The sequence below is a fragment of the Phascolarctos cinereus genome, unplaced genomic scaffold, assembly GCF_003287225.1.
Source record: "Phascolarctos cinereus isolate Bilbo 61053 unplaced genomic scaffold, phaCin_HiC Scaffold_5;HRSCAF=322, whole genome shotgun sequence".
NCBI classification, from domain to species: domain Eukaryota; kingdom Metazoa; phylum Chordata; class Mammalia; order Diprotodontia; family Phascolarctidae; genus Phascolarctos; species Phascolarctos cinereus.
The window spans coordinates 128,412,822-128,484,910 of record NW_027555958.1 but is presented as its reverse complement, the minus strand read 5'-3'; the positions used below and the strand labels follow the sequence as shown (position 1 = coordinate 128,484,910).

The 72,089-nt window shown below is 37.0% G+C and overlaps 1 pseudogene; it reads right to left on the bottom strand.

The window, feature by feature from the left end:
• Positions 1-39,408: 39,408 nt before the first annotated feature.
• LOC110208946 (protein VAC14 homolog pseudogene) lies at positions 39,409-41,595 on the bottom strand (annotated as a pseudogene).
• Positions 41,596-72,089: the final 30,494 nt, after the last annotated feature.

The window sequence follows — 72,089 nt, the reverse complement described above, 5'->3', positions numbered from 1 at the left end:
TTGGCCACTACTTATAATATAGGGATACCAGAATTCTTTCTAGAGATAGAGTATAACTGACAAAGGCTGGTAAATATGTATTTGCTAAAGGTCTTGGAAAACTAATCAAAAAAGCATAATCTAAAAAAAAAAGATGAGGAAGGAAGAAGAATATCTCTGTATAGTCATCAAGTTAGCTATCATAGAGTATCTACTTAGAAGCAAAAGGAAGAATAGTACCTGAGACACCCAGAAATTTACAGGAAGAAATATTTTAAAGTTAATAGTAAAATTCATGGCCTCAAATTTTATACAAAAATGCTCAAAGTTAAGCAACAGACAACAGCTAGAGGCCCTAATACAAAGAGGTCAATTTGACCTTCTAGGCCTTACTGAGACTTAGTGGAATAAATCACATTACTAGAACAGGGCTCTGCATTGGATTGGTCTACCTCATTAAAAAAAAGAAAAGCAGGTTGAAAAAGGTTAGCATTATATATTAAGAACCCATATAAATGTAAGGAAACTGCAGAATCATAGAGAAAAGCATGATGGAGATTATTTGGGTGAATAAAAGGGAGAAATGGAAGGGATTTTTGTCATTGGAATAAACTACTGACTATTTGGACAGAAAGGAAAAATAGATTAGGAGTTTGGGAAACATTAAAAATTGGCACAGAGACATGATAGAGTAATGATAATGGACTTAAATAAGTAATTTAATTTTAATCAAGAAGTTTTCTATTTGCCTTAGTGGTAACTTTGATCTTCCAAAGATGGAGGAATGAATAAAAGGAAAAATCAATGCTGGATCTGGTTTTCTCTAATAGGGAGAAACTGGTTTCTGGGGGATAAATAATGAGAACCTTAAGGACAAAATTACCTCTTTAACCTAGAGCTTGTGACTTTGGATTTTTGGAAATGATATCCTAATGGGTTCAGAGGAAAGATAGGTAGGCTCCTAGTGAGTAAAATGTTCCAGAGGAAGTCAGCTCAGAAAGGATAAGAGGTGCTCAAAAACGTAATTCTGAAGACAGGATAGGAAATAAATGCAATGAGTAGGGGAAAAACTGGGAACTGTTTGAAGAGACAAATGTGGATGCACAGGGAATTCACCAACTGACTTAGAGTACAAAAAGAAATATAGAGAAGTCAAAAGCATTGATTGAGAATGAATGTAAGAAAGTTGTGTAGATTTATAAAAATTAAATGAGGAATGCCAAAGCTTAGATTAAGGGGAGGCTGGCAAGTGAACCTAAGGACAACAAAAGGTGTTTAGTTATTGTGGTTTATTTTACTAACATTAGGAGAAAAGTGGGTGTCAAAAAAGGGATGGAATTTGTGCTTAGTTTGGAAAGGGTGACAATAACTGACAATAAACATAAGATAAAACTGCTCAGTTTTTATTTTCCTTCTGTTTTCTTGGCAGGGAAAACGATAGAATGACCTTTGCCCAGGAATGACATAACAAAATTATCAATGTGGAGTTGCTGCCAAGAGAAGTAAGGAGCTAGCAGTAACTGTCCTTATGAATTCAAGTCACCTGACCCAGATTAACTACACCCTCAGGCTCTCCCAGCAAAAAAACTGGCAGATGAAATAGTTGTGCTACTGTTAGTGACATGGAAAATAGGAGAAGTGTGCCACAAAACTGGAGAAGGAAAAAGAGCAGAGTCTGTCAACTATAGGCCAGGGAACTTAACTTCAATTTCTGGGAAATTTCTAATATGGATCCTTAAAGAGATATTTGGTGAGAATGTAGAAAGGGATGCTGGTGATTACAAAGAGCCAGCATGGTTTCAGCAAGGACAGGTTGTGCCAGACCAATCGTCATTTCCTTTTCCAAAAGGATTACTAAAGTAGTAGATGAAGAGGATGCTGTGGATATAGTTCACTCAGATTTTCAGCAAAACTTTTTATAAAGTATCTAATACTAGTCTTATAGAGAAAATGGAGAAATGTGAATTTGATAATGTTAAAAACCAGAGGCATCTGGTGACACAGTGGATAAAGCACTGGGCCTGAAGTCAGGAAATCTTGAGTTCAAATACTGTCTTGGACACTTACTAGCTGTGTATCCCCGGGCAATTTACTTTAACTTTTTGCCCAATATTCTCAACTATAAAATGAGGATAATAAAAGCACCTGGTGCTTAATAGGTATTATTGTTTATTAATATTATTAATTCTATTTATTATTATTAATGTTATTAATGCTAATTCCCTTCTCCTTGTCCCTGGTTATATCCTAGATACAAAGAGTAGCTGTTTATAATTCAATATCACTGTAGTAGGAGGAATCCATTGGAGTATTCCAGGAATCTGTAGTTGGTCATGTGCTATTTAATGTTTTTATTAGTGACTTGTATAAAGGCCTAAATGATGTACTAATGAAATTTGCAGATGACACAAAGGACAACCCATGCGGTAGATGACAAAGTCAGGGTTCAAAGGGATCTTGATGGGCTAGAACAAAGATGAATCCAATGATGGGAAATCTGAGAGTGGAGAATCTTGCACTTAAGTGGAAAAAAACACTTTCAAAAGTATAAGCAGAGGAGTCATGATTTGATAGCAGTTATTCTGCAAAAAGATTTGAGGGTTTTGGTAGACTGCATAGTTGAGATGAGTTAGATATATGATGTCACAGCCAAAAAAGTGAATTTAATCTTTTGCTTCATTAAGACGAGCATAGATTCCAATAATAGGGGGCAATAGCTCTACTGTACTGTGCTGTAGTCAGACTTCATCTGGGGTATTGGGCTCACTTTGGGGAACAATGGTTTATGAAGGACATTGAAGAGATAGATGTCTGCTAACACTAGCTGAGATAAAGGGATACAGCAACTATACAAAAAAAAATGAAACACTGTATCCTAAAAAGCTCAAAAAAAGTGAAAAGGACCTATACTTACACAAATATTTATAGCAGCTATTTTAGGTGTGGCACAGAATTGGAAATGGAGGGGATGTCCATCAATTGGGGAATGACTGAACAAGTTGTATATGATTGTGATGGAATACTGTTCTGCTCTCAGAAATGATGAGCAGGATGCTCTCAGAAAAACCTGGAATGACTTACATGGACTGATACAAAATGAAATGAGGAGAACCAGAAGAACAGAGTAACACCAATATTATATGATGATCTACTGTGAAAAACTTATCTATTCTCAGCAATACAATGGTCCTAGATAACACTGAAGAATTTTGATTAAAGGTGTTATCTCCATAGAAAGAAATTGTAGAGCCTGAATGAAAATTGAAGACACTTCACTTGTTTTCTTCTTTTGGTATGTGTTTTCTTTCACGGCATGACTTACATGGAAATGTATTTTGTATGACTACAGATATATATATAACCTATGTCAAATTGCTTACCTTCTCAATGGGGGGACGGAGGGAAGGAAGGGAGGGAGAGAATTTGGATTCCAAAATTTGGTAAAAAATGATGTTAAAATTGTTTTTACATGTAACTGGGGAAACTTAAAAAAATTTTTTTTAAATGATGGAACAAAAATAGAGCCAAAGATACGGTAACTTCCTCAGTTACTTAAGCAAAACAACTTCCTCAATTGGTTGATAAACCATTAGAACTTCTGTTAGGTCCTTAGTAAGGAACTAAATTGTTCTCTTTGGTAACTATTAACCCCCTCCTTTTTAAAAAGTTCCTTTCATTTATGGATATCCAGATTCTGGGTAAGACTCACTGGGGACGATTTAGGACTAGATGACCTCTAAAAGGCCTTTGTCGATGTGACTTTGTTCATATAACTTAGAGAGATCTGTGGGAACCTAGACGTTTTCAGATTAAGCTACAAGGCAGTGAGGATGGAGGTAGAATTGCTTGCTCCATTAAGGGTCTAACTCACTTGCTGTTATTCTACAGGGAAAGTTCTTGTTTTGAATGGCAAAAAAGTATGAATGTAGCAGTGTCACTTAGTCCATTCTATAGGGACCCGCAAAGGATTGATTATTCTTTACAGTGTATCTTCTAATGATTTGTCCAGACTAGATTTAAATGCTAAAGTCATACTTTACTCTTGGACTTTTCTCTCCCTCTTTTCCCCTAGTGTATTATTTGTACTGTTAGTAAAATGATGAATGGCTCCTTATATATTCTAAATGTGTTTATTTCCTCCAGAGAATCCAAGTGAAACAAGTACATTCTTTCAGGAGAATCCTAATGTGGTTACTTATTCCTTTGAACTTGACTTTATCTTTGATTTAAAAATTCTGTACAAATTGAATGATCTGTATTAAAAAGCCACAGTGTTTCACATTTTTAATAGCCAAGATAAAAAACAGAGGAACAAGTTGTAATAGAGAAAGGATTTTGCTTTCTTCTGGAGAGATGTATTTCATAACACAAAATGAATCCATTTAGGGATTTGCTCTCACATTTGCCTCATATGACACTAAGAAACTTTTAAAGGCCTAGAATTAATCTTGTCCTTTTCCTCAATATATAATGACATATAGATCTATTTCTTTTGCAGTGCTGCAATTATTACTTATCCTTTGGGTCTTAAATTTCTGGCTTCACTTTGTACTTTAGGTTCCATACATTTATTGCTATCCAACACAAATGTATCAGTGGAAGAGTTAAGTCATTGAGAAAGAGCCCAAGACAAAGTAGAGAACAGAGGAAATTATTTAGAGAACTGAATGAAAAAAAAAACCCTCCAGAGCTTTAACTGTTTTCTTGCTTTCTGTTAGGCATGCAGAACTATCAAGCAACACCAGTTGATGGAGTACTGGAATTGTCCTAACACTGAGTACCAGTGCTACTTTGGAGCTGTAGATATTATGCAGATATGATTCTGAACACCAAGGGAGGTAGTTGTGAAGATGAGTGTATGAATCTGTGGAAATGGGAACTCAATGGGAACAGATCTGATGCCCACTGAGTTAGTTCTACCTCCATTTAAATTGAATGCAGATGTTACTGAAAGGATTTTCATAAGTTTTGCTTAGTTTCTTACTTATTCATCCACATCCTTCCATGTATTTATTCATTCAATAAATTGAATATCTATTTTGTAGGAGGCACTGTTAAGTCACAAAAGAATATATTCTATCTATTTGGGGACAAACATATAGACACAAATAATGCCCTTACAAGACAAATATTGTATGATGTGAATGGTTTCATGTTTTAATGTTACAGGGAATGAGTGTTGTAGAACTTTCTCATCTTTGTGTTCCCAGAACATAACATACTGCCTAGCACATAGCAGGCATATAATAAATATTTATTGCTTTGTTGATTATCCTATTATTTCATTGATTTGTGGAACTCCCAATACTGAAACCCTCCACCAATGCGAATCAGTGACTTCTATAATTTTAAATCTTAGAGAGCTAGTTAGGAGTGCTTTGAGGATAAGTGACTTGCCCAGGTCATAAAGCCAGTACATGTTAGAAATGGCACTTGAATTCTACTTTTCCTGACTCCAAGGTCAACTTTCTGTATGTGTGGACATATGTAAACATAATGTGTGTGTGTGTGTGTGTGTGTGTGTGTGTGTGTGTGTGTGTGTGTGTGTAACTACAACTAGGGTCATTTTTATATGGAATAGGTGTGATAAAAAATCCAGCAATAAAAGATCCCTTCTGTCTGGGGTGACTAGGTAAGATATCACTAGGTATGATAGGATGTAGGATTTGATTTTGACCTTGCATTTTCTATAGGCAGAGATGTCAGAAGAGTTCATTTGGGTCATGAATAATGATATGGAAGCAGGATAGAAGAAGGCTGTTAAAGGGAAAATTAAGTGGATTGGTTTACTTGGATCAGAGGGTTTGTGATAGTGAGTACTCAGAGGTAAGGTTAGAAAGAAATTTGGGAGAGATTGTAGAAGACCAAGAATTTAAATTGTGTTACTTATACAAAAGTATAAAGGCTAAGTATGCTGACATTGTTAATTCAGATTGTATTCTAGGCAAAAATATGCCATTGAAAAATATTGAGTAGAGGAGAGGATGCATTGCTCTAAGAAGATGGTAGTGGGATTAAATAAAAGAGGATCAATTTGGAACTGTTTGTAATGATAATACAAATCTGAAATATCATGGGTCTGAACTCAGAAGTGGCAGTATGAACGGAAAGAAGGAGATTAGTGTAATAGATTAATAGCTAACATATAGTGATTTCAGGTTTGAAAAGCACCTTAAAGTATTATCTTGTATCCTCACAAGATCTCTGGGAGGTATATGCCATTATTACTACATTTTATAGGCAATCTGAGGCAAAAAAAAAGGGTAAGTCACTTTCCTAGGGTCACTCAGCTAGTAAATGTCTATGGCAGGATTTGAACCCAAGTCTTCCTGAGTCCAGGTCCAGTGTTCTTTCTACTGTGCCACCTAGCTGCATTTTGATGATTGAAGGAAGAATAAAGAGGATTTGATCATTGATTTGTTGTGAAGGGCCAGAGAGAGTGATGAGGAGTGAAAGATGACTGTAATTTTGAACCTAGGTAACTAAGACAATGACCATGCCATGGATGGAAATATGGAAGTCAGGAGGAAAAGATGGCAGTGGTATATCCATTTCCAAGTTTTTGGCTAAAGCAGTGAGAGGGAATAAGTTCAATCCATGAGGATTTGAAGTAGTTACCGTATTTGTCATTTAATAAAAAAAATTAGTGAAAACATGCTGCTAGACTCAGGAATACCTTTTCAGTAAAACTGAGACCCAGGAAGAGCAACATGAATTTGTTCATTTAGAAAGCATTCATTCTAAATTTCATATTAGGCAAGTGTGGGATATAAAGCTGTGCACGAAACAGTTCCTTTTCTCGAGGAGCTTACAATTGACTAGGGGAGATAAGGCATATTTCCTGATAGGCATAACACCATTAACAGCTCTGGTTTGAACATGAAGGGACAGAAAATGAAAAAATCTGTTCTGCTAAATTGTGGCTATAACCCCAGAGGTATCTTCAGTGAATTGTGGTATAGATCTTGGGTCAATTAGAAAGCTTAATGGATGATGGAATCTCTTTTTGTGTTTATAAATGCTGCTTCTTTATTGGAATTCTGGCCTATTTATGAGAGAAGCCACAAAGTATCCTGTTGGGAACTTTTTAAGATGAGGCTAAATGGACTGCCAATTTGGAATCAAGAACAAAGAAAACATGAAATTCATTATTTTCTGTAGGTAATTGAAGGATGAATGGGAGAAAGGGATGCAAGAGGGGGAGATAGAGGTGAGATGATATTGCAAGAATGGGAGATGAGCTCTTGATGTACCCTCAAGATAGGAATTTAGCCCTAGGCTCAGATTGGTAATTATCTCTAGCATAGTCCAGGAACTAGGGAGAGACAGAGACAAAGAGAGAGAACTGTTTTATTTATTAACAAGGCATTTCTATTATTTAGAATTTATTGTCAGCTATAGTAAATGAGCCACAATATAATCTAAGGAGTTAATGCAGAGAATCAGGAAGTGCTCAGTGATATGGGAAGCCAAAAGATATTGACCAATAAATATTAGAAAAGTATATGCTTTTTTCAAGACCTTAAATTTTAAACTCAAACTTTGACGAGATACAAATTAGGAAATTATATTCTTTCCACTACTGTTAATGATAAAAGATTATAAAACACTGAAAAGATTATTAATAGAGTTTAAAGAAGACTTTAAGGAAATGGACAGATTGTTACTTTTCTGCCATAGTTTAGTGGTAGGAAACCCTGCTTTTCCATTTTGCCTTATGAAATGCCCATTCTGTTGTTATTCAAATAGCCTTCATATTAGATGTCTCTTCTCATATCCCTTCCTTCTTCTTGTAATAATTATAGAAACCCACCCACCCACCCAGAAGACATAACATCCCTGGCTATATTCTCCAATGCTAAATGTATCTTCTCACACTCCACAAAGGCAGAGCCAGAAAAGAAGAATAGGCATGTTTTCTACTCCTCATTTTAACCATACCCTATTGCCAGAGAATAGGAGTCTGAACTAGATGACCTCTGGAGGTCATTTAGAATAGAAATATAGGAAAAGCTTCAATTTATTTTAAAAGGAATACAGTATCTTGAAATAAAGAAACGATGACATCTGATTTTCCTGATCTAAGCACTCTGGGTCTAATTCTATCACTGCTGCTAACATCACTGATGCAATTATTAATAGCATTTTAGAGTCTTGCATTTATCAGAAAATGAATGCAATGAACCTTGTAAAGTGTCTGACTTAGCTTTTCTCTGTAAAACTTTTTAGGAAGATACCATTTTAAATGAGTTTATTTGAAGGCTGAGCAGGCTGAATTATCCTTCCCAATGTAATTCTTTTTTCTTTCTGGATTTTCTTTCTATGTCATATACTTCCAACCTTCAAAATGTCCTCAGATTACTGTCTCCTGCTTGCCCTTCTGGAATTGGTGGATCTTTTCTTCTTTCCTGTACTATTTTCCTGATTGCCAAGTAAAACCCAAAAGAGGTGCTCTCTATCTCTCTGTCTGTCTCTGTGTTTGTCTCTCTGTCTCTGTCTCTCTCTCTCTCCCCCTTTCTCTCTTCTTTTCCTTCTCTTCCCTCTCCCCTCCCTCCTTCTCCCTCTCTGAAAAGCTTTTTAGTAAGTTTAAGTTTTCCTTCTTTCCCTCAGTGGGACCTGTACTTGGATAAAATATTAGGACATAATTTCCAAAACTTTGGCCTTTCTCACGCTTCTTTGTTAGGGCTTGATGCCAGCACAAGGACAGATGAAGACATAGAACCTGCAAATGTCCCCACCTGTTTGAGGGAATTAAATTCCCAACAGAGAGCAATTAAGGGCAACATTAATATGCTGGTGGGATATGTCAGAGTTCAATTGGCTTGCCTGGCTGACTACACATTTCTGATTCTACAGGATCTGTAATGTTGGCTTGTGAGATTCCTTTACGGAGAAAGGGTCTATGACCTTACGCAGACTGGCAGGTGGCAATGAGAAAGCTAAATGTTTGGCATAACCTCTGATGTCCCCCCTCCCAAATGTAGTACATCCCCGTCCCCCATGCTGCTTATTCACTTCTGTCTGGAGGGGGGAGGGTAAGCTTAGTATTGTCGAAGTCATAAAATTCTACAGATACAACAGAAACCTACCTACATCCCTCCATAGCCAGGAGAAGATAATAAATACAACTATGCAGTTGGCTTCAGGTCGAACTGGCTGCCCTAGCTGATTGGATATTGGAGGGTGAGTTAACCATAACTCAAGTTTAGAGTCATAGTTTAGTTAGTGAAATAGCTAGGCCCCAGGCTCAGGCCCGATTTTTTCTAGTCTCTGCACCCTGACTGTGATCACAGCTTTTTGGCCAGGGCCTAGGCAACACCTGATATGTTCTGTGGTCACCCGCACCAACCCCCTTTCTATCAATGATAATCAAATCAACATTACCAATGAAAATGGGAAGAATACAACAATCTACCAGCCTCTGACTAAGCAGATTCAGAGGCACAGAAACTGCCTTACTTGGTTGCCCTGCCTGTTCCCTTATACCCACTCATGTCAGCCTTATACCTACCATGTCCCTATCTCCCTCTACCTTCCCCTTCCATTGTGCATTACGGAACCCCCATTCTGTTGTTACCAAGCTATCTTTCCTATTAGACTTTTTTCTGTCATACTCCTCCCATGTTCTTGTAATAATTATAGAAACCTACTCCTCTGTCCCTTCTGCAGAAGACCTTTCATCCCTGGCCACACTCTTTAATGCCAGGTAAACTTTTTCATGCCCACTGAAGACAGGGTCCAAGAAGAAGAGCAGGCATATTTCTTGTTACTTCTTGTGAATTTCAAACCCTCCCCCTATCACCATCACCCTGTAACCCCTCATTGAGACTCACTCTGTTCAGATATATCACCCAATCTAGATGCTTATGACTGCTATTTCTCTGTCCCCAGGTCATTCTTTCTTCTTTATCAGGAGTTCAGCATCTTGATTCCAATAAACCTGCTCTTATACTTGGGAACTTGAATGTGTGTGTGTTGTTATCCCGTCAAATATTCTTGGTATTCAACCTCCTAAACTCCTATTGAATCTAGCCTCAGATATGTACTCACTGAGTGACCCCTGGGAAAGTTACTTAACCTCTTTGTCTCAGATTTTCTTTCTGAAAAATGAAGATAATAATAACATCTGTCTCCCATGGTTGTTGTGAAGATCAATTAAGATGGTATTTATAAAGTACTTTGCAAATCTTAAACCCCCACATAAATGCAAGCTATTATAAAGGAAGCTAGCTGATACAGTGGTTAGAGATCAGGGTCTGGACTCAGGAAGATCTGAGTTCAAATCCAGCCTCAGAAACTTACCAGCTATGTGACCCTGGGCAAGTCACTGAACCTGTAGAGGTTTGCTCTGTTTTCTCAACTGTAAGGTGAGTCACAATAGCATATACCTCACACTGTTATTATGAGGATCACACGAGATATCTGTAAATGACTTAGCACAGTCACTAGCACATAGTGGGCAGTTAATAAATGCTTCTTTCCCTTCCCCCTATGATCTGTACTTGCATTCCACTTTAGACACACTACTCAAAATGGTCACATCTTTGATCTTCTTATCACCTACATGTATCCCACTGCTTCAGTACATAATGCTGTAATTCCTTTGTGCGACTATAAACTCCTGTTTTCCCAGCTCTCCTTCTTTTGCATTCCTTTTAAACCCAGGCTCTATATTCACAAAAACCTCCAGTCATTCTACCCCTCATTATCTTTCCAGGTTATTATTATCTTTGCTCAGGGTTCACTTTCCTTTCTTCAAAATCTAGACACCCCTCCTCTCCTTATTTTACAAGTTCAACCTTATACTTGCCTCTACTCTTAAGTCCCTTTGTCCTATTATTGCTATCGCTTTCCAATCTCCAAGTCTACATTACCACACCATCCACCTCTACTCTTCCTCCAAGCTGCTGAATACTATTGGTTCCTCACTCTGGTGCACAAATGCTTTCACTGTTCCCTGATTTATGCACTATTACATAGATTCTGTTTTGCCTAGAGCCACTTATATTATCCTTCCCCCCCTGCTCCATAGCAAAGGACCTCACCTCATATATTGCTGGAAAAAAAACCTTTCATTCACGGTGTGCTCCTTCTTTTTCTCAGCTCTCCAATTCAAATCACTCCAGAATCATGCCTCATTCTCTCTTCTTTTTCTTCAGTCTCAGAAGATGAGGATCTCTTTGCAAATATCAACCATTCTAATTGTGTTATTGATCCTATCCTTTCCAGTCTCCTTTAGAAGCTCTATCTCCTTAATCCTCCACTTCTACTTATCTGTCCAGAGCCTTTTTCTCTTCTCTTTATTCTCTCTCTCTTCCTCTCCTCTCTCTTCTTTCCTTTCTCCTTTTCCTTCCATATCACTTCATCTCATCAAAAATTAAAAATGATCTCTCTGCAGATGACTGCAATTTATATATCCATCTTTCATCTTTCTTTTCAGATTGAGTTCTACATCTCTAACTGCCCATTGAACATGTCTATTTGGGTATCTCATAGGCATCTCAAACTCAACATGTTTAAAGCTAATCTCATTCTCTTTCTATGCTTTCTCTGACTTCCCTGTCTTTGCTAAGAGATCACCATTTTTTTTTTGTCAACAAGATTCACTTAGATGTCATCCTTAATTCTTTACTATTTTATAGAGTCCACAGCTAACCAGTGGTCTGGTTTTTTTTTTATTTCAATCTATAATATCTCTCATCTCTACCTCCTGCCTTATCATACCACAGCCAACCTTGTTCAGGCTCTCATTACCCCTTGCTTTGACTATTCTATTAATATCCTAATTGTTTGCCTTCCCTCTCCAATCCATCTTCCATAGAGTTGCAAGAGTGATAAAACACAAGTATTACTATGTCATTCTCCAGTGACTCCTTCATTACTCTGGCTTTGTAATTCAAAGTCCTGTTTGGCATTTGAAGTATTTCACAATCTGACTCATGTAAGTGTCACCAATTTCATTAGATATATTGATATATTAGATGTTACTCTTCTTCATGCATGCTACATTCCAGCCATACTGGCCCAAGTGTTATTTCTCATGCCTGAAATGTCTGCCTTCCTCGTCCTTACCTCTTGGAACCTTTAGCTTCCTTCAAGATTAAGTGTAATGCTAACATCATCAAGAGGTATTGACAGTCACACATATGTTTATATAGTATTATATATATACCTAAGAATTGAATGGAACATAAAAGATAACCTAGGCTTACCCCATTATTTTACAGATGAAGAGCCTGGGGCCCTGAAAGATAAAATAATTTATTATGATTTGAGGGAAACTGCAGCTCCTCTCTATTTATAAATATATAGTATAGTGACAATACTGAGTTCAAGGGTTAGAATGCCTGGGTGCTCTGAGATAAATCTAGCAGATTCAGTGGGAGAACATCCAACTAACAGTGAATGGCCTATTTTTGGTGTGAACTGGGCAGCGTGGCAGTGAGGATTGGTTGGGGAAGTGACAAATCCTGTGGCTCCCCTCAGCCACAGGAAGTGTTACTGGTTTGTCTTCCTGTCACCCATTGGTGGCCTGGTGAAGGAGTAGGAGGTGAATAAATTTTCCTGAGGAAGGAAAGGAACTCTTGTTCTGCCATGGGGTTGGGGTCATGAAATAAGAATGCTAGACTCTGCTGAGCTACTGGGTTAGCTGAGAATCTGTAGCCAGCTTATTTAACTTTTCTGTGCTTTAGTATTTTCATTTGTAAAATGAGTGGGGAAAATAAGCCTTATTTCACTCACTGGGTTATGAGGATCAAATGAGACAGCATAAATGAGATTGTCTGGGGGGAAAAGTGTTATAAATGAAAGGTATTATTATCATTATCATCATTATTATTACTGCAATACTTCAGTTAAAATCCCCTCGGGAATAAAGCTCTTTTATGAAACAAAACAAACAAAATATCTTCATAAATCATGAAAAGTAGAGTTGCCTCTACTTTTGACTGCATGACAAAAATATGTAAGCATTTTCTTTGTATTCGTTCCTGACAAACTGAAGGTAAACAGGGCCCTCCATAAGTAAAATGATAAAGTCTTGAAAATCTCGATTACTCTCATTGTTGGACATCTTTTTGTTCAAGCTCTCCTGGCTTATGCATATTCAATGCTCTCCTACGTTTTCTGATAACCCTTTCTTGTCTAGAGAAGGAAACAATAGAAGCCTTGTATAACTGTCAGTTAGTTCCATGTTGATTGTAATTTACTTCTGCTGAATTTTTATCTCAATTAGGCATTTGTATTTAAACTTTTTCTTGCTAATTATGATATGGAAGGCCCTTTCAGTCAGTCAATAAACATTTATTAAGTACCTATTGTGTGCCAGGTACTGTGCTAAGTACTGAGGATATAAATTTGGGATAAGAAGGATAGTCCCTCAAGGAACTTACAATTTAGTGGGGAAAAACAACACACAAAAGGAAGATGAAAAAGTGGATAGGGTGGAGGGGAGGGCAAGGGAAAGTAGGAGGCAGGACATGCTGGCATGATGGAGTACTGTTCAAAGGAGTACATCTGGATGGGAAATGAAGAGATGGCTGGCCTCAAAGCCCTCTTTAAATGGAGAATTTGGGAGGAGCCCTTTCTTCTACCCATCAAGCTTTTAATCAAATAGGCAGATAATACTGAGGGTACCCATAATATGTGAGTAGCAAGGGTGATGTAATCTCAGAGGATGATGAGTTTCCTGAATGTATGATGAGTCCATTCCAAAGGAGTGCAGAAAGATCAGGAATGGAGAGATAAGAAAATATTTTAGAGGGTTAGAAGAGCTCTTAAAATCACGCTGTTTTGATCTGGATAGCTCTGAATGCAAATATGACAGCTTTCTATCCACTAGGCTGCTATTCCTCTGTAATATCAAAATATGAAATGAACCTCAGTCCTGTGAGACATCCTATTTTTTCTTCAGTTACGATGGAAGAATGCCAAAAAAAGATGAGAGTATATTAAGAAGCATACAATTTTTAAGTCATCCATAAACATTCTTTTTAGAAGGTAAACCCCTTGGTATTAGTTCCTGTTATGTTTTTGTTTTTGCATCCACAGCACCTAGCATAGTGTTGTGTACATGTTGTTGTTATTCAGTCATTTTAGTCGTGTCTGACTCTTTGTGACTTTTGTGAGGTTTTCTTGGCAAAGATACTGAAATAGTTTGCCATTTCCTTTTCTAGATCATTTTACAAACTGAGGCAAGCAGAGTTAAATGACTTGCCCAGAGTCACGAAGCTGGGAAGAATTTGAAACCAGATTTGAACTCAAGAAGATGAGTCTTCTTGATTCCAGGCCCTGCATTCTATCCATTATGAAGATACAGAAAAATGTTTGTTGCATTGAATTAAATAACCATTTATATTCTCAGTGTGAAAATTTTGTCTAATTACCAATGAGTTGATGTGCTTCTAGAAAAATTGAAGCACATTAATATTGACATCCACAATATCAATGAAATAAAAAAAATTACAGCTAAAATGAAGGATGGAAGACAGGTCCTCCTCCTTAGAGGGACAAATAAAGGAGTTGGCATAATTAGTTTAACCTTGCATTCAAAGACAATGAGAAACACCATTTTGCATGACTGTCAATACTATGTTATACAACTGAGTACCAGATTTTTTGGTGTTATGGTCAGTTGGTAGTAATATATTACATATCACTCAATCAACAAGCATTTCCTTATCACTTTCTATGTGTTAGGCACTAGGGAGAGAAATGCAGAAGTGAAACTTTCCCAGCTCTCAAGGAACTTACTGGAATACTGGAATACTGGAAGTATAATATTGGAAGGGTTGGGGGTGGAGGGATAAGTAAATATAGTGAATATACAAAATAAATACAAAGTCATTTTGGTAAGGACAATAACAACTGAGAGAATCAGGAAAAAAAAAGTCCTCTTGAAGATGTTAGCATTTACACTTAATCTTGAAGGAAGCTAAAGGTTCCAAGAGGTAAGAATGAGGAAGGCAGATATTTCAGGCATGGGAAATATTTTTTATTATTCCCAAAGTGGTCTAATCCAGTCCAGATTCTTCAGATTTTTATTGTTGCCTCCCTTACCTGAGTTCTAGATCCTGATCTGGATTGGGGTCTGAGTAACAGTAGGTTGTTACTGGACTCAGTCTCTATCAGCCATCTGAGAAAGTCTTCTGGTTCAGAATGACATAACTTCAGGTTCTTGTTTGCTCTGGGATTACTTCCCTGGTCATGTATCTGTAGGCTTCACACTGGACTAGAAGTTGGGACTGAGATTGCTCTATGACTTAGAGGCACATGGTTGATGCTTGATTCTGAATTTGATTTTGTTTTGGTTCATGGAGTAGGGCTTACTACCTACTACTCCTTACTCTGAAACACCACCTCTGGCCCCAGGTTGTCTCCTCTGTTAACTTTGGATCTGTGACCTGGAACTGGGTAATGGATGACAAAGCTGCCAAATGGCACTGAATTCCTGTCATTGTGCCCTGGTAAGGATATGGGGCTTTCTCTTGCCATGGTGACATCCTTTCCCTAGGTTTTGGAATGTTTGTATGGCTTGCTTCTGGCCAGACCCCATCCCCAGCAACCATAGTGTCCTTTCTGTCTCCCTGTGCCTCTCTCCAATCAAGAATTTAAAAAGAAGGGGGCAGCTAGGTGGCACAGTGGATAGAGTTCTGGCCTTGGAGTCAGGAGAACCTTAGTTCAAATCTGACCTCAGACACGTAACACTCACTAGCTGTGTGACCCTGGGCACACCAATTGTTTCACCAAAAAGAAAAAAAAAGGAGGAGAGAGAAGGCTGAATTGGCTTTGGAAGATTTCATAGCACTTTAAAAAATGTCTGCTTTATCTATGAAACAAAATTCCATCCTGTTAATATCCATATTCTTTCAGTGATGCTTTATGGCTGCAAGGTATGGAATTGCCTCAGTTTCTAAAGGATTGCAGCTGAGTATCAACCCAGGGGCAATGGAGAAGCATATGGGGATTATGAGTGGACAGTAACAAATTGTTAACCAAGAATTGCTCAAGGAAAACCATGTTGAAGAATGATATCTGAGAAATGTACAACCAAGAAAAAAAATGTGCTGTTCATGTGGAAAGAGCATAAGATAATTGATGGATAGCCTATATGCTCAATCAGCATCCATGAAATGTTAAGATATCTAGAGGAAGGCCACCAGCAAATTAGGTGTAGCCTCTGTGGAGAATTTTGGGGAGAGTATATTGGTTTGTGATATGAATCCCTGGAAGAATTACTCACCTTGATGTGTCTTTGAAATACATGAAATACTACATTTAGTGCAAAGGCAAAAAATGAGGGTTTCTCTCCTTGGTTACCTTACATTTTACTGGGGAGGGAGGAAATCTAAAAGAAATAAATAACATGAAATAATAATTTGGAGAGAGAAGTAGAACCTTGGGGAATCAGAAAGGGCTTCCTATCAGAGATGACATCTGAGCTGAATCACCTCTAAATTGTCCTTCAAACATCCCTTAAAATTTCACTTCTGGTAAGAAGTTCCCAGGTCCCCTTTAATGCCAGCAATGTCTTCCCTCTGAAATTACTTCCAAGTTATCCTGCATATATCTTGTTTGCAAGTAGATACTTGCACACTCTCTCCCCCATTACTCGGGCAGCTCCTTGAAGGCTGGGACTGCTTCTTTCTTTGCATCCCCAGTACTTGATGTTTAGTTGCTATTTAATGATAGGAAAACCATCCATTTTATCGGCCACTCTAGAACAAATTCATGTGACTCCATTATTATTCCTACCTGAGGTTAGGATGTTTCTGACCAAGTGTATTGTTAGAAAGTGTCCTTTTCATGAATATAGGCATTTCTAAATAATTGTTATTATTTTCTTTTTTTTGCATATTTTATTAATTTATTTTGATTTATCAACAATCACTTCCATATGCTTTTGATTTTAAAATTTTTCTCCCCCTTCCTCCCTACCACCCTTCCCAAGACAGTGCACAATGTGATATAGGCTATAAATTTTACATTCCTATTAAACATATTTTCACATTAGTGAAGTTGTAAGTAAAAATTAAAGCCAATGGGAGGAACCATCAGAAAGAGGAAACAAAACTTAACAGAAGAGAGAAAAAAAAAGATAGTGATTCAACTTTCACAGTTATGATTACTATCTGTGTCTTTTTCTCCATCCTTTTTCCCCATTTATCCTTTTCTTTCTCCTCTCTCCCTTCCCACCAGTACTTTGCTTTTGACCACCACCTCCTTCAGTCTCTCTCCCTTCTATTATCCCTCCCCTCTTCCCTTTTCCCCACCGCTTCTTCCCTCCCTTCCATCCCCTCCCTTTTCTTTCCCCTTTTCCCTCTACTGCCTAGGGCAAGTTAGATTTCCATACCTAACTGATTATGTTATTCCCTTCTTGAGCCAAATCTAATGAGAGCAAGGTTCAAACAATGCTCACCCCCTTCCATTCTTTCCCTCTGCTGTAATAGGATTTTCTGTCTTTTCCTGTAATGTAATTTACCCTTGTCTGCCTCCTCTTTTCTCAGTACATTTTCTAAGATCAGACTAATTCACTTACTTGGATCTATTTAACCCACTTGATTAGATTTTTTTTTATCATTACATCAAAGTCAACTAATATCCACCCCTTTATGTATACTCCTTTAACATGGTGTAATAACAATACAGTTCTCAAGAGTTGCAAGTGTCATCTTTCCTTGTAGGGATGTAAACAATCCACCCTTACTAACAACATTTTGTATCTTTCTGTCTCATTTACCTTTTTATGTCTTTCTTGAATCTTGTACTTGAAGATCAAATTTTTTTGTTGAGCTCTGGTCTTTTTATGAGGAAGGTTTGGAAGTCTCCTATTTCATTGAATATCCATCTCCTCCCTTGAAGAATCATGCTCATTTTTGCAGGGTACTTGATCCTTGGCTACAATCCCAGCTCCTTTGCCTTATGAAATATCATGTTCCATGCCCTGTGGTCTTTTAATGTAGAAGCTGCAAGGTCCTGTGTAATCCTGACTGTGGTTCCAAAACATTTAAATTGTTTCTTTCTGGCTGCTTGCAGCACCTTCACTTTCAACTGGTAATTTTGGAATTTTGCTATTATATTCCTTGGCATTGTCAATTTGGGATATATTTCAGGTGTTGAGTGGTGTATTCTTTCTTTGATTATTTTACCTTCTAGGACTTCCAGACAGTTTTCCTTTATGATTTCCTGAAAGATACTGTCCAGGCTCTTTTTTTCATCATGATTTTCAGGTAGTCCACTGATTTTTAAATTGTCTCTCCTGGATCTATTTTCCAGGTCAGCTGTTTTACCAATGAGCTATTTTACGTTTTCATCCATTTTTTCATTTTTTTGTTTCTGTTTGACTTATTCTTGCTCTCTCATAAAATCATTAGTTTCCATTTGTCCAATTCTAGTTTTTAACAGATTGTTTTCTTCTGTTAGTTTTTGTACTTCCTTCTTCATTTGGTCAATTGTATTTTTAAGGGATTTGTTTTCTCCAGTGTACTTTTTTCCCAATTGGCCAATTGTATTTTTTAAGGACTCTTATACCTCTCTCATTAGACTTTTAAAATTCTTCTTGAGCTCTTCTAAGACGGCTTTTTGGGCTTCAGACCAGTTCATATTCTCTTTTGATGTTGCAGATGTGGGTTTGTTGGCAATGTTGTCCTCTTCAGAATTTTTGTCTTGATCTTCACTCTTCTCATAATATGAATCTATGGTACATTTCTTTTTTACTCATGCTGTTTCTTTATTCCCTGGCCTTTAAAGAGATTGAGCTCTCCTGTTGGGGAACAGAGAGCACTGACCCAAGCTTCTTGTTTTGGGAGCCTAGGCCTTAGTCATTGGCTTTGTGAGCAGGGACCTCTTAGTTGGCAATTAGCAGCTTACCTCGTGTTAGGTTGGAATCAGCAAGGCTGGAACTTTCAGGCAATTCTAGGTTGCCTGCTTTTCCTTTCCTTTAGCTTTCTTCAGCTCCTTTTAGATGGGTGGTGCAGGGTGTTTATCTGCCTGGGTCCCCTTGCAGTGCTGTCTCCCTCTTTTCTGCTAATGCACTGGGAGATTCCTTTGACATAGAGTATTGAGGTACCTGGTGGTTTTCTGAGCTGGTTTCTACCAGTTCCCCCTGGTCTCACTGAGGCACTGGGAGGACCAGGTGTTGGTTTTTGCCTGCTCTACCACCTGGGCTTCAGGATCTCCTCCTGGTTGACAGTTGGAGTTCTGACAGCTTAACTGGTGTTGGGTTGGAATCAGCAAGGCTTGGACTTTAGGAAGACTTTAGGTTGCTTTCTTCAGCTCTTTTCAGATGAATGCTGCAGGGTACTTAACTGCCTGGGGCCTTTTGTAGTGCTCCTTCCCTTATTTTTGTTGAGGCACTGGGAGACTCATTTGCTGGGCTGCTGCTCCCAGTCTTTCTTCTAGTTCATGTTTTCCAGGGTTTTTTTTTCTGGGGTGACATTTTCTGGGTTTTCAGAGGTTGATGAGGAGAGTGAGAGTGTGTGACTACCTTTTTACTCTGCCATCCTGGCTCCCAGAAGTGGAAAAATCTATTATTTTCAAAAGGACAAGTTATGCAGGTTATTCTACTCTTGGTCTTTAAAGATCACTGGATTGCTTAATCCAGTGGCTTATTGATAACAAAATATTTTCTTCATAATAATCCTGGGAAGACACTACTATACTTTATGGTATTCCAACTAACTCTCTGGCCACTCCTTATCTAATTCTACTTCTGACTCCTATACTCCTGGCCCCCAACCCCATCCCCATCACACTGAATGTGAATCTAACTCCATAAAGCCTTCTCTAACTATCTCATACCTTGGTAGAATATAAGCTCACTGAGGACAGGGACTTTTGTTTTGCCTTTGTTTGTATTGCGTATACCATAGTGCCTGGAACATAGTAAGCACTTACTTAATAAATGGTTGACTTGATCAGGGTTCACTTTCACCTCTGAATTTTTATCATATGTACCATTTAAGTGTCATGTGTATGTGATTGTATAGTATGTGTTATATACTTCTGTGTATTCCTAGTACCCAAGATGCTACCCAGCACGATGTTCTTAATGTAACATGTTGAATAAATCCTTAAAACTACCTTTAAAGAATAAATATGTCTTTATAGTTTATATTATCCAATGTATTTATTAAAAATATATTTTTAAAATTTGCTAAGTATTAGCCAACTTTTATTTCTGCTTTTCTTGAAATTTTGAGTAGAACCATTTATTAAGATAGGTTTATAAAATTTAAGTTGCTACCTTGTTACAACTCATAAGCTAGATTTTGCTATTTTGGTAAAGTGAAATCTTTCTCAAGTTCATTAGTTCACAGGTATGGGTAAAATTATTTTAGTCCAATTTTATAGGACATCTAAATTATTTTTCCCTAATGAAATTTTGCTTAAATGATCACATTGTTAGAAATCATATGTCCAGTCTGTGTAAACTAGAGATGAAATAGAACATTCTATTTTAAGTGAATTTGCAAATGAAAAGTAGTTTGAATGCATACATCAAGAGGGACCATTATTGTCCCTTTCCTCCTCTATAATCTTAAATGTTTTATATACTTGCTGGTTTACTATTATTTTTATTCCTCTTTCTCCTCTTTCTTTCCAATAGAGTTAAATAGAACTGGTTTTGGGATGAGTCACTATTCTACTATTCTTTATTTTTTCAATAAATCCATCAACAAATATTTATTAAGGGTCTGCTATATACCAGGCACTGGACTATATACTGGCGATACAAGTACAAAGAATGAAACAATCCCTATACATAGTGAGCTTACATTCTAATGGGGAAGACAACACATACATATATAAATGAGCATACACATATGTATATGTGTGTATACATATATACATATACAGTGTATATGTATGCATTTATATGTACATATGTATATACACACATATACATGTACATAGAGATGTAGTTTGGAGGGTGTTAGTAATTGAGGGGATTAGTAAAGGCTTTTTATAGAAGATGGTACTTGCACTGAGATTTAAAGAAGAGATAGATTCTGTGAGGCAAGGGTAAGGAGGGAGTGAATTCCAGGTATGTGGGATGAGTAGCGCAGAGGCAAGGAGATGGACAATGGAATGTGGCATATGAGAAAGAAAGCACAGACCATTTTGGTTAGATTCTAGAATGTAGGATGGAGAGTAATGTCCATTGGGGGTAGAAAAATAGGTTAAAAAGCTAGAGACATATATCTTATGCTTGAGTAAATAGGAAACCACTAAGTTGTTTGAGTATAAAGGTGACATAGTTAGATCTGAGATTAAGGAAAATTATTAGTATTTTTTTTTATTATATGAGGCAATTGGGGTTAAGTGACTTGCCCAGAGTCACACAGCTAGTGAGTGTTATAGGTTTGAGGTCAGATTTGAACTCAGGTCCTCCTGACTCCAGGGGCAGTGCTCTATCCACTGCAGCACCTAGCTGCCCTAGGAAAATTATTTTCAAAGCAGTGTGTAGGTTGGATTAGAATAGTGAGAAGCTCAAAGCAGGGAGTCCAATTGTGAGGGTTTTAGAATAATTTGTTTGAGAGGTGATGAGTGTCTGACATAAAGAGGTAACATCTGGATAAAATGATTGCCTTTCCTAATTGAATCAGTGTGTTGGGATGTACGCTCTTACATTTTTGGGACTACTCCATTAGTGGACAGGATGATGGTGATGATATGTGTTTCCTTCTGTTATGACATGGTTTCAATTTCTTCTTCTTCTAGGTCTCTGTATTTTGAATGATTTTCATCCCACATAGTTCAGAAGTTTTGAGTATTTGTTATGGCAATCTCTATTAAAAACATTGTCCTTAAACTTTTGTGGTTCAATGTTAAGTTTAGATGAATTTGGAAAATGATTTTGTCTGTTAACATTCTGGTCCCAGCACAATTTATGTGTTGAATTCTCGAAGATACTGGGGGAGTCGTATTTGTAGGATCAGGAGTTGACATCTTTTAGTTTATGAAGAAATGTGAATATTTTGTGAATAATTTTGGTCATATAAACATGTTTTTCTGGTAATTTTGTAGGTACTAAACTTTTGCAACCTCCATTATCATAATTGCTGTTACTGCTGTTTTTATTCTCATCCCATGCAAAGCTTTCAAAGTATAGATATTGAGCAGAGGCAGTCTACATGTGTACAATTGAAGTAGAAGAGAGGACAATAGGTATGATCTCTTCCTCATCCTGTTTCTATTTAGATTTTATTGGTTTGATCTCTATACTTTTTTTGGTTTTTTTTTTTGGCAAGGCAATTGGGATTAAATGACTTGCCCAGTATCATACAGGTAGTAATTGTCAAGTGTCTGAGGCCACATTTGAACTCAGGTCCTCCTGACTCTAGGGCTGGTGTTTGATGTGCTGTGCCACCTAGCTGCCCCATGATCTCTATACTTTGAACTCTTTTCAACCTATACAGTTTGATGACAGAGTGATGGATCCCATGTTTTGTTAACATTCTACAAAGGTTTGTAAGAGAACTTTCCAAATTTGTTTTAATCCATGCTATACTTAGAAAACAGTGTATTAAGACTGGTTATGTCAGGTATCAATTGCTTTAAATATTCTTCCCATTTAGCTTTGATTTCCAAATGACATAAATTCTTTTAATATTTTCAGCCAAATGTTCATTTTGGTGTCTTTATGCTTGATATGTCTTGTCTGGAAGTGAATAAGATATTTGTAGGTATTAGCTTTATCCATTGATTCAATATGATCTCTGGATTCAAGCTTGTAGAATTTAGTTTCTACCTATCTGGGGGATAATTTAATAATTTTACACTGTGGTAGACAAGAGAAGAGGCCACTCTATTTCCCCTTTGTTGACATGAACAATGCCATTTTATAACGGTTCCATTTTGGTTTAAAATGGACAGTCCTTTCCAACCAATATGTTCTCCTTTATCCTATATCCTTTATTCGATTCCATCCTTTATTCGATTCCATCTTATGTAAGGATATTCAAAAGACTGAGTCTGCCCTCTCTAGGACCCTCTTAGACCAATAAAAGATTAGCCAATCCCCTACCCTCAAATACAACAAATTACCTTCAGAATCAATCATAGACTCATTGTGAACCTACCATGACCGTCAGTTTTCTGTACACCCTAAGTAAGGGTAGGAAATGGCTCATTTTCAGAAACCCACTTGCCCCAAAGAAACATCCTTCTTTATGTGCCAACTAATGTTTCACCTTGACTTGTAGGTATGAGCTGAAATAAAGCCTTTAAAGTCTTGTAGCATATATTACAAACCATTTTCCTTTTACAAAAATAAAACCTTATTGAGTACAAATTTCATTTTGACATCATTAAAAAAAAGAACTCACAAGATAAAATCTTGTGATTTTTTATTTTTTTGGTGGAACCATATAACTTAATGTCATTTGAATGCATCAAGTGGTTAATAAGATGTTTTGATTTGATTTTTTTCCAATTTGGAAGCTAAATATAATTTTGTTTAGGAGAGAAGATTTAGCAGATTTAAATACCTGCTTTAAGGTTAAGCAGAACCATAGTTGGTTTTGTCCATCTCTCTGAAATGTGACACATTTTATATTAACTATTCTTGACATTAGGTTGCTGACATGTTTTAAATGTTTAGGGACATGTTTAGGGGCAGCTAGGTGGCACAATGAATAGAGAGCTGGCCCTGGAACCAGGAGGACTTGACTTTGCATCCAACCTCAGACATTTACTAACTGCTTGACCCAGGGCAAGTCACTTAACCCTTGTTTGCCTCAGTTTCCTTATTTGTAAAAATGAGCTGGAGAAGGGAATGGCAAGCCACTCCAGTATTTTTGGCAAGAAATCCCCAAATGGGGTCATGAAGAGTTGGACATGACTGGAAAATGAATGAACAACAACATTTTAAATAGAGAATCAGATTTCTATGTGGACATCAAATGCTCTATCACTCTCACTACATGGATCTATATTTCTCATATTTACAATCTGTCAATAAGCCATGAGCACACACTGATTTATAGGATTTGTGATAATAAGCCAAGGCAGTACGTGTTAAAGTGCTTTGGGGCAGCTTATTCAATAAATAGTGAATTGATGATAAGTAGTGAGAATTTTTGACACATTGCTTTCACTTCTTATGCAGCATATTGTTAAAGACATAGGAACTGTGACCAACACAGTGACTGAATATGATTGCAGAGAACGCATGATGAAACATGCTACCTACCTCCTGATAGACAGGTGACTGACTCAGAATGTAGATTGAAGCATGTGTGTGTATGTGTGTGTGCGTGAGTGCATATGTGTGACATAGACACTTCAGGGATTTGTTTTGCTTGACTTTATGTGTTTGTATCGATGTTTTTACTTTTCTTGCCACAATGGGAGAAACGGGAGACTTAGCACAGTGCTTGCTACATAGTAGGTGCTTAATAAATGTTTATTGGGTTAGATTGGTGTGGGATGAACAGAGAGAGAAAATGTGGATCTTCTTGAAAATAAACTATACTTGAATTTTAAAAAGAATAAAAGACATTCAGGGTAGAAATGGGCAAATGCAGATGAAAGAAAATTGCTACTTGATGGCAGAACAAAAGAATTATAAACAGCTCAGCTCCCTATTTCCCATTTAGAGTACAAACACCATGCAAATAAAATTATTTATAAAGAATAATCATTACTCATATTAGGAAAAAAAGATATTGCTATAGAGAATTATTTGTAATATAGTATTGGCTATCATTTTAGGGGAAAGTCCACTCTAAGATGGAAACACCAAAAAATATACAGAATATTCCTTTATGATGCTACTTGTAATAATAGGATTTTGCTCATGTGCATCTTTGGAAGGACTCAGCGGGAGTTTTTCTTTTAGAGCTATGGACTATAATCTTCCCAGTGTCAATCTAAGGCAATCATGCTCTAATGGTCTGCAGTTTTTCATCTTTTATCATTCTTTCTTTTTTGAAAATATAGCATAATTCTGTCCTCCATTCACTTTCCTTTGATATGAATAATAATAATAGCTACCCTACATTTAAAAAGTACATGAAGAAAATGATTGTAAAGTTCTATACAAATTGTATTATGCTATTACAAATCAGCTCTAACTTTTCAACTTGAAATCATTAGCTCTCTTTAGTACAAATTCCGCCACTACTTTTCTAAGCCAGGCGTTTAATCAGTTGAAGATTTTCCTTTCCATCCAAAAGTTCCAATGCAATTTTTTTAGCTGAGTACTAACTCTCTGGCATTCTGCAATCCAATGTAGCAAGTCCTTCATGTCTTCACTGTTAACATCAAACACATTCAACACTTTTTAAAAAGCATACCAAAGAGCAGTAGCTCAAATGCAGTCACTTTCTCTATTCATTCAGAAGGCCCGATCTAATTTCTTAGGAAACAAACAAGCAAGCTAACGGGTAACAAACAAGCAAGCTAACGGAAACAGAAAAATCAATATCCTTAAGTGTTATTTTGTTGTTGCTGTTGTTCAGTCTTGTCTGACTCTTTGTGATCCCACGGACCATAACATGCCAATGCTGCCCATGGGGCTTTCTTGGCAAAGATACTAGAGTGGTTTGGAATTCCCTTCTCCCGTGGATTAAGGTAAATAGAGGTTAAGTGATTTGACCAGGGTCACCTAGCTAATAAATGTCTGAGGCCAGATAGGAACTCAGGTCTTCCTAACTCCAGGTCCGGTGCTCTATCCACTGAGCTATCTGGTTGCCTAAATGCTATTTTATCCACTTAAAAAAAAAAAAAACCAGCCAACTCTCCAGGACTTCACTTTCCCATATGCAAAAGGAATGGAATGGATTAGAGCAGGGACTCTTAATCTTGACACCTACATAGGGTTTGTGTATAAATTTTTGGGGTTGGGGGATCAGTGAACTTGGGTAAAAGACAAATGACATTTTTGTTTTCACTAACCTCTAACTGAGATTTAGCATTATGAATGTAGACAGCAGACACTGAGAAGGGGTCCAAAGGCTTTACCAGATCGTCAAAAGGGCCCATGACACATATAAAGTTAAGAGCTCCTGGATAAGGATATCTTTAAGAACCCTTCTGAGTTCTATGATTATGTGATTTCTTCAGGACTGCATACCTATGTATCAATGCCCTGGAAATCATCCTGAACAGATTTTCAGTGACTTCTGCTGCACAGTAGCACTTAAACACTGCTTTCCAGAGACAGGAAGAAAAAAAATGATTCTTTGAAAGGACATATTGAAGAAAGACATTATGTGCATCTAGAGAAAGAACTGATAAATAGAAGTATTTATAGAATAATTTGATGTGTGCATTGGGTGTGTGTGTGTGTGTAATGGTAGCCATCGGGGGAGGGAAGAAAAAAGAAATTAACTTTATTGTACATTTGGAGAGAATGGCAAGTTGTACATGGTAGATTTGCAATTTCATGAGCAATCATCATTTTCATTGTACTCTGTTATGGAAATGATTGTTTTGTTCCGAGAATTGAAAATAAATTTAAAGAAAGAGAAAGCACTTACACTGACCTTTAAATTTTCAGTGTCAGTAGCAGATCTACTTAGAAGCTTTCAAAAGCAATGCTAATATGGATGCTATCAATCTGTAAACAAGCATTTATTAAGTGCCTACAGTGGGCAGGACACTGTGGTAGTCACTGGAGATATAAATTCAAAGAACAAAAGTCTCTACTTCAAGGAGCTTACTATTTAATGGATACTATATCACTGAAGTTAAAATAGGGCACTAAAAACAATTTTAACTTAGTTAGCCAACAATCTAATGTCTGTCTATCTGTCTATGTCTGTCTGTCTATCTATCTATCTATCTATCTATCTATCTATCTATCTATCTATCTATCTATCTATCTTCTATCTATGCAGATCTTGAAGCCATACTGTATGAGGATCAGTGCAAGGAATTGAGGATGTTTAGCCTAGAGAAGACTAGTCTTAGACATGAGAGGTATCTTCAAGAAACTGAAGGACAGGCCCTTGGAAGAGGAATTAAGAAAATCTCTCTTCATTCCAGTTACTTCCCTCTTTGGATTATTTCCTGTTTATCCTGTACATAACTTCTTTGTATATATTTGTTCGCATATTGTCTTCCCTATTACATTGTAAACTCCTTGAGGACAGAGACTATATTTTCACTTTCTTTTAATCCACGACACTCTGGACAGATGGTGACACATAGTAGGCACTTAACAAATGCTTTTATTGACTGACTTAGTCCCAGAGAGCAGAACCAGGAGCAATGGGTGGAAGGTGTAGAGAAGCATATTTTGGCTCAAAATAAGGAAAAGCCTTAAATCTCAGAGCTGTCTTAAAGTGTAATGAGCTGCCTCAGGGGCTAGTGAATTTCATTTCTCCAGAGGTCTTCAAACAAAGGCTGAATGACCTTCTTCCTTAGGGGATATTGCAAAGAGGATTCTCAGTCAGGCTTGGGTTGTATTAAATATCTTCTGAAGTTTCTTCAACTCTGAAATTCTGTGGCACTGTGATTTCTCTGAATGTTATTTCTTTCTCTGCCACCTACCTTCATTTCTATACTACATGCAGTGTTTTCTTTTCTTTTTCTTTCTTTTTTAAAGTTTCTTCTTTTATCCTTCTGGGTAAAGCACCGGGTGAGGAAGTTGATTCTTACATTGGAATCTATCTTCCTTTACTGATTTTCTTCATAGAGTCTCTGGTTTCTTCATACTTAATTTTGTATTTGCATTTGACATAGTAGTTTCACCAAGACTTTTCACCCAGTGGACAAAAAAAAAAAACAACCCAACAACTTTTTTTCATTTTCATGACCATTTGTCCTCTCAGAGAGGAAATTAAAAGTACTGAGTGGTTAAAAAGTCTGTGTACAACCTTAAGATTTTAACATCTTTGGATGCACAAATGATAGAAGATGCTGTAAATTGTATACAAAAGCTGAAATTTTGTTGTTTTAAAGCAATAGTTTGATTTTTTGACCCTCATATGATCACTGTCCTTTGTGAGGCCTTTTTCTTTTTTCTTTTTTTTTTTTGAACTAGGCAATGGGGTTAAATGACTTGCCCAGGGTCACACAGCTAGTAAGTGTTATGTGTCTGAGGTCTGATTTTAACTCAGGTCCTCCTGAATCCAGGGCCGGTGCTCTATCCACTGTGCCACATACCTGCCCCTGTGAGGACTTTCTCAAACTAATTTTCACTTATTGCAGAGTAATTTCTGAAATGCATTTGTGGAAAAAAAAAAACCTCAAACTTGATTGATCCCAAATTAACAACACTAATACATAAAGAAGCTTTATGAATTCACCTTTTATACGTTATTTATAGCATGCTTCTATCATATGTACATCTAAAATTATTCAAGTTTAGCATTGCTTAATGATTTTATAACCACTTTGTACAATAGAACAGGATTTTGTAACTTATTTGCCATTTCTCTCCCCCCTTTCATTACTACTTTAAAAATTATTCATTGTCCATATACTTTCCTTTTTTCCTGTATACCCTTTTAGTTCCCCCTTCCTTGCCCCACACTGTCCATTTGTTTTCCTATTCTTAGTTGAGTTTTATTTATTTATTTTTTTGCTTTGCTCAAATTCTCATCTTGTTCATTTTAAAAGACCTTAAACAAAAAGCTATTATATTTATACAGACTACCTCCTTGCCTCTACTTAAACCCTATCTTCCTTCTTCTTTTGTAGTGACCTGTATCTGTCCATCTAGAATAAATGTCCCATTGTACTGTTCATTTCTGCCCAGATGGCTCAGCATGCACACTACTATGTCCTTGCATTTTCAATCTTGAGACTCTTCTGTGGATTGCAATTCCTGCTGAAGAGTTCCAAAATAGTTTTTAAAGCCTTATCTCAGCAGCCTGGCTTATTTACTCTGACCCTTCTCAGTACCTGGCAGAAGTTTCCCGCTGAGTGACTTCTCTTAAGATGTGACAAGGTGGAAAGACTAAGTGGTCAGGCATCTACAGAAAAAAAAATACAGGTCACATTCAAAAGGTATTGGGAACAGTTTTTAGATTAACAAGTGAAGGAGTTAACTAGAAGGAATCCCCTTCATGGATTTTGTTACCACAAAAAAAAAAAAAGAAAGAAAAGTTAGTGGAAAGGATAGAAACAGACAAGGTAAATTTAGCCAAAAGTGATCAAATGATAGAACTTAGGATGCTACAGGTGAGAAAAGGAAGTGAGGAAAGGGGAAGCAAGATTTTAAAAATGAATTTTGTGAAAGTTGAATTCAACAAAATTATTAGGAAAATTGGCAGCAGGGTGGGGAAAGAGAATGAGAAAGAAGAGATGCAAACAAGAACTGTTTTTGTTGGTGTTAAGTAAACAGTTAGAAGGCTTACCAAGTATTATTATTTCTTCATCAATATGCCACTTCCACCACCATCCCATCTCCAAGAGAAAAAGGAGCATGGTGTAATGGTAAGGGTACTAGCTGTGGACTCAGAGGATTTTGATTCACATCCCAGCTCTGCCACTAATAAGTATGGCCTTGGACAGATCCCATGATATCTTTGGGTCTCAGTTTCTTTATGCTAATATGAGGAGGATGGACTAATTGGTCTCTGAGGTCCTTCTGGCTCTAACTCTATAAGCAGATGATATTAAAGTAAGGCAACCATATTCCTACTCTGTCTCTTGATTTCAGCCTATAACCCCAGTAATTCAAATCAAGCTATAAATTTACATTTCACAAAACAAAGTTAGTAACATGAAAATTTGTACATATATTTATCTTATTGTTTATTAGGTTGTGCTTTTCTCACTTTATTGCCCTTTGGTTTTACAGTTACCTGTTTGTCCATTTGTTCTTTGTGAATGGCCATCCATTATCTAAGGTTGACATCTATACCTGGTAATGTACCAGGCATTCTTTTCCAAGCAAAGTAAACAGGCACAGCTTCTGCCTCCTAGGAGTTTACAATCTAAATCAATCTATAATTATGTCAAAACATCCAATTTCCTGCTCTGACAAGGTGACAGACCTTGGAGATAAGAAATCAATAGATATAATATTTACCCCCTGAAGATTAAATTCATTAATCCACCAAATGGATAGAGAAAATGGCAGATTCCCTCAGACCCTGTGAACTTGCCTGGGTATTTACACAAATAGAACATTGAGACATGGCATCTCAAATGATGAGTGTGAGAGGAGGAAGGATAATTTCAGTCTCATTTGCATTTCTGCTATGCCAAGGGACAAGAGTAGCAATTAGTACTGACTCTGATTAGATTTTCTTCATAATGCAGATATGTTCTGTCTACAGGCTCTAGGCTAGAATTACCAAGTCATTTCAAGTAAACCTTAATTTCCTTATAAGTTTTTCTCATATCTAGTTAAAGCAGACACTGAAACTTTACCGATGTGAAACCCTCACCTCCCTATATCATTAAAGCATTTTAAAGACAAAAAAAGTAGCAATTTTTCTTAATCAATTAGATTGTAATCTCTCTGAGGACCAGAAGCATATCTCTGTCATCTTGACACCACTCACACTCACAGTGTCTTGTTTTTGTTTGTCACGAAAGTGAATACTTGTGGAATCAAACGGAATCATCATAAACAGGTGGGATTTGTTGAAGAATTAATGGATTTTCTACAATAATCAAATACTTTTCCCTAATAGTCTACCCTTTACTAATAAAAATTTCTTCCTTTTTCAATGTGGCACAGATCTCATGAAGACTATAAGATTAGCAGACAAGGAAGGAAAGACAGATTCTTTCTTTTCCCATCAGTATCTCCCATCAGTAAAGGTATGCTATACATTTACCCTGAGAGCTCCCAGAGAAATAGATTGTAGGGAGGGAAAGATTAGCATGGACTCACTTCTCTGTATCAAAATAAAGTATTTTGAGTTATAAAGAGACTTAAAATTGATAGCCATAGAGTGGAGAGTGACTTAGAAATTACCTAGTGCAACTTCTGATCTAATGGGATGGATTATTAGTATGACACCCCTCCCTAAGAATTTTTTGGTACATATCTGGACATATCTAAAATATAAAGTAGCCTAGTTCAAGGACCTTAAATAATCCATCACAGTATGCCCCCAAATTACCTATAGAGCCAAAGAAATATTCCCTAGTTCACCTAGATTCTGCATATCTGTGTCATCTATCCACATGCTACAGAGACAATATGTCACGATGGAAAGAGCATGCCTGGCTTGGAGTAAGGAGACTTGGGTTCAATATCAGTTCTAAACTCCATTAATCTAGGCTCTAGTATTTTATTCACGTGTATTATCATAAAGAGGTCATTTAACTTCTCTGAACCTCAATGTCCTGATCTGAAAAAAGGAGATGATACTTATATGATTTTCCTCAGATTTATTTGTTGTTAAGGAAGAAGATGCTAAAACTTTAAAGTGCTAAATGAATATGAACTGATATTATTACTATGGTTTGGTTAGACTAGGAAGCATCAGGCATTTAATCATTATTATCATTCTCCAAACCATTGTTATCACTGTCAAAAAGCATTTCTTGAGTACCTAGCTCCATGCAAGGTACTGTGCTAAGTCCTAGGATGAGTATTATAGACAATTCAATACACATTTATTAAATATCTACTTTATACATGCATGATGTCTCCCCAGCTATGTTATAAGCTTTTCCAGAGCAGGGACTGTTTCACTTTTTGTCTTTGTATCCCAAATGCCTAGCACAGGGCCTGGCACTTAATAAAAACTTACTGTTATTTGAATTAATCATATTCAGAGCACAGTGGTAGGTGCTGAAGGTGATATGGCCATGTAGAAATCCTCGAACTAGAGGGGATAACAAAAGCAGCAGAACTAACATTTATATGGTGCCTACTATGTGCCAGGCACTGTGCTAAGCACTTTATAATGATCTTATTTGATCCTCACAATAACCCTGGAGATCAGGGTTTATTATTAACCCATTTTACAAATGAGGAAATTGAAGCAAACAGAGGTTAAGTGACTTGCTCGGGGTCACACAGTTAATAAATATCTGAGGTGAAACTTGAACTCAAGTATTCCTTATTCCAGGCCCTGCACCACCTAGGTGAGGATTAATAAAGGAAGAAGGAGAATTGACATTGTGGTTGGAGTATATTGTAAACCATATGGTCAGAAGAAAGAATTGAATGATAAGATTTTAGGAATAGACCAGAAAATTGGAATGGAGGTAGGACATATTAGTGCAAGGGGTAAAAGGGTGTGTGTTATTGGGTGCTAGGCTAAAAGCAGGGCTAAGAGTTAGCCATGACACATTTGACTTGATTGCTCTCTCTCCCCCTCCCTTTCTCACCCTCTTTCTTTCTATCTTCTTCTTCTCTCTCTCCCCCTCCTGTTTCCCCATCCCTTCTCCCTCTGCCCTCCTTCTTCCTTCCCTCTCTCTGTCTCCCTTTCCCTCTTCCTCTACCTCCCTCCTTCTCTCTTTTTTCAGTGACAGTCTAACAGTTACATTCTGGACTATACTCAGAAATTATAAAAAAAATACAAAACTGTCTTTATACAGCCCCCATTTTCCTGCTCCCTCCCAAGTCATGTGATTAGATGCTGTTAATGGGTATGTGACTCAATAACAGAATCAAGTGGTGAAGAAAATACAAATAAGCATTACAAAACAATCAGTGCTTCCAGTAGAAGGCGGAAATCATTTTGCAGTTGGTATTGCTCTTTCTTCCCCATCCCTTTCCCCTTCTATTTGGTAGAGGATGGAAGGGATAGGGATTAATATATAAAGCATTATAGGAAATTTCCTTAGCATAGCTCCTGGGAGGAGTAGCAAAATAAAGAAGCTATATATTGGACTCTGCACTCATCCTCTGAATCGATTGAGCTGAACACATTGGGGGCATCTAACTGCTCTCAATCTTTAAACTTATCTTGGTTTTATCCTGTTAAAAATTATTATCCTAGTGTGCCCAATCTGAAGGACAATTTATTTCATGGAGAAATCAGGACAGTAGAAAGAAAAAGAGTTCTACCCTCAATGATTCATTCAGCATCATTATCCCACCGTTAATTTTTCCTATTGACTCCAATATGGGTAAAATGCCCTTTTGCTTGTCCTTAGCATTCATTATAAGCCTAAGCACATTCTAAGTTTTAGTATTCCAGACAGTTTTTTCACCAGATCCACTCTTTTCCATTCACTTTTGGTTACCTAGCAATTCTTCTAACTTTTCTTCTTTTCATGACCTTTAAAAATATGAATGGATCAATGAATTTCCTGTGAAGCAAAATTGATCTTTTTTAGGCACCTATCTCTTTTCTTCCTTGTCAACATGACCAATGAGACATATTGCATGTATTGAGATGAGCAAAAGTGGTCTTGATTTAAAAAAAAAAAACAAAAAAGGAGGAATCTTTGAACTGAAGGCAAGGCTTTTTGTTATAGCAAAGAAGTATAAGGGACTGGCCATCATTTGAGGAATGGCTGAACAAATTATGACATACAAATGCAATGGAATATTATTAGGGCATAAAAATGAAAAAAAGAATGGTTTCAGAGAACTCTGGGAGGACTTGTATGAACTAATTCAAAGTGAAGTGAGCAGATCCAAGAGAACAATTCACCTTATGATATTGGAAAAAAAACTTTGAAAGGTTGTAAGAACTCTGGTCAATGACATAATGGACCATAACTTCAGAGTACCAATGATGAATCATGCTACCTATCTACTGTCAGAGAGATGATTCACTGAAGATTCAGAATAAGATGTATATTTTGTATGATGTGGACAATGTGGGAGGTATTTTCTTTTTTGCTTTACTCTCTATATTTGTTAAAATGGTTTTTTCCCTTCTTTTCCCTTTTGAAGGAAAAATGGGAAGGAAATGAGGTAGGGATAGCATTGGCAGAAAAAAAGAATGAAAAAAGGAAGGGAAAAAGTAAAGAAGAAAGGAATAGAGGAAAAATAAGGGAAAAAAGAAAGAGAAAAGACAGTAATTTTTTTAATTGTAGAGGAGAAGGAAGGCCAGAAAGAATTACAAATAAGTAGAGAGACAGCTGTTACATGTTAAATTCATCACGTTCTTAAAAAGAAAGGCAAGCTCCATACAATGGATGTCCACAATTTTGTGCACATTCCTCTTTTTCTGTTCTACTTTGTGTATGGAAATGTTTATTTTATTTGGTGTTAAATTCAGAAATAAAAAAATTAAATCATGGTGAATGAGACATATTGCATATATTGAGATGAGCAAAAGTAGTCCTGGTTTTCAAAAAAAAACAAAACAAAACAAAAAAGGGGAATCTTCAAACTAAAGGCTTATTTTTTTTTGTAATTTCTGGCAAAATTTTAGAACATGCTGTTGAAGGGCTAAATTGTGAGCACTTGAAAAAGAAGAGTCGATCTTATTAAAACTAATTTTAATGCATATTTTGTTGTTATATCACCTAAATTTCCTTAGCTCCCTTGCCCCTTCATGAGAGCCATTCTACACAACAAAGAATTTTTTAAAGAAAGGAAGAAGAGAAAAATAGGCTAGATGAACTGATCAATGCATCAAAAAAATCTGAAAGTAGTGGCAATATTCCTCAGCTGTTAACTTCCCACCTCAGCAAAGGTGTGGGAAGGAGGTGTTTAGAAGATTTTATCTTTATGGGACTAAACAAATAAGTCATATAAGACAAATCTCATTTTTTTGAGGTTACTAGTCTCACTCATGGGAATGCCATAGACACACTATGCATGAATTTCAGCAAGGTATTTGACAGAACTGTTAATAATACCCTTGTGCACACATACACACAAAAAGAATGATCTGAGCTGGATCATTCTACAGTTAACTGGACTTGGAATTTATTGAATGAGAGGAATCAAAGAATACTGAGTAGTGACTAATGGATTAATGGAAACTCTTAGGGACATCTCTAATCAAATGTCCCATGAACCTGTCCTTGATTCTGTGCTGTTTGATATTTTAATCACTGGCTTTGATGAAGGGAGAGATGGCATGCTTATAAAGTTCACAGATGGCACAAGGCTGGCAGAGGTAGCTAATATGATTGATGATATACTAGGGATCCAAAAATGGTCTAAACAGCCTAGAACATTGGGCCAAATGTTAGCAGATGAAATTAAATTGTGATAAATGTTAAATCTGCATTTTTGTATCTTCTGTAAAGTTGACTATACAAATACAGGACAGGAGTGGCATGGATAGATAAATGTTTGAGTAAAACAATTCTATTTTATTCTAGTGCAATGGTAAAAGTTGCAAAGAGTCAGATTTAAGCATAATATATCAGAAAACTTCCTAAAATTTAGAGCTGTCCAAAAGAGGAATGGGATACCTCTTAATTTAATGACTTTTTCACCATTGAAGGTCTTCAGGAAGAGTCTGTAAATGTTTTAGAGATAATTCTTTCTCAGATAAGTGTTGGATAAGATGATGTCTGAGATCTCTCCCAATGCAGAACTTGTATGTGTGGTTCTGGTAACATAGAGATAGAACTTGAAGTTGTAATTGAAGGAAAAGTAGGGTTTAAGGAAATTTAGGAATAGGAAGGACAGAATTTCAGATGTGGAAATGTCCAGGGGCATGCTAGACAACACTAAGTTAACCAGTTTGGATGGAGTAAAGGGTTTGTGTAGGGAAGTCATTAGGAAAGACAGATAGGAGTCACATTGTGATGAATCTTGAATGTCAGAACCAGGAGTTTCGACTTGTTCCTATGAGCAAGTGAAATCATCGAGAGTTTTCAATTGGGAGTGATATTTGCCAAGTGTCTTATGAAGAGGATTACTTTGGTAATAGTAATTTGACCTTTAGTACTTTAACTCTCTAGGCTATAGTTCCATATCTGTAAAATGAAGAATTGAACTATATGATTGCTGAAGATCTACCACTGATTAGGATATGGCAGCAATGAGGTAATTAGGATGTGGCCAACCCCAAATTAGAGATGGATGCAGTTGACAGTATGAATGTCTTGATATCTCACTGGACATATGGGTAGAGGGAGGAGGAATAAAGACTAGTCTTGCTAGTTGAGACTTGGTAACTGGGAGAATGATATTACTACCGGCAGAAAAAGAAAAGAGGGAAAGGAGTTGGTTTTTAGAGAAAGGTGATTGCTTTTGGACTTATTGAATTTGAAGTCATTGGGAAATTATACAGGTGCAAATGTGCAGCTAACAATGGGAAGTGTGGACTCAAGCTGACTAAAGAATTCTAAGCCAGCCAATGAGATTTGTGAAACATTTGACTAGAAGGAATATTTGAAGCTGTGAATATGGCTGACATCTCCAAGGAACATACCATTACATAAATAGCTGTTGTTGTTCTGGAAGAGGAATAATGATGTCTTGACTTGCATATGAATTGGATTTAAGTGAGGTATAGCTGCACAAATCATCAGCCTCACTGTCTTCTCCATAGTCATTGGAGTCCAGTGGCAAAAGAAGATGGCCCAGGATGCAGCGGGTGACCTTGGCCTTTTTAAATCATGCTTTTTCCCCAAGTCTCAGTTTGTCTGAGGCAACAACCACTCAACAGCTAAGGGCTAGGTAAAAATTGTGACAAAAGATGGCCTAGTTTACCATCACAAAAGACCCTCAGAATTTCTTGCCAGAACAGAAAACAATTGATATTTGCTCTCACCCATTGACAACAAAACCCAAACAATGAACAACAGAGGCTTGGACTGGGCCTATATGAATAGATAAATTGATCTGAATGGAGAGAACTAAATTTTAGACTTCACCTCCCTGTGAATTCACCTTATATTTATTTTGCATATATCTTTATACATACCTGTCTATCCCAATAGAGTATATATGTCAACCCCTTTAAGGCAGGGACTGTTTAAATTTTGTTTGTATATCCTTGGAGCCTAGCACATTGCCTGGCACATAGTTAGTGCTTAATTCTTGTTGATTGATTGCCAAATCCAGATTATGATAACTATTGTCTACTGATTTCCATGTTGTTCTTTTTTCAAGGAGTTCAGTTCCTGACTAACTGTCTTCCTCTAAACACCCTTGTCTTTATAGAAAGGAACTTCACTATTAATAATGTTGATGCTCCCTCAAATACCCTAGTCTGTCAGTTCTTCAACCTCTTTAACTCCCATTACCTATTCCTTCACTCTTACTCAGGGATGGTCTCACCATCATCCATGACATTCCATTTCCATGATCTAGATCCCTATTATTTCTCTATCTGATCAAAACCTCCCACCATCCCTTCCCTCCCCATACCTTTCCCCTCCTAAATCTGTTCTTGGTCTTTATCCAGATGTCTAGCCACTCTATCCATTGGTAATATATCTTAGGCCATTATCCTTGCTCTTACTTCACTTTTTTTCACATCCATTCTTGACCAGGGAGTCAGTCAGTTAGTCAACAAGCATTTATTAAGTGCCTACTTTTGCCAGGTACTGTGCTAAGTGCTGCAGATACAAAGAAAGGCAAAAGATAGTCCCTTACCTTTAGCTCACAATGTAATGGGTGAGAAAAAATTCAAAAAGATGTACAAACAAGACCTATCTATCTATCTATCTATCTATCTATCTATCTATCTATCTATCTATCTATAGTGTATATGTTTACATATATAAGATAAATTAGAAATAATGGACAGAAAGAAGACACAAGCATTAAGGAGGTTTGGGAAAGGCTTCTTGCAAAAGGTTAGACTTTAGCTGAGACTTGAAGAAAGCCAGGGAACCTAGAAGGCAAAATTGATGAGGGAGAGAGTTCAAGGAACATGATACCAGCCAGTGAAAATCATGGAGTTGGGAGATGGAATGTCTTTTGTGTGGAATAGCAAGGAGGTCAGTGTCAGTGGATCACAGAATATATGACCCAGGGGAGATATAAGGTGGAAGGAGACTGAAAATATAAGAAGGGGCCATGTTCCAATTCTTGACCACTTACCAATTGCTTCCAAAGGGATAGGCAAATCCAAGTGCCCCAAGAGTAGCAGTGCCCCATGGGCCACTGGTCCTGCTTCCATGTTGCTCCCTATAAATACCATCTTAAGGCAACAACCCCTGTGGCCATATGACTTGGCAATGGCTTCTGCAGGTGCTGTAGCCCCTACCTCCTTAGCAGCTATAGCTACTGAAAACAGGGAAAAGAAAATTTGGCATTGGTCAAATGGTTCTACATCAAAAATTGATATAGTTTTGTTAATGGAAATAACTTTAAAGAAGATATATTATAATGTGCTTTGCAGCACATTATAATGTGCACCCCCTGGGACCTTTTCATCTGACTTGAAGCTGCGGCTCCTTTATGAGTTGTCTCCCTCATTAGCACATGAGTTCCCTGAGAGCAGGGACAATCTCTACTTTCTATTTGTACCTGTAGTGCTCATCAAGGTTCTTTGCATGTGGTAAAGGTTTAATAAATGTTTCATTTATTCATTCACTTATTCTGTTAACCAGTTCAACTCCATATTGTCCTCTACTCTTGAATCACATTTCCATTTGTTCTGTCAGCTGCCAAACACCAAACTCTCTATTATCCCTATCATTCACTTTTTTTTTGTTCCAGATAAGCAAGCTAAAGGAAGTCACACAAACAAGCTGACTGGATTCACTTCAAATTAATATTGTTTCACCCCAACTAGGTGAAAATGTGACCATCTATTTTTCAGCGTGGCTATCTTTTTAATCCTTCCTCACTGATTTCTGATCCCACTCCCCATAGCAGCTGTCCTAAACCTATTTTCTTTTTTTTGTTTCTTTGTTTCTTCCTTCCTTCCTTCTTCCCTTTCCTTCTTCCCTCCCTTTCTTTCTTTTTCCTTCCCTTCCCTTCCCTTCCCTTCCCTTCCCTTCCCTTCCCTTCCCTTCCCTTCCCTTCCTTCCTTCCTTCCCTTCCCTTCCCTTCCCTTCCCTTCCCTTCCCTTCCCTTCCCTTCCCTTCCCTTCCCTTCCCTTCCCTTCTACAAACCTCTATGATCCAGATAGAAACTAGATTAAGAGCCAGAATATATACATACATGTGTCTGCACACAACTGGGGTTGGGGAGGAATCAAGTTCTGCTCTCAATCCAAATGAAAGGGGCTTGTTATAAAGAAGCTGATTGTGGGTTGGGTGTTACTTCTGAGGTGGAGGGGCACATCTCAAGACAACTTACAGGGAAGTCCTGTTGGGAAAGTTGGGTGGTCAATCCTGCTGCTGCTCTAGCACAGATGGTAAGGTCCAAGAAGCAGTAGCCAGTGCTGGCCACCCCAGGACAGGGGAGGAAGAGGCAGGCAGGAAGGGCAGGCAATACTGCAGAGCATCCTTTCTTCTGCTGCCCTTGAATGGGCTTCCTATTTGGCTGTAGGGTGGTGCCTAGCTTGAGTCCAGGGTGGCACACACACCAATCACCAGAATCTTGGAGAGGTCTTTTTGAAGGCCACAAATGGTCCCTAGGACCCCCCCCCCATTTGGTTTCCTCCCCTCACCAAGCCCTTGAGCAGCCTCCACCCTTGAGTTGTGCATGCTGGGGGCTCACAGAACAATCCTGTAGCTCAAGGGTTCCTATATACAATCCTCTGGTGTTTCCTCTCCAGGGACCCTCTCAAAGTACTGCAGTAACTCCATGGGGTCAATGCTGGGAGAATCCACTTTCTGGGAACTTGGGGCTGTCTTCACACTATCCTCAGTCTGCATGAGTTTTGGGCTGGGAGCACAGTGCAGTTGATTGGACAAGAACTAGAAGGCATTGCTCTAAGGGACAAACTTGAACAGACCATACAGGGCTTTGATCAGGTAGGGGCTGTTCTTTATATCCAGCTGTTGCAGGTGCAGATATATAAAAATTGGACATTCAATCATTTGCACAAGCATGTCTACTTCAGGGAGGGAGAAAATCCACATTTGGTGACCTCTAGATCACCAAACTTCTGGGTGAGGTCATAGGCAAGCTGGTAGTTTTGGGTAAGGAAGTAGAGTGGCACCATGGTGACTGGGTTGTGGCACCAGGCATCAAAACAAGCTCTAGTTCTCTACTCTTCAGGTCTTTGAGCTGATTTCTTAGCTGGAAGAGCTCTGTGGAGGTCAGTAAGATATTGTTGAGGATGTGAACCATTGTTGAAGCAAATTTGAGGTCTTCTTTTGGGAGAAGATATTCTCAGCATGTAACAGTAAATACAGCTTCCTGATGATAAAGCCTCCTTGGATCTCTGGAAATTTGTACTCATTACTGAATCTCTTCAGCAAGATGATCATGAAGTCATAAAACTAAGAATTCATGGTGGATGAGGAAGGTTAACACTAGCCTTTGCTACCTGGAGATCCAGCAGGCTAGCTATACCAGAGATGGATACCTGCAGATCCCAGAGGCTAACACACAGGTTGGGGCTATGAAAGGGGCTAGGAACTTCTCTTGGGCCTACAGGGAATGATGTGATTTCTGCCAAAATCTCCAGGTCCTTCAGGATAACCTCATCTTATTCCAAAGGTCTGACATAGGATGGGGAAAAGGTTGTCTGTATGTTGAAACATCTTCCAAGGAGCCTTGATATACAAGTGGTGGAGCCATTTTAGGACAGCAGTACTTGTTGTTATCCCAAAAGCTTGGTCATGGAGGTAGCCATCCAGCACCTGCATAATCTCATCAGTGTTCAGTATCATTGGCAGCCTTTTAGCATTAGCTAGAGTGAAGACATTGAAGCTGGAGTCACAAAAAGCATGTAGGCGGCCACTGCTTCCCTCCTACTTAGATAAGGAGCAGTCTGGCCTGGACTCTGGATGGCCCAGGGCTTTGGGCTTTGGTTCCTCTGGCATCACCATCAGGAGTGACTAGTTTCATCGGGCTCTGGTTGCACACATTGGCCATCTCCTTTATGTCTTTTTTTTTGGTTATCATAGGCCAGGCAGGGCAAAATGGCTGTCAGGGGCCCTGGGGAGTAAGGTAACATCATCCATCCATCCAGTTGGATGAATTGCCTCATCCAGCACACAGCTGTGAGCTGAATCAGATCATCTGAGTTCTGGCAGTGAATCACCAGGTGTTGGCTATTTCAGCCAACTTGACACAAGAGGATCCTTTTACTGTCTTTTCAGATATCTCACACATTTTCCATATTTCTTTGCTGTTGTCTCCCAGGATGGGGAAGATTCCAATTAGTATCTCAGGTAGGTAATCTAGCAAGTTAATGTTGGGCACAGTTTTGAGAATCAGATGAACTGCTAAGTGTACTAATTGTTGGAGCCTCTAACATGGCTAAGGGATGAAGCTCACTAAGCAAACTTACTGCTTTTGGTCACAATGTCTTTTCAAAGGTGGTATAGGAGCTCAGAGCCACTTTTGACATTGAGATCTGGATCAGCTGCCAACTTGCTTAGTCCATCAAAAAGTACATCAAAGTAAGGTGGGACAGAGACCCAGGTCACCTTGAAGATACAGGGCTTCACTGGCATAGCAGTGCAGCCAGCTATTAGCATCATTGAAGAATGTTAGCACATCAGCTCTTTTAGATATAATCCAGAGTCCTTACCCCATGCAATATAGATCCATTTTCTGTTGTGAGGGTGTTGAAAAGGAGTAAACCCCTGTAAAAGAATTTGGATCACATGCTTAACCTGTACCCCATTATTCTAGGCAACAAACTCTCAAACTAGCTTCTTGATTTCTAGAACTGCCACCTTCTTCTTCTTGTACAACTTGGGATTGAGGGCACACAGGATGTTGAGCATGAAAGTCATGAATTTCTTCTCATTCATAGCTGGCACAAGAAGGGAGGACTGACAATGAAAAGCATGGGACTTGCCCAGTGCTGCTGCCACCTTACAGGCTCTACCTTTACCAAGGCCCCAAACTTCTTATTTTCACTCAAAACTTTCCATACCTACCCCTGATATCAGCTGAGAACTTCCACTTTTACATTAGAAAGACAATGATGAGGGAGCTAGGTGGCTCAATGGATAAAGCACTGGACCTGGAGTCAGGAAGACCTGCGTTAAAATCTGGCCTCAGGAATCCCCTAGCCATGTCACCCTGGACACTTAACCTCTGTTTGCCTTAATCCACTGAAGAAGGAAATGGCAAACCTCTCCAGTTTCTTGGCCAAGAAAATCCCATATGGGGTCATAAAGAGTCACACAACAGCAACAAAGACAATGGAAGTCATTCAAAGTGAAGTCTCTCTTTCCCCATTCTTATAATTTTCAAAATTGTTTGATACCATTTCTGAGTCTTTTTTTCCTTTCCATTAGTCTTTAATAATAAAGTGGTCCTTCTCCTTGTCAACCTCATATGATCTGTTCCAGCAGAATTCACCCCTAATCAACACCTCTCTCCCTTTATTCTTTACATTTTCCTGATGGGTTTCTTGGTTCCTTCAGTCATAGCAAAACTTAACTATATCAGACCATCCCCTTAAGTTACTATTCTGTATCTGCTCCTTTTCTTAACCAAACTCCTAGGAAAATCCGTCTATTCATTGCCACTGCCTCTTCTCTCATTCACTTCTGTACTGTTTGTAGTCTACTTTGAAACTAATCCCTCAACTGTAACTATTCTCCAAAGTTACCACTGATATCTTAAGTACCAAATCTGATGGTCTTTTCTGAGTTCTTGTCCTTCTTGACTTTGGCAGCATTTGACCTGATAACTACTCTTGAATCCATTCTCTTGTCTGGGTTTTTGTAACATGATTTTTTCCTGGTCCTCTTCTTGCCTATCTGATCACTCCTTAGTCTCCTTTACTGGATCATTATCCAGTAATTATTAATGAAGCTGTGGATTTACCCCAAATCTCCATCTCTGGTTGTTGTTGTTTTTTTTCCTTCTGTAACATTTCTTTTTCACTTAATGACCTTATAAACTCCCATAGTCTTGATTATTATTTCTATGCAGATGACTCTCAGAACTTTATTTTCAGCCTTAGACTCCTAAACTCTATTCCTGGATCACCTAGTGGGCATTTCTTGTTAGATGTCCTATGATCCTCCAAAATTCAATATTCCCCAACTACAATTTATCCTCAATCCCCTTTACCTGTGTCTTCCAATTTTTCCCATTTCTGTCAAAAACACAAGTATATTCTCATTGTCTCAGTTTTGAAATCTCAGTATTATCCTCACCACTCTTGCCCAATTCACATAATGAGCATCTGCCAAATTGGGCTTTTCTGCTTACACGACATCTCTTGTACCTGTTCTCTTCTCCTTGCTCACATACCCACAATATTAGTTCAGGCCCTCACCACCTCTCACCTGGTATTATTGCCTCTATGCCTCATCTCTCCTCACTTCCAGCCATCCTCCACTTTACTACCAAAGTGATTTTCCTTGTGTGTAGATATGACCCTGTTACTCCTCTGCTTAGGAAACTCTAGTGGCCTCCCTTGCTTCTAGGATAAAATATAAACCTCTTGATTTGGCTTTTGAAATACTTCACAACCTGGTCTATAGTTACCTTATCAGTTTCATTATCCATTGCTCTATTTTCTACTCACTCTATGGTCTAGAAACAATGTTGTTGCTGTTTTTTTTTTAAGCAAAGAAACTTTTTTTTATTCAAGTCAATAGCAAAGCAGAAATCAGATAAAGTATACATAGAAGATATCCCAGATGATACAAAGCTCTTTCTTGGAGATAATAGCTGAGCAGAAATCAGAGAAAGTATACACAGAAGATACACCAGAATAAATGTCTTCTAAGAGAGACAGTTCTACATCTCACCTAAAGGTAAATTTCCTAGTCTCTAATGTAGTAGGCTGGGAATGGAGAAATGATGGAGACTGCTAGCTCCACTTATGTTGGCTTCTTCCCAGAGTCTTATTTTCCCTTCAGCAACCTGAAGTGAGGTTAGCATTGTTCATCTTCTTTTTCAAAGCTGGAAGCTAGAAGTGTCCAAAGTGACTGCAGAACAGGAAGAAACTAAAGAGATTCCAAGAACCTAGGACTTTCCTCCCTCCTGGTCTCCCCAGCTCTACCCTGCCCCTCATGCAAGCACAAGGCAGTGAGCTCCACCAATGAGGAATGCATACCAATGGGCTTTGGGACTTGGGCTACATTTTTCCCCTGGGCCAAAACTCTTTTAGAGGGCAGGTAAATTGAAACCCAAAGCAACTCCTTTCCTGGTCAAAACTGCTACTGAGACTCCTAGGGCTTGAATATACTGGTGACTAACCTGACATGGTTGCTAGCTCAAGTATAGACACACAAATCTATAATCCTGATAGCCTATGCCAACTACTAGCTCTGGTACAGAAGCAGAGAAATCAGTCAATGACAGGACAACTATAGCTATTAGACCAGTCACCAGGCTAAGTTATGATGTCATGGCTAAACTTGAAGATATAGTTATATATACTGACCTTCTCAGTGTTCTTCACACATCTTTCATTTCTGTGCCTTTGTATTGGATGCCCCCCCCCGGCCCAGAATGAATTTCTTCTTCAATCTACCCTCCTTAGAGACTCAGCTCAAGGACCACCTTCTACAGGGAGCATTTTCTGACTCCATAGCCCTCCTAACTAATAATACCCACTATCAGTTGTGTCATATTTATTTTATATTTGTTCTGTATATATTTATAAAGAAGTACATGTTGTCCTCTCTCACAATGCAATTTAAATGAAAGAAGAAGAAACTATTTTAAATTTTGGGTCTTTATATTGCTTGTACCTAATGTAGTAAGTGGCTCATGAATTAGGGCTTAATAAATAAAGTTGATTATAATTTATGTAGTCCAATCTTCTATTTTTATAGTTAAGGAAACTGCAACCTAGAGATGTGATTGAACATTGCCAAAGACAGTAAAATGATGAAATGGCAGGGCCAGATCTTGAACCTTTCTCAAGAGCTAACTAAATTTTTTTTTTTTGCATACCTCTAGTGCTGTGACAGGACTCTTAATTCACAGACTGTAAATTGTAAGGATTTCTTCACATTTGTAGCACAGTATCCAGAGGTTCTAGCATACCTGAGAAGGCTATGTTATCAAGTCTCTTCCTATGGATGATTTCTCTAAGTCTTATGATTTAGTTGTAGGATCAAAGCCTGGGAATTTTTGCTTCTAAAGAGCAGGACTTTTCATAAAGGACTTGAGCCTATCTTTTCTTTCATTTCCTTGAATTATTCACATTTCATGTCAAGACCAAAAGGTTTTTGAGGGACTGAGGGAAGAAAATATGCTCAGACTCACATGAGTACTCTTATTTCTTGGCAGAGGTGCCTGAAGTATTATTTTTTTGGTGGGAGGGAGAGCAAAATCCTCACAAAGAGTCAAACAAGGACTTTCTTAACTTAAATAAAATAGAATTTTGGGGCAGAGATGTCCATCAAGCAGGCAGGAGGAAAGAAGTCTGAGTAATATACTTAACATTATTCTTGGGGACACTTTTCCTGGTTTTTGTTCAGTTGCCCCTTACTGGATGTGGTAGCTCATAGTGTCTCCTAGGACTAAAACAACGTCAGCCAGCCCTTATCGTAGAGAGACCTTCTGGTTTCTGCACCCTACCAGGTTGGAACTGAGAGGGCCAGCAGGTAGAATAAGATTTGTTTAGTCATTATCTTTTTTCAAACTTTCTTCTCACACTTAGGAAGGGGTAGAATATAGTTTCTGTAGACCATACCTTTCTCATTTCAGCCCTAGTCTCTCATCACATACCACCAGCTTCTTTTTTGACATCTAGAACTGAATGAGTCATTGACATCTCAAATTCTACACATACAAAACAGAGTTTTTCTTATCATCTTTTCCCCATCAAAACTTGTTCCCAGTTTTTTATATTATTATTGAGGTTACTACCAACCTTTCAGCCATCCTTATACTCTCAGTGTCACTCATCCCCATAGCCAATCCATTGACAAATCTTATTGTTTCTACCTTCACAACATCTCTCCTCCAGGTAATTTTTTTTTATACTGCTACTCCTGTAATCACAAACCTTCTCTAGACCCTTATCACTTCTCACTAAGTGTATTGAAACAGACTTGTGCCTCCCTCAGCTCTCTCCTCCAATCCATCTTCCACTCAACTGCCTAAGTGACTTTCTCAAAGTTCAGGTTTATTCACATCAGTCTTCCTATTCAATAAATTCCAATTTCTCCCTACTATTGGCAACATCAGATGCCAATTTTTCTGTTTGGTATTTAAAGCTCTTCACAATCTGGTCCCTCCTACCTTTCCAGTTTTCATGTGCTTTACCCCCTTCAATGCACACTATGATCTAGCAACTCAAATCTACTTGCTGTTATTCACTGATACCACTCCTCCTGTCCCTGTGGTTTTGCACAGATTGTATAGATTATTGGCCCTCTTCACCTCAGACTCTTAATTTCCCTTCAAGACTCAGGTTAAATATCTCACAGGAGGCCTTTATGGCTGCTAGTACCTTCCCCTCTAATATTACTTCCAATCTACTCTGCATATATCTTGTACATACCTAATTATTAAAGTGTATCCACCATTAGAAATTGAGCTCCTTGAGGGCAGGGATGATTTTTACCTTTCTTTGTATCATGTTCCATTTGCATATTGTGCAGCCTATGGTCAGTATTCAAAAAATACTTGTTGATTTCCACTTAGGCAGCTCAGTTGTATGACTTTCCATTTGATCCTCATCTCTACCTGGCCTTTGCTTGGATATGTGAGGACTGCCTGAGATATTTGAAGTCTAAGACATTTAGCTTTAGTTAAAATAGCTTACTTTGCAAATCTGTCTTACCCTATGGGAAAATAGGGGGGAGAAGGGGACAAGAGAGCAGGGGGATGATAGAAGGGAGGGCAGATTGGGAAAGAGGGTGATCAGAAGCAAATACTTCTGAGGAGGGACAGGGTCAAAAGAAAGAATAGAATAAATGGAAGGGCAGGATAGGAGTAAGGGAAATAGAGTTAGTTTTTCACAACATGTCTACTATGGAGGTGCTTTGCATAATTGCACATATATAACATATATTGAGTTGCTTGCCTTTTCAAGGAGGGTGGGTGGGGAGGGAAGAAGGCAGAAGATTTGAAACCTAAAGTTTTAAAAACATACGTTTAAAAAAATGTTTTCACATGCTACCGGGAAATAAGAAATACAGGAAATGGGGTACGGAAGTCTGTCCTGCCCTACAGGAAAATAGAAGGGGAAGGGTATAAAAGAAGGGGGGAAGAGATAGAAGAGAGGACAGACTAGGGGAAGGGATATTCAGAATGCATGCCATCTTGGGGTGGGGGGAAGGGGTGAGATGGGGTGAAAATTTGGAACTCAAAATCTTGTGGAAGTAAATATTGAAAACTGAAAATAAATAAATTTATACCAAAAAAAGAATTAAAAGAGAAATAAAATAGCTTACTCTTCAGCCCAGGGACAAATCGGGCTCAGGTCAGATGACTTTACCTATTGTTTTAGTAGGATATAAATAAATGTTATTAATGAAAACCATCACTATTAGATGCTATCACAATATAGCTTATGGGTCCCCTAATTAGGGAAAAAACCCAACACTTCGGATAGATATTTTGAACTCTGACCTTATAAAATTCTGTGTGCAGCTAGCCATTTTGGAATCTTCCCTTTTATTCTCCTTGTCATGGAATAGATGGATAGATATGAAGCACAAAGCCATTGTAGTCAATTACAGAAGTTTTCTTCTGTGGCAAAATCAACAAATTTTATACACACACACACACACACACATACATATGCCTATGTGCATACCTATAAGTAATAAGAAAAGTCATATAGAGACAGCTGCTAGAAGCAAGCACTGAATAGAGAAAATTAGGGGGTGGGAGCAAAACTTTTCTTAGTTTTTCCTTAGTTCTTAAAGGGGCAAATAAAACTGGCAGGTTCAGTCTTAATTCTTTGTTACATTGGGCAGGTGGCAGCCAAAGCCAACCTGCCATGCTTAGTTCCTAGTGTCAGAACTTATATAAGATACCTCTGAAGACTTAAGTACAATGCTGTCAGTCTTATTAGAAGAGTGCTTCCTTCTTGACTCCATCTCCCCTTGTTTGCTCTACTTCATCTCCCTCGTTCCCTCTGTTTTGTCTTTCTTCCCCAGTCTGTTGCAGAGTGATTCAAAAGGTCCTGTCCAGCTTGAAATACCATGATCCTCAGTTAACACTGATGACAAGCAAGACAATATTAAATTATTCTTCTTCTCCTCAGTCTTCAGTGGTTTCTTTTTTTCCCCTCTAGGATTAAACAAAAGCTTTTCAAATTGCCATTTAAGGCCTTCCACAGTCAGACCTTTCCACACCAATTCACCTCACTCCTTTTCATACACATCATATTCTGGCCAAATTGTCCATTGTTACTTGATCTTTTGCCTTTGAATGGGCTGCTTGCATGGTTGGAATGCTCTTCTGCATTGTTTCTGCCTCTTAGAATCCTAAGGTTCCTTTAACTCGCATGCCATTTCTTACGGGGAAGCCTTCTTTGATACTTCTAGTTGTTAGTACTCTTTCTACCCTCAAATTATCTTGTACATGTTTATATGTGGAAATAGTCCACTTCTCTCCTACTGATTGCCTGTAGAATGTAAGCTACTTAAGAACAAGGACTGTATTTATTTTGTGTTTTTAATCTATAATACCTTACACATGCCCTTGCTTATAGGTGCTTAAATGCTTGTTAAACAAAAGAGTGGAAACTACATTTAGGACCCCAAAATTTAGGGGAACTTAGAGCTAGTATGTCTTTTTTAGGTCTTCCTTGTCACAGAAAACTTTAACATTGTTGGGAAAATCTCAAAAGAGCAAAGTTGTGTGACCAGGAAGTAGCTAATTTTTAATAACTTCTCATTTCAATAAACTGTTAGAAAAAAGTAACTAGAAATATCTAGAAGGTAATGGATTCATGAACAATAAGTTACATCAAGTTTATGAGAAACAAATCATGCCCAACTTGATGGCTTCTTTTGATGGAATTACAAAATGTATGAATGAAGGGTGTACTGCAGAAGTAATATATAGTCCCTGGATTTTAATAAAGCATTACATGGGTCTTGGGAAATATTACCTGAAAAATTAATTTGAATTGGCTTAGAGATGAAGAGTGCCAAATTGGTTCAGAAATGAGTAGTATTTCATGGATTGAAAACCATCAGAAGGGGCATAAATAAATCTTAAGTTGAATGGTGTTGTTTTGAATTTGTGGGAGCTGTCCAGCAATGGATCAGTTAGGCCTGATTTGACATATTTTCATTAGTGTTCTGAAAAGGTATTATACAATACTCTACTCAAATGAACAAATGATACCAAACTAGGTAGTGGTTTGCCACAGTAAATATGAGAAGTTGATTATCTAATAAATTGATCCTTACTTGGATTTCACTTTCCTCTTTTGCCTGCTTTGAAGAAAATGCCACAACATGGTAGTTTCCTTTTGTGTGTTTTTTTTTAAATTTTCATCATTTTCTTTTAGACCTTTTTCTTATGTGCTTAATCAGCATCACTTTCACTTTAGGTCACTCTTCCTTCTCCATTTTCCTTTCTATTGTCACAGTCAAATGACTCTCCTGGCCTATCCCCACCCATTATCAAGTCAAAATGAGTCTTTGAGTCAAGTCTCATACCAGATAACTGACTTGTGAATGGCTTTGCAAACACAAGAGTATCTTCTAAAGACAGTTTACTCTAACAGCATATCTGGACCACCAAGGCCCCACACAAGTAAATTGCTTTGTAGGGTGCATAGCCAACAAATTTCTTTCTTAAGTCTATGACTTGTGAAGGGCACCCAAAACTTGCTCAACAAAGAAGAGGTAGAAAGAATGTCTCTATAGATATAGTGTTCTTTGGTTTCTATTTTCAGCTGATGATCACTAAGGAAACACAATCCATAATCAGTGCTGTGACACTGGTCGCCCTCATGTAGTGGTGGCAAGTAGTGAGGATATTCACCCTTCAGTTCAAAAGGATCTTAGAGATTATCTTATTTAATACTGTCAATTTATAGAGATGAAACTGAGACTTAGAGAAATTAAGTGACTAGCTTGAGTTCACAAGTCAGTGGTAGAACTGGTCTTCATACCCAGAACTTCTCACTCTCATTCAATGTTCTTTCCACTGCACCATGCTACCTTTCAAATGATAAATATGAATTCTTGGAAACTCTTGGTTTAAAAAAAAATCTGGTGTTAAGTAGTTGGGGCGTGTGCAGAATATACTGTATTATTTCCTTGCCCCTTCCCACTCAGGGCTCTGAGATACTTAGGGAATAATTTGCATGGGTGACTTCTACTTTCCAGGAGACTGGTGGTTCCTCAAGAATTGGTGCAAACTTTACATTCTAGGAAGCTGCTTGTTTGTGAAACTTAACTGTTTAAAGAGACAAAACTAGGCTTAACGTAAGGAAAAGCTACCTAACAATTAGTGCCATCCGAACATGGAATGAGTTGTATTGTGAAATGGAAGTCTTTAAGCAAATGCTGGATAAACACTTGACAACCATATTATAGAAGAATTTTTTTTAAAATGTATGGATTGGACATTGTGCAAAAAATAACTTTGATAGACTTAGCTCTTCTGAGCAATGCAAGGATCTAAGACAACTCCAAAAGACTCATGATGAAAAATGCTATCCGCATCCAAAGAAAGAACTATGGAGTCTGAATGCAGATTGAAGCATACTATTTGTGCTTTCTTTCTCTCTCTCTCTCTCTCTCTCTCTCTCTCTCTCTCTCTCTCTCTCTCTCTCTCTCTCTCTCTCTTTTTCTCTCTCTCTCTTTCTTCTTTTTCATGGTTTCTCCTCATTCTAATTCTTCTTTACAACATGACTAATGTGAAAATATGTTTAATATGTACGTATATGTATAGCCTATATCAGATTGCATGCCGTCCTTGGGGAGGGGGGAGAGGAGAGAAGGGGAGAAAATTCACAACTCAAAATCTTATAGAGGTGAATGTTGAAAACTAAAAATAGATAAATTAAAAAATTAATGTATGGGTTGGACAAGGGCAGATAGGTGGTGCCATAGATAGAGAGTACTGGGCCTGGATTCAGGAAGACTTATCTCTCCTGAGTTCAAATCCAGCCTCAGACATCTACTTGCTATGTGAACATTTTCAATTATTTGTTTTAATTTCCTTATCTGTAAAATGAGCTGTACAAGGAAGTGGCAAATCACTCCAGCATCATTTCCAAGAAAACCTCAAAGGGAGTCATGAAGAGTCAGACATGACTAAAAATGACTGAGCAACAACAAAATAGATTGAACTACTAGATGATGTAGTGAGGTGTTATGGTACAAAGGATAGAACATTGGCTTTGGAGTCAGTTCAATCCCACCCTTAAAATTACTATCTGAGTGGCCTTAGACAAGTCATTTAGCCTCCTTTATCTCAGTTTCCTTATTGGTAGAATAAGGAAGTTGTATTAGGTGACCTCTGGTGTCCTTTCTGGCTTCAGATCTATAAGCCTGTGAATCTCTAAAGTCCTTTCCAATTCTGAAATTCTTTGATTCTCTGAGTCTTATAGGATCTACTGTCATCAGGTGAATGGGTAGTACCATTTCCCAAGAAAGTGGTCTTGGAAGAGAACCATCCTCCTCATCAATTCTACATTAGTAGAAGGTAATTATTAAGTTGTGTAGGAGGTGGGAGGAGGAAAGATGCGAAGGAGAAGGGGAAGAAGGTTAATCTTACAACCTGTAGTTTAAAATGGCCATTGCTGTAGCTAATGTTGGAGAAAAGTCAGATGCTACTAAATGTCCTAATACTTGTTGTTTGTTCTGGCTCTGAGTATCAACACCTGGACCCCTGCTCACCTAATAGAAATGCTTTTCTCTTTCCTAAAGTCATTTCCTCAGCATAAGTATAACCTTGCCAGGATTTTATGTACCCCTGACCTTGCATAGTTATATACTGAAAGAATACTACAATTTGGGAAATAGGTAAATGTGATTGAATACAATTGTTTTTGAGATGGACTTTATACTGAAAGGGATAGAGGACCACCCTTAAAATTAGGAAGGTCTACCTCTAATGCATACTAGCTGTATGATGGTGGGCAAGAGATTTAAGCACAAAGGGCATTTCTCTACCAGCATGTTCCCCACAGTGATGATATCACAGGTCCAGACCAAAATAAGAACAAATCTTCAGTAAGTCTATATTGTTCAAGTAACCTTTTCTTCCACTTTTGTTTTGCTTGGTGATTTTGATGGACACTCTGTGTTGATTAATTTCACAAGGAATATGGCAAGGAGGAAAGGTGTCTGGCAGTAAATATTCAATAAACATAAAGTTGAAAGTGAGCACTGCCCATGGCTGTGTGCGTGTGTGTGTGTGTGTGTGTGGGGTAATAATGTCCATGCCCCTAATAATAGTCTCTAATTAGAACTCATATCTATGTTTTGGGATTGCTAATGGCAAACTAGCAATATAAATATTAGCATGGGAGCGCCAGTTGCTTCTAAAAATATGCCTGTCTGCTCATCTAGAAACTCTTAGTATTTCTCTATCATAATAACAATTCTACTCCCCATGCCAGCTATGACTAGTTACTTTTTTTCATTTGAAATGTTGATCCCTATCCCAACCCTCTTTCTTTTAGAAAGATTTCTCTTTGTTCTCTTCCCAGATATGTCTTTTTCTTTTGAAAACTCCTAATTAGGACAAGACACTGAATTATGTGGCAAGAATAGATTGACTTTTACAATTGGTTGCCACTTATGTTTTTGAAAACTTTAAATGAATGTGCCTATACCATTATATGGAAGTAAATACCAAAGTAGGAGCAGAGAGATGACGGTAATGATTGGATATTTTTTGTGATATTTTTCTTAAGTGACCTCCTCTCCCCATATGAATGAAAGAATGAATTAATAAGCATTTCTTAAGTGCCTGCTATGTGCCAAGCACCATGTTAAGTGCTAGGGATACAAAAAGAGGCAAAAGGCAGTCCCTAGACTCAAGGAGCTTTCTATCTAATGGAGGAGACAGCATGCAAACTATATCTATCTATCTATCTATCTATCTATCTATCTATCTATCTATCTATCTATCTATCTATCTATCTATCTATATCTATATCTATCTATATCTATCTATCTATCTATATATATATATGTATATATGATTTTGGAAAACCACATTATATACGTGTGTGTGTGTGTGTGTGTAATCAATCACATTGAATGTCCAATCATTGCAATTATCCCCCTGCTCCTACATTGCAAACATACACATGTGTATGTGTGTGCATTTATTTGCATGTTGTCTTGTTTTCCCCATTAGATCTCCCAATAAGTGCACTCATGCTCTTTCTCTTCTCTCTTGTCTTGATATAGATCTATATAGATATAGATAGAGCTGTGTAGATACAAATCTATCTATATATAGACATAGATCTATCTATAAAGATATAGATCTATAGAGAAAGAAAAGAGATACATATATGTATTATGTATACATATACATGTATAAATATGCACATATATGTCTGTCTGTCTATCTATCTATCTATCTATCTATCTATCTATCTATCTATCTATCTATCTATCTGTAGCTCAAGCTATAGCCAGAATAAATAGAAATATTTAATAGAGGGGGCAGCTAGGTGGCACAGTGAATAGAGTTTTGAGCCTGGACTCAGGAAGACCTGAGTTCAAATCAGTCTCAGACACTTACTAGCTGTGTGACCCTGAGCAAGTCACCTCAGTTTCCTCATCTGTAAAATGATCTGGAGAAGGAAATGGCAAGCCATTCCAGTATCTTTGCCAGTAAAACTCCAAAAGGGGTCATGAAGAGTCAGACATCACTGAAAAAGGACTAAACAAAAAAAATCAACAACAACAACAAAATTTAACATAGGGAAGGTACAGGGGTTGGAGAAGACTTCCTGCAGAAGTTGGGAGTTTATTTGAAGGTTAAAGGAAGCCAGGGAGGTGAGTAGTTTGAGTGGAGGAGGGAGAGTGTTTCAGGCATGGAGGACAACCAGAGAAAATACCCAGAGACAAGAAATGGAATGTTTTGTTCATGGAACAGCCAGGAGGCCAGTGTCACTGAATTGAAGAATAGATGTCAGAGAGCAAGATGTAAGAAGACTGAAAGGTAGGAAAGGGTTAGGTAATGAAGGACTTTGAATACCAAATACAGCATTTTGTATTTGCTCCTGGAGGCAATAGGAAGCCACTGGAGTTTATTGAGAATGGTGACATGATTGGATCTGTGCTTTGGGAAAATCACTTTAATGGCTTAATGGGGATGGCTTAGATTAAGGAAAGACTTGAGGCAGGCAGACTCACCAGCAGGCTATTGCAACAATCCAGGTGGGGGGTGATGAGGGCCTACAGTAGAGTGGTAGCAATGTGGGAGGAGAGAAAGGGATATTATATATATATACACATATATATATATACACATACATATATATACATATATATATACACACATACATATATATACATATATGTATATATACATATGTGTATATATATGTATATATACATATATATATGTATATATACATATATATACATATATATGTATATATATACATATATATGTATATATATACATATATACACATATATGTATATATATGTATATATATATACATATATATACACATATATGTATATATATATACATATATATGTATATATATACACATATATATATATACATATATATATATACATATATATATGTATATATATATATAAGAAACATTGCAAAGGAGAAATCAGTAGGCTTCAGCAGCAGATGGCATATGGATGGTGAGAGATAGTACAGAATGCAGGATTGTTTCCTAGGGTTGCATGCCTGAGGGACTAAAAGTATGGTGTTGCCTTCTCTAGGGATACCAAAGTTCTGGGGAAGGATGGTTTAGGGGGAAAGATAGAAAGCTGTTATGGACATACTGAGTTTAAGACGCCTACCATAAATCCAGTTTGAGATGTCTAAAAGGCAGTTGGAGATGTAAGACTAGATCAGCAGAGAGTTTGGGCATGATAGGTAGATTTGAGAATCATCAGCATAGAGATGGTAATTAAATCGATGGAAGCAATGAGATCACCAACTGAAATACTATAGAGAGGAAAGAGAAGATAGAAAAGGACAGAACCATGAGGGACACATATGACTAGAGGGCATGATCCTGAAAAGAATCCAGCAAAGGAGATAGAGTAGTGGTTAGATAGATAGCAGGAAAACTAGGATAGAGTGATGTCCTGAAAACCTGAGAAAAAAGAGCATTGAGGAAAAGAGAGTGATCAACAGTGTCAAAGACTGCAGAGAAGTCAAGGAGAATAAAGATTGAGAAAAGGTCATTAGATTTGGCAACAAAGAGGTCATTAGTAACTTGCATGAAGCATAAAAAGCGTGACATCCCTATGAACCAATAGTTCAAATGAAACATAGTTGGCTCCAAAGGTAATTTTGAAAACAAGCATTTTTCCATCTTGAGTTTTACAATTGGAGAGATCAGGATATAATATATAGTATATGGAGCAGACAGAGAATTTATTTGTATAATCCTGTAAGCACTCTCCATAAGTAACAAGAAGAAAATTGACAACACAGTTTCCAAAAATATGCAAATGTACTTTCCAACAGTTTAGTTTGGAATACATTACCAGAAACTACAGAATATAGTAAATTTTCTCTCATTTTATTTTCCAAGGCAATGTCTGTTAGTAAGTTCTCAAATACAAAATACCCTCTATTTTGTGAGCTACATTTCTATTTCAATTAGAATTTACATGATTAAATACTTTCTTATAGAGAAGCTTCATTCCTAGTAATAATTATATAAAAGAACTACATGTGAAAATTTGAGAATCTGTTTAAATCTTGAAAGTGTTGAAGGCATGAATGAACTAAAATGCCAGAGGCTGAAGGATGATTTGCTATTTCATGGAACTAGGACAGTTTCATTTTATTTACATATCAAATATCAGACTTTGAGTTTCTTCTAATAAACTTTCTCCACAAGAAAAAATTAGTAAGATGATTTCTAAATTCATGTTGGGAGAAGAAGCATTCAGAAAGAATTGTTTTTTACTTATCATCTAAGTTAGATTCTTTCTTGGAATTGGAGAAAATTCTATTTCATTTTCCCATTAAGTAGTAATAACAATAATAATTATAATAGTATGCAATTGCCACACAGGATCATATGATCATAGATCTAGAGCTGGGCCATTGCAAGAGTTAATTAATACTTATAGAATACTTTGAAGATGAAAAACATTTCATAGCTATAATTAAAGGTAAATATTTTATGGTATATGATAAACCACTAGTGCTGTTCTTCGGACTTCTAACTTGAAAAAGGTACTACATTTGTATGTTAATTATGAAATCTCACAATTCATCAACAAATGTATAACTCTAAACTGTTTCCTATCAATAAACTAAGATGGACAAGTCACTAGTTAATTGTTATAAATGTTGTTTTTCTAATGGAGAAATCTCTCTCTTCTTCTGCTTATTAAGTATAAGTTGTGCAGTTTGTCTAATCCTTGAAAAGATGTTGATCATAGAAGAAGAGTTAAATAAATTAAAATATGTTAATTTGAGGCAGCATTTACAATTAAAACTATCAATTATGAAGCCTATGAAGAAACCTGGAGAAATCTGTATAAAATAATATGTGGGAACAAAAGATAGAAGGATGAAGTATCATGACTATATCAGAGAAAAAGTGAATGAGAATGAATGGACAAAGAATCCTAATAAGGACTTGGAATAGGAAAAAAAATATTATATTTTATCCATGGAAATTAATTGAAATGCGTGGAGTCTATTAAAAAAGTTTATTTGATTTTATTGATGCTTTAGAATTCTAATAAAACAATTTTTAAAATGGCAACCCATTAAAAGGCTGTAAGATTCTGTTTCATTTAGGCCAAGTGCAAAAATTAGCTTTCATTAACAATGGAAAGAGTTATGTTTTTGTGTGGAGAGGGGGAAAGTCACTTGTTATATTGGGAGAACCTCTTTTTAGGTACATTCAGAACTAAGAAAGGATATGAATAGGATATAGTCCTAGGGTTTAAAAATCCATTTACCTTTAAATTACATAAGATTTAATTACCTAAATTCCATTGTAGAATTAGCATTACTTATATAGTGAATATGTGTCCTAGATTTTTTCAGAGCAGAAAAGAGAGGATACTTTGTTAAAAAAGAGTATAATCTCTTTTGAAAATGTTATTCTTTTTTTTTACATCATCATAATTTTTCCTAGTATCCCTTTCCATCTTCCTCCAAGTGAGCCGTACCATACAACAAATAATATTTTTTAGAAAAGTGAACAAGAAGAAAAAAATCATGGCAACCAATTAATATATTAAAAAATTGAAACTATGCATAATGTACAAGATTTGTGGACCTCCCACATATGTCAAGGTCTAGGGTGAAGATTTCTTCTCAGTCTTCTTCTGTAGAGCCATCATTATTCTCTTTAATTTTGCAACACATCTTTTTTTTGTAGTTCTTTTTGTTTGTATTGTTGTAGTCATTTTTTCCCCATGAGAAATGCTTTAGAAATTTTCTTGTAATTTTGGCATGTTTCTGTATCATTATTGTTTTCTTTCTTATAATCATTATTTCTGCAATTTGTTCTTTGACCCATTTTTTACTTAGGATTTTATGGTTGAATCTCCATTTGAGTCTGTGTCTTTTTGTTTGTGCTTCTTGAACTAATTACCATTTTCATTGCATTATGGCTTGTAAAGGATGTGTACTATTTTGCCTTTTTGCATTTGTTTGTAATATCTTTGTGCATTAATGACTGTTTTTTTAAAGTTCCATGTAGTTCTGAGAAATATCTATATTCTTTAGTAGTTCCATTTAGAAGAAAAACAAACCTTTTAGCTATTCAGCAATTTGTTCAATTCTCTAGTCTTTCTTTTGATTATCTATTTATTGGACTTATTCAAAACAGAAAAAAAATTGAAATTGCCACTGTAATATTATTTCTATATCTTCTTGTAGTTTAGTTAATTTTTCACTTATAAATTTAGATACTAAGTCATTTGGAGCATATGAGTTTGCCATTTATATTCATCTATCATTTTTGGTTCTTTTTACCATAAGGTTCATATTTTTCTCCACTTGTCTGTAATATTTTTTAGTAATTAAACTTTTCCCTCTTCCTTTGTAAACACAATGTTTTGTCTCATCAGTTATTTTAACTAAATAAACTTTAAGACAACTCTTCCATAGACTCTTTTCTCCTTACCCTCAACCACCTCATTTCTGTTTGTTATCATACTTCCTAGTTTTGGAGTTTTACTTATTATTTCCTTCTCTTACTTTTTTCTAGCTGCTTTATCCCCCTCTTTTTTTTCTCTGTCAGTCAAGTAGTCAAGTAAATCCTGTTCTCCTTCCCTTCAACTTTTTTTGTTAATTTGTTTTTTTATTTCATTTTCTGAAATTTATTTTAAAATAAGATTTATTTCCCCTCATAGTCTCTATTATTTATATACCCAATCTTTCTATTCCAGAATTTCATTTTTTGATTTGTGGTTCTTATGCTTATTTAGTCTTTCAGAGACTTTTGCATTCCTCATGGAATTAAAGCTTCTAAGCTATCTATTTTGGTTTTCCTTTTCTAAAAAGTTTCTACTCTATTTGCCTGTACACCTTGCCTCCTACTCCTTTTTTCCTTCTTTTGTTGTGCCTCACTCTTACACATATCATTTTCTTCAGGTAAAAGAGAAGATATTGTCTTATGGTAGGAATTTTCCTATGTCCCTGATTATGAAGTTCAACACTAACCTTAACTCTCCCCATATTAATTTTTTCCCCATTTGCAATTTAGTCTCCTCTTTGGTTGTGTGTTCTTCAATTCTTCTGTGTGCCAATTGCTCCCAGGTACTCTGATTCCCTTTCTTTTGGGGCAGGATGAGTGTTTTCTCTAAATAACAAATCTCTGCAGATTATAACCATTGTAAGACACATATATTCCTTTATAGAATATCTCTCTTTCCCCATGGGGAGTGTTCAAAAGTGATATGCTTTCCTGCCGCTCAGACAAGATTATCACCTTTCCCCATATTTAAATATATCCCTTTGCCTCCTTTTTTATTATTCTGTAGTTTCTTCCAGAGGGACTATGAACATTATTTTCCCTTTTTTGCTAACCTTTGACTTGATTAGGGTGCATTTCTTATTCTCCTTTCTCTTCTTCTTCCCTTTCCCCATTTTGTGTTACTTTCTTTTTTCTGTAATTTAATCTCAGAAACACAGACAGGGTGTTGTGAGGTTTATTAGATGATTTCTGGGTCTATTTCTCCACCATTTCTTCCATTTGTCTTCTGCTTTCACCTTTTTCTCCCTGTGTACTTTTAGAAAGAAATTTCTTAATGGTATCTTTTTTGTTATTCCTGTTGTTGTATTTGGTTGCTGTTGTACTTGGTATTGACTTACCTTTATTTTATTTCTGTTGTCTAGGTTGTTTGAGAAGCAAATAATTTTTTGAAGTCTGGTTTTCTTTCCAGAAATGCTTTGAAGAGGTGTTTGATATTTTTAGATTTTTAAAATTGAATATCTATCTTTTTTCCATTAATGCTTAAGCTCAGATTTTCAAATATCTCCTTAATTTATATTCTGAGCATCCATGCTCTATTCCATTCCTTCTTGCAGTTTCTGGTGGGTATAGAGTAGTCTTGTGGTATTCAAATTTTTTTTCTTTTATACTTGAAGGTCTTTTTCTTGGCCACTTGAATAATTTGTTATTTGTGATTTGAATTAAATTTAACCACTTTGTGTCTTGGAGTTTGAAGAATAGAGTGGTTTTTTTCTTCTAGAAATGATTAGTAGATTACTTACATTGGCATTTTTTCTGCATTCAGAAATTCTAGGCAGTTTTCTTGTATTAGCTTTTGCATCATGGTGTTTAGGTTTTAGGACTTATGTTCTTCTGGAAGACTTATAATCCGTAAATTACCTCTATATATCCTATCTTTAAGATCACTATGTTTTTTTCTCACATGGAGAGCATATTTTCTTTTAACATTATTGCTTTTTGTGCCTCTCTTTGTATTTGCATTCCCAAACAATTATGTTCTCTATTTTACTTCAGTGAGATTTGCTACTGTGGATTCAAAATTTTCTATTCTGCCAATTATTCCTGCTATGGAGGCTAACCTGTCTGGTTTCATAATTCTTAATTTTTGTTTTAAATCATTCAGGTACTGCCTGCTGTGGTTACATGCTTTCCTGGGAATTCACAGGATCCCCTGGCTCATCAGATGTTGATTAATTTTTCTTTGTTCTGCAATAATTATTCTTAGATATCTGAAATCATTTAGCCGATCTGGAGGCAATACTCCCTTCTGTTATTAATATCTTCCCTGTTGGTTTAACTGCTTACACCTGAGGTCTTTAACTGAGGTTTTTTTTCTTTCTTGGATCTTTGATAATTTTTCTTTTTCTTTTTCCTCTTATTTTCCTCTATTGTAAACTTTCTGACTCCACTGACTTTGGTGAACGTTTTCCTGGAGATTAGACCTTAAAGCAAGCTCAGTCTCCTCATGTACTTAGCAATTCACATTTCACTAGCCTTAGCCTCTGCCCCCAAGAGACATTTTCAAGGATAGAATTGGCCACAGCTGGATGCTTGGGTCTTTCCTTTAAGCTTGATGGAGTGCTACACAGCCAGACACACATATATCCTGCCACAGATCCCTGTGTTCCTAAGTTCTCTGGCTGAGCTTTGTAATAGTACAGAATTTTGCCACTCTGTTGTCTCAGGCAGTACAAGCTTTGTCCTTTTAATTTTGTTTGGTGATGAGAGGAGTGAGGAATACAGTTAAAATCTGTTGCAAGCCTGTAGATTGGCTTGTACAGCTCTACTTCAATGTAGCAAACAGTGAGGAAGGGGCTGCTGAGATAGTACTTTGGAGTTAGGGTTTAGCCTTCTCTGCTGATAGTGCATATTTTTAAAAATCTAATTTGTCTGCTAGGATAGGAAACTAAGAATGTCAATTAAAAAGCTGAAATTGGTATATTTCTTGTATATAATTTCTATTTTGGAGAGGTGTTAGAGGTTGTGGTGATTGGAGAAAACATCCAGTCCTCTATTTTGTTTGTCATGTAACCTGGAATTTGGAATTCAAAATTAAAAAAAATTAATGTTAAAAAAATTTATGTGTAATTGGGAAAATAAAATATTATTCAAAAATTACTAACAAGCGATCTTATGATTCAGACGGGTGAGCATCAGAATTACAAAAGAATTCAATATGATACTTTGTTCAACAATTTGATATGGCCACAGTATGACCTAATGTAGGCCTAGACTAATTCTTTATTTACCTTTGAAACTCTGCTGATGTTCACAGTAGGCAGTAGTACTGCTAGGCAGAAGTACTAGTACTTCTTCTGTCTTCCACTGTTCCAAACCATGTCACATCTTATTAACTTTACAACTCATACCAGTGTTTGTGGATATATTGTAGCCTTGTAATATGGAGTTTCTAGGTGGATATCAAAATACTTATGAATGAAATAAAGGTTAGACAGCAATTTTAGGAATTAGATGTTGGATTTTGGCCAGGATTCATGTATTTGGAAATGCCCCACAAATAGTGAATGAGTGGACCTAGATTGAGATACAGAGATACTTTAGCTACCATCAATATTCAAATCATAACTGAAATTGTGAGTGGATCATATCTTGAAAGATGGAGAAGAAAAGTAATCTAAAATGTAGCCCTGAGGAAGAAGAAGGAATTCAGCAAGCAGTTATAAATGCTTACTGTGTTCAAAATATGCTAGACATTGGGGAGACAGATTTAACACAACACAGTACCTTCCATCAAGGAGTTTATCATCTAGTTGGATAACATAAAATGTTCACAAATAATAAAAGGTAGAATGTAATAAGGGGAAGGGAAATGATTCAGACAAGGTGCTAAAAAGATACATGAGGAAGCAGAAATCACGCTTATCTAGGAGATCTCAGAAAAGTTTTCATACAGGAGATGGTACATGAACTAAGCCTTAAGGGGAGCATAAAGAACAATGAAGTCAGAGGATTTGGATTTAATCCTTGCTCTGGTGCTTACTACTGATGTGAATTTAGGCAAGGTCTCTTTAGGACAGAAAGAGGACTTTGGGAACAGGATGTTATAGAAAGTAGAGGAAGGAAATTCATAGTTGCTACTAAGTGCTCGGCATTGTGCTAAGTACTTACAAGTTATTATATCATGTAATAAGCAATCCTGTGAGGTTGTGCTGTTATTATGCCCATTTTGCAGTTAAGGAAACTCAGGGAATTAGAGGTTAAATGACTTTCTCAGGGTGGCACAGCTGGTGAGTGTAAGAGGCCAGATTTGAACTCAGGTCTTTTTGACTCCAGGACCAATGTTCTATCCACTGCACTACCTGGTGCAGAAAAGTAGGAAGAATGATGAATTCATAGTCAGAAGATCTGAGTTCAAGTCCCTCTTATGAATTGTTTGGAGATTGCTGGGTTTGAAGTTTGGTAGGATGTGTGTGGCTGTCTAGCATGTTGTTGAGCATGAGACTAGAGATCAAGGAAGCCCTGAGAACATAGGTTTTGGAGTTGTTGGCATAGAAGTGATCATGGAAGAGATAAGATTGTTAAGGGAGAGAGTGTAGAGAGAAAAGGAAGGCCCAGGACAGAGAAGACACCTACACTTAAAGGGTTAGAGGTGTAAAATGAACTAATGAAAGAGAATGAGAAAGAGTGGTTAGGCAAGTGGTAGGAGAACCAATGAAGACTGATGCCACTGATTCTAAAGGAGAAGAGAGTACCAAGAAAGAGGACAAGAAAGTGGCCATTGATTTTAGTATTTAAGAGGGTAAGGATTAGAAATGGAGGTAGCAAGTAAAGACTATACTTTCTAAGCGTTCAGTATTGCAGAAGGAGAGAGCTGCTATGAGAATTTAAAGCAGCTATGTAGTCATAATACTATAACACATATATCTATATACCTATGTATAGATATATGTATTATATTCATGACATATAACTAATATTACTATATATTATATTATCATAAAATATATATTTTACAAATACTTATTATTACTTTATAATTATATATAGAACTTCAGGATTAGCCCTCTCCCACCCCCATCTATCTATATACATATACATACACAAGGGAAATTTTATTTATAGGATAGTGAGAACCTGAGCATGTTTGCAGGAATAGGAAGAGATCAAGAGGGGGAGGTGTCCATGGATTGATCTAATCCAGGAGAAGGGTTATTTTCTCCTCTGAGATTGGAGATAAGGAGAAGAGAAAAGATGAAGACATGGGAAGACCGATGAGTGATCTAAGGTGTATCCTCAATCCTCTCAGAAAGTACAATTTCAGGTCTTATGTCGAGATAGACAGTGGTGAACATGGATTTGGGAGCTTATGGAAAAACAAACAAAAGAAATAGGTAGGCTAGAAGTAATGTAGCAAGAGAGAGGCATCATGCTATAGTGGATAGAATATTGTACTTAGAGCCAAGAAAACCTGGCTTCAGATCTTGCCTTAGATACTTACTGTTTGACCCTTGGCAAATCATTCAGCCTTTCATGACCCTTTTTTGACCTGTAAAATTAGGTCACTGGAGTAGGTGGTCTCTAAAGTCCCTTTCTGATCTAAAATTGATGACTTATAAGTAGAAGAAAGAGTGCTGGATTTGGAAACAGAGGACCTCCTATCTTTGTGACCTTAGGTAAGTTATCTTAACTGTATGTCCTCAGTTTCCACATCTGTAAAATGATAGGTTTGCACTAGATGACTTTTAAGATCAATTTAAATTCTAAATTTATGTTCTTTTGCAATGAATGAGCGGTTAGGTAGAGGAATAGAAATTCAAGGTCAGAGAAGGGTCTTCCAAGAGTTTAGGTTACAGCATTGAATGAAACAAGGAAGATGAGGAGACAGAGGGATAATACCTGTGCATTTGTTTGTCACTAATTGTGGACTAATTAGGCAGTAAGTATGAGACTGCAGGGCATAAGATAGGCAATCAAATATTGCTGCAGTATTAATGACCATTAATTATGTAGATGTTTTGATCTGCTTAGGTGATAACCTTATGTTGTTCTAAGTACCTGAGAAACCTATAATGAACAAATATGCACAGGCAAGACAATCTGGTCACTCTCTGGGCAGATGGGAGGGTTAGCACCTACTTAGATAACACTGGCACAGTGGAGAAGAGAGGTGTTTAGAGAATCTTGGCACGCACTCTATTGTAGATCCCAAATTGGAAATAAAGGCTGTGTGTGTGTGTGTGTGTATACCATTTTGTCTATAAAGTAATAACTTCCCACACAAACCTTTTTTTAGTTAGGTATATGCATATCCTTGAGGGATAAAGAAGTTTGGTCTGAAAGAGAAGAAAACAGTGGCAAATGCTTTTGTGTTCTAAAATTTATCTGCCATGGATAAATGTGTTGTTTTTAAAAGTTTGAATATTATCTTGCATTTCAATACATAAAATAGGTAGTCCTTCTCTAGAATTAAAGCAATTTAAATGTATTCTGCTGCTATGTCACAAGTAGTACTTAAATATTTTTTAACCTTGGCATATCACTTATGCAAACTACAAGAACAACATGCAAAAGTCTCAATGAAAGCTTAATTAACTTGATATTACTTTATAATTTATCTATATAACTTTCAGACTTTATATCTATGTATGTGTCTGTTTATCCATATTATTTATAATAGCTGTGTGATTTAAGTGGAGTAGGAAACTTTCCACGGAGAAACTACCTCTACTAATGAAGATTTGCTGTCACCCAGCAGTTACAGTCTTAGGGAGCTGCCTAGAGTCCTAAGAGGTTAAGTCATTTGTCTAGGGCCACACAGCCAGTATATGTTAGAGACAAGGCTTGAATCTAGTGCTTCCTAACTCAGATCTGTTTGATAGTCATCCTACCACACTCCTTCTCCATTATCAATATACACACACAGATGATGGACATACTTAATTTTGGCAGACAAATATCTTATTTTAAAGCATAATATGATAAAGGTATAGTGTATGGTTTAGTTTAATAAGCACTAAATTATATAAATAGAAACAATTTAAAGTTTTCTGTACATTTTTAGCACTAGGATTTTTATATTTTCAGTATCCATTCCAAGACAACTCTGAGAAATGTAAGAAATATAGTGGAGGAAGAAATATACTGTGTTGGGATTAAAAAAAGCATCTAAGAAAGAAAACATAATTGGTTTGGAGTTATTTGTTGAATAAACTCAGCCAACAGATTTTTATTCAATAGCACAAACTAACTACATTTCTTTCTGATTACCTTGGAGACACATGTAGAATGAAATATAATAAATACCATACTTGTGTGTTTACTTATCCAGAATGTCCTCCACACAAAAAAGTAATGATACCCTTTCATTGACATCATCCAAGTGATAATATCTTTTTGTCTCTGTCATTGGAGTAATAATAACCTTTCAACCACATCACGACACAGTACTTCTTTCTCTTTTCTCCATAAGTCATGCAAATAAAAAAGGCTATATTTTTTTAAAGACTGTTATTTTAATTGGTGCCCAGATACCAGAAAACCACTTTTCTTACTCATTTGTACTAAAGATATATCTATCTATCTATCTATCTATCTATCTATCTATCTATCTATCTATCTATCTATATATATATATATATATATATATATATATATATATATATATTTGTGGCTCTGTTCAGAAAATAAATTTTCCAAATCTTTAAATTGCCACCTTATACTTAACTACAAGGTACATGTGATTTCACATTTAAAGATAAAAATAAGACAACAAACTTGGCTACACTTGCCATCTCACAATACTGATGATTTGGAACTTTGGCTAAAGAGTAGGTTTCAAAGCATGGTTTGCCCTAAGTCCCACCATCAGATAAATTTTATATTTATGTGAGACAAATATAGCACTCTAACTTTATGGTGACATGTATGTTCTGCTAAATAAGAACTCAGTAGGCTGAGCTGAAAGTACTTATAATGAAAATGGATCAAACATTTTTGTCTTTCAAATAATTTCTTTAACTGCTTAACCCAAGAGATTTACTGTAATAAGCTAAACTGTAGTCACTAGAGACTTTCAACTAGATTGCTTCTAATCTCCAGGAAAAGACAAGTCAGAGCTGCCTGGAGGATGCTACCTGCTCAGTCAGTCAGCAGAGCAAAGTGGGGCTTGAACAGAGTCATCAGCAGAATGAACAAACAAGAGTATAGCACATAGAGGATCACAGGAAAATCTTAAAAACGAAGTTCAGGGAAGGCCCTCTGTAAAGCACCCAAAACTACTATCCCACATCATGATGATTGGTATTTCTGAAAGTACAGAGAGAGAGAGAAACAGGTGAGAAAGGAAGACCTTTGCAAAGAGTGTCAAGTTGCCCAGCATTTGCAAGAAGGGTGGCCAGCTCTTTGTCACTTCTAGATTATAATATAAAATCCTCAGTTTGGCTTTCCAACCTCTTCATAGCCTATCTCCCTCCTACCTGTCTAGTCTTCCTATACCTTACCCTCCTCTACCCTAAATTTCTGCAATCCATTCACTCTATCTCCCAGCACTTTTATTGGTAAACTCCCATGCCTGGAATATTCTCCCTTTTCACCTCTCTGCCTCTTAGCTTCCCCAGCTTCTTTCATGTTCCAGCTAAAATCTTATATTCTATGAGAAGTTTTCCCAGTTCGCCTTAAGGCTAGTGCCCTCCCTCTACTAATTATCTTCAATTCATTCTATAAAGATCTTGTTTGTAGATAGTTCTTTTCATGTTGTCTTCCTCATTAGACTGTTAGCTCCTTAAGAACAGGGACTGTCTTTTGCCTTTCTGTGTATCCTCCATGCACCAGTGCTTGGCATATATTAGGGGCTTAATAAATGCTTATTGACTGGCTGATAAATTTCTTCCCAGAATTATAGCATGACAGAATTTGTGAAACAAGGTAAACATCAGCATTCATCTACTAGAACTGATACTAGAAAGGAATCCTGCTATAACATGCCTTGACAAGCCAGCCTCTGCTTGAAGACCTCAGAGGAGGAGACCCACTCTGCCACTCTAGCAAGGCCAGTCCATTTTTGAGAGGCTGTAATTGTCAGAAAAATAAAATCCTGACATAAAACCTACATTTTCCATTTTGTGACTTCTTCCCATTGCTTCTGATTCTGCCTCTATGGTGAAACAAAACCAGTCTAAATTCTCCTCTAGCCTTTTGAATATTTGAATGCAGCTATCCTGTCTCCCCTCTCCCTCTGCCATCCTCTTTTCCTGACTAAACATTTGCCACTCATAAAGCTCATTCTCGTAGAACATGAACTCAAGGCCCTTCTAAAGAATAGAACCAGGTAAGCCTGGATAAAATTTGGAAAGATTGGATGAAACACCAGGGTGACAGTAGGAAAAAGACAATTCCATGTACACATATTCCCCTTTATGATAAGGGGTAGAAGAGAAGCCATGAGTAATTCTAGGCCATGGTTCATGGTGACCACCATAACACCTAATTTGGGAAAAGATTCTTTGTAACAGGCACCAGGAATTATCTTTATACATAACTCTGGCTCCGACAAGCTGCCTGTATTTATTTTCTTCATATAGGCAAGGAATTAGATTTTGCCCAGCTAGCAGTAGAGCCCTGTGGCCAAGATCAGAAGAAATAGGACACTGTAGCCCTGTGAATAAGAGCATATGGCAGCCTAAGAACAAATATTCCCTAAGGAATGAAAGTGAAGTGGTGGGGAGGGTGTGGGGAGAGTAAAAGAAGGAAGAAGGACAATACAAACCTTGAGGCTCAATTTTATTAAGAACCATACTTTCAGGGCTCCTTCCCTTTAGCAACCCCTCTTTCTAATTGCATAGTGGGGAGAGCAGATTCTTCTTCTTCAGTTTGGGTAAATCAGAATTGTGTGAAACATATGCATCTGAGGGCAATGAATTAAATTTCCATCAGCAGAGAACCCCACATGCCTGCATGGAGACACACACAGGAGATCAAACCATAAAGAATCAGGTAAATGATCAAAACAGTTTTCTACTTAATATTTAATGTTGAAGTGATTAAAAGCACATTTCAAAAAAACTTCAAGTCCATAAGTAATTTTGCTTGTGGTATTGGTTGGGTACAAAACAAAAACAAGCTACTCTGTTGTCCTTGGTAGATGTTTCATCCATTTATTTATTTGATTGTTTATTAAACTAGGAAGCTCAGAGTTGATGTATTTGTTTGGACTAAAAATTACATAGTGGTTAGAGTTAATAACTCTCTAAAAGCGAAACATCAATGGAGGAGTGCTGGAGGGTACTTCTTTATAAAGTGGTTATCTGCTAGCTAATAGATTAGATTACAAAGACAGATCAGAAAAATACTATTTTTCCCCCTGGGGAAAGTGTACATGCAGTCCAGAGTTGTTATTGTTGTTTTAATCCAATGTCATTGCCTCCACTTTTGCTTTATGACACATTATCTGTTCAGGTGGAAGATGGAGCTGAACAGGGAACATTGAGCTGAGGCAATGCGCTATGTCTGTTTTTTTTCAAAAAATAGCAATGTCTCAAATTTAAAATTGTGCATAGTCCATGGATAATGCTAGTGGTACAGAAATCCACTGTTTTCTATTAATGTGAACTGAGTTTCATAAAGCCTAACCTGAAGGAAAATTACTTGTTAGGAAAACATGTTTTGTCCTCAGTTCAGAAGTAAAAAGAAACATTGTGGGAAAGTAAGGATAATTCAAAGTGCCTCATTAAGTCTATTTGAAATGAATTCATTAGGTTTAGGGGAAGATATACAATAACATTAACAACTCAAGTTTGGTTCTAAACATAAATCCAAAAGAACTTTTGAAAAGTTTAAAAAGTTCATGTAACATTTTCCTTATTTTATCCTTATATTTATTATTATTATTATTAATATTATTATTATTATTATTATTATTATTATTATTATTAGGGGAACACAGTAGTTTCAATGTTGTTTTTGGCAGAGATACAAAAGTGGCAAAGGATAAGTTTGCTCTTAGCCTGACAAGATCTGGAAAATGTATGGCTCGCAAGCGAAGCCATTGTTAGCAGGTCACTTAGTTTTTAAAACCTAGCATATTGGTAGGAAGTTTTTGAATTGGAAGTATGTTACACTCTGGTCTGAACTACTTTATTTTTGGTCATCTTTTTGTATGTTTTCTTCATCACACTGGAAAACAGGCTGCAGGTATTTCAAGTGGCTGTGTTTCTCAATAACTTTCTATTAATTAGAATTTCCATTAACTAGAAATATGTTAACTATTCTCAATCACATGCTAGTTTATGTACAATAAAATTTATTAAATACCTACTATGTGCCCTGGCACTATATGCAAAGCAATGTAAATTTAAAAAAGAAAGACAGTTCCTGTTGTTAAACAGCTTACAATCTAATGGGAGAAGACAATACACAAAAGTAAGCTGGAAAGGGGGTGGACACCAGGGTGTACCTGGACTGAGGGCATCATTTCTGTGGAGTTCAAACCAAGCAAAGCCATAATGCAAAGAGAAGGAGTGACTTGGAATATCTAGGTCTTTGCCCTGAAATCTTTGGAAGGAATTTAGTGCTCCTCCCTCCAGCCTTCCAGTCAGACTGGAGAGGAAACTGAGGGAGGTAGGAAGGCATTGAACATCTAAAGCTGAATTAATAGCATGATGATGAGATTTCATGTGAAGAAAATGGATATAAGTAGGCAGAGGCGAAATGTCCCTCCCTTCCCCCATAAGACACTGGAAAATAGAGGAATATGACAAAGAGAAAGAAGAGGAGAAAGACTGTTATTTGGATTTCTATAATATGTATGATGATCTTTCTGGCAGATACATGTCTAAAACTAGACTATCTTTCCAGAAGAGAGGCATAGCTTTCAGGGATAAAGAGGTGACAGTCGTATTGTACTCTGCTGTGATCAGGACACATCTGGAATATTGTATTTTGCTAACCACAATTTAGTAAGGTATTTGATGAGATGGACAATATCCAGAAGAGGGAGAACAGAATGGTTCCCCTTTTTGTTGCTAAGGGGACATATTTGTGATAGCCATATTATTTTGAATGAAAAAGGATTCTGGGGGTTTTATCTTTGTGGGAACTTAACTCAGGCTGAGGTAATTTGTTGGAATGGGATTTTAGAAGATAAAACAAAGAGGCAGATTGGAGGCATTTTTTTTCTGCTTGAAGGAAGGAAAAGAAAGATTTGTGAAATATGAAGTAATCTTAGCATTAGGACTTTGTTTTTCCTCCATAAATACAAATATTCCCTAAACTAATTTTAAATAATTTAGCATTTGTGATCTAAATAATTTACAGAATCAAGTGGGGCAACAGCTGTGTTGTCTGGAATTGAAGTAATTTTCCATGTAAGAATAGGGGATACCTCTTTTTGGTGGTTATAAGAAGACCACGATAAAGAGTAGTGACCACAGGAGACATAGGAAAACCACATTTAAACAAAAGGTATAGCAAAAGCTGCTGCAATGTCAAGAGGATTTTGAGAGTAGAAAATATAATTGACAGAAAACCTGGCTCACTGGAAGAATAGATTGCTACTGGAATTGGCACTTAAGACAAGTGTTCTAGTATCCTCACCAATCTAGGTGTGTCTTTCTTCATTCCTCCTTCATTTCTTTCCCTTCCTTCTCTCCTTGCCTCTCTCTCTTCCTTCCCTTCTTCCCTCCTTCCCTCCTTCCTTCCTTCCTTCCTTCCTTCCTTCCTTCCTTCCTTCCTTCCTTCCTTCCTTCCTTCCTTCCTTCCTTCCTTCCTTCCTTCCTTCCTTCCCTTTCTCCCTCCCTCTTGCCCTTCCTTTCTACTATCATCCTATATCTTTCTCTATTCTTTCTCAGTCACACTCTGAGAAAACACCTGTTGCCTCCATTTTGCTACTTTTCCTCTCTTCTACAGCCTTTGCAATCTGTCTTCTAATTCATCTCTCAACTGAAACTACTTTCTAAAGCTATCAAAGATCTCCTAATGGCAAAATTGAATGGGCTTTTCAAAATCTTCCTCCTTCTCCAACTCTCGGTAGCATTTGATACTTTTCAGGACCCTCTCTTCCTAGATACTCTTTCTGGGTAGATATACATTCTCTTGGTTTTCTTTTCCTTTTGACTACTCCTCAGTATGTTTAGCTGTATTCTCATCCATTGTCTTGCCCCTCTAACTGTGCAAGTATCTGTCATGGGCCTTTTTAATTTTATCTCTCTACTCTCTCACTTGGTGTTTTCTTCATCTCACTTGGGTTCAATGACCATAACTATAGACATAATTCCCTGATTTACCCATCCAACCCTAATCTATTTATTGAGCTCTGGTCCTACATCAATTGTTTATTAGATATTTCAAAACGGATGTTTCATAGGCATCTCAAATTAAATGCATCCAACACAAAGCTCATTATTGTTGCTTCTCTTTCTCATCAGTGTTTCTTTCTGAATGTTCTTGTTACTGCCAAGGGAACAACTATTCTTCTATTCACACAGGTTTATGAGAAGTCATCCTGGACTCCTCAGTGGCATTCATTCCACATATCTAATTCATTCTGATCTTGATGTTTCTATCTCCAGAACATCCTTCACCTGTATTCTCTTCTTTCTCCTCATAGAATCTCCATTTTAGTTCAAACTCTCATCATGTCTCTGCTGGACTATTGCAATGGCCTCCTAATTGGGCTTTCTTTCCAACTATACTCACCAGTCCATACATCATCACACAGCTTCCAAAGTGATTTTCCTAAAGTGAAAGCCTGACCAGGTTTCTCCTCTACTTTGTAAACTTTTATGGCTCCTTAATGCTTCTAGGATCAAATATGTTTTGCTTGGTATTTCAAGCTTTTCACAATCTATTGCCATCCAGCCTTTCCATTCCATCAACTTGATGGTCCAGCTAAACTATCCTTCTTGTTGTTTTTCACACATGGTACTACATCTCCCATCTTTGTACTTGTTTCTTGGTTGTCTCCAACGACTAGAACAATTTCTTTCTTTTCTTGGTCTCTTGATCACCCTGATTTCCTTCAAGACTTAGCTCAAGTGCCAACTTCCATATGAGGTCCTTCATATTCTATCCCTTCCCCAAAAGTGCTAGTTCCTTCTCTTCAAAGCTTACATTGCATTTATTTTGCATGTGTTTTCTATGTAATATATAAATACACACATACATGTTATATAATATACACATGTATATGTATTATAAAAATATAATAAACAATATGAATATATCTATATTATATATACAGATAGATAGATAGATAGATAGTAGATATAATGTGAGTTCTGACTGTAAGTAGTTTTC